Genomic DNA, 72,089 nt, shown 5'->3' with positions numbered 1-72,089 from the left:
ACAACACAATCCAAATCCTCTGTTTGGCTGCTCAACAAATTGCACAAAGTCGCAACCATCAATCCAAACTAGTACAAACCAAACTCAGTAACCAAACAGATCAGCTTTGAAACCTGAGGGGAAGAGAATCGTAATGCTTGCGAATGTTGGAGACGAGCTTCTCCGGCAGCTGACTGCCAGGGTAGAGCTGCGTGAGGTTTCGCACCACACTCCCCCACACCAACTTCCTCGAGCTCTCGATCTTTCCAAACGACGCCGTCGCCGATTCACTCGCCGAGTCGAGATTCAGCGAGTTCTTGAGCGACGCGATGGCCTCGGATACGTTCCGGCTGAGCCTCTGCAGCTTCTTCTGCATCGCGGACGAATCCTTCACTCCAGCGCCAGTCGAACTCTCCGGCTCCGCCGTCGCACCCTCCGATCTGTCATGCGTCCTCATCAGCCCCTGCTCCACCATGTCCTCGTCCGCGCTCGCTCGGCCGGACCAGCACTCCAGCGCTGCAGCCATGGTTAGCTAAGTTAGCTAGAGAAGCTCAGTGCTGGCTCGGCTCGGACGACTTAGTGACTCAATGACTCGCCCCTCGTCTCTGTATTTAGTTCAGCAACACAGAGAGTACAGAGAGAGTGGTCTCGTCTTGTTCAGATTTCTGAGTTTCTTCATTTTCTGACAAATAAAAGGAGAGAGGGAGGAGAGGCGCGGTGGTTTTGTTATTTTGTTTGCGAGCGTGAACATGCAATTTGTGCCGGTTCGGTTTCCTGGTAAATTAGAGCGGATTTGAATGTGTTTTTAAAATGATTGAAAGTACTTTTAAAAGGAAAAAAAATTTGGTTTCCAAAAGCCCTTTTAAGTGATTCCTGAAAAAATATTTACTAAATATTGGTTCTAAAAATATTTTTATAAAAAAAAAGTTTTTTATCATTTTAAAAACATATCTAAACGAGCTCGCTAATGAAGAAAAATGTTATTTTTACCATTTATTTGTACTATTATTTGCACTCTAATAATAAGATCAACATATATTGATGAGTCATATAGTTATTAAAGAAATGGAACAAATAGATAACAATGTTATACTACTAGTTAATGAATTGGTTTACAAATTACAGAGCAATCTAAGGAGGTTTCTCAAAAGGAAAAAATATTGGCACGAAAGTTAACAGTGAAATTCCATTTGCTTTTTAGCATTTCTCATAAATTACAACTGCCCGTGTATTATAAGTGATGATGACGCTGCTTTCCGATCTGATCCAACGTGGGGATCGCTGTGTATCTATAGGTGTGGGGTTCATTGCGGTTGGGACTTGAATAGGGAGCTACTTTTTCTTCGGCCGGGTCCACCATTTTCAAATCACATTGTATTTCTCTCCTGTTAAATGGTCAATTCTCCAAATGAATCGTCCGGGGAATCCCTTGTGATGGGCCCATTCAAATCTCTGCTCGGTCCGACAAAGGACATGTTGGGTTTGGACCTTGGCCTTGATTTACAGAGGCGGCAGCTTGGAATATGATTTGGGCTATAGGCCCGGATCCTCGATCTTGAATCATGGAGGTTTTTATGGTCCAAGGTATGAGGTTTTTGCTCGTGGTGTTGTGGAGAAATTCTCAATGGCAATTGCTGATATCACAGGACAATTATCGAACGAACGAATTATGTACTATTTGGATAGATAACAAATCATCTATTCCACTGCTACCGGGACAACGTATTGGTAGTAAGAGATTTTCTTTCGATTTTGATAGTTTAGATTTCGAGTTTGGATCTAGGGTATGTTGTGCATCTTAAGGTCCGAGTCTGAATTTGAGAAATGAATTATACACATTCCTTTTCTTCTTTCGCATGCTCAATACACACGTGGTATTTAATTTGCTTTTTGCTTTATCTATCATCGTATTCCTCTCTCCCATCGCCCCATTTGCCTTTCTCCGTTGCGACGTTCTCAACTCCCCTAATCCACCATACTTGCGTGATTCAAAACCGAAAGACAAATAATTGATTAATATTAGGGTAATGCTACGGAGACTAAATTTGTAGACTAATCCAAATAATATTAAGTAACCTACAAGTCATGTGCCTTCTCCATTGTTGTGTTGTGTGGTGTATCCAGAATCTACTTAATGCTTTTCTAACATTGTAGATCCTTCATTACTTGGAAACATTACGACTGCATCAGTTGCTCGAACAAATGATTTGTACTGCCTTCAGAGCATCAGATACTTTGAACCAGACTAGCTATGGAGGCTTGAAGCAGATGGCAACCAAAATGGATCAACTTTACATTACTTTGGTGTCTGCGTTAAGGTCTCAGCAAGGTTTCCTAATCTGTTTCTTTTGGAAAGGAAAAAAATGAATAGCAAGTACACAACTTGAATTTGGCAGTGAGCATTTACAATTTTTGGCTTCCATTCCAGCAAATCGTCTATCTGCTGGCAGTGAGAATATTGAAGACATAAGACGACTCTGCAGTGTTTTTGAACATATCGAGAAGCCACTCACCGTTGCAGCTTCCCTTCATATCGCAAGTTCTTGCAAGCCCCACGCCTCTCTGAAGCCATTTTCTCTGACTGCTGCTAGTTCCATAGATAACGTCCCTCCTGTCTCGAGGGATCAAAACATTCGCTTTTCATTCTTTTAGGTTTTGATAGCTTTTGTCACAGCTAGTGTGGCAGTTGCACCACCTCGGCAGAGTTTTTAATTTGCATTGAGCCTTACCCCAACAATTGTTATATCTTATACTCCTTATCTTTGGAGGAGTTTGACAAGAAGCAACAAGTAAGTACGCACAAAAGACAGGTCGTGTCAAATATGTTTACAAATCCAACTGCTAATCAGTCGTGGAGAAAAGTTTTAAGCTTGGGTAATCTTCTCAACTCCAAGCGGGATACTTTGAGTGGAAATCACTACGCTGCCCACACTTTCATGAAAAAGTAGAAACATATAGAATGTATACGTGTGGAACCTTGAACAATCTTCGTGTAGCTCTTTCTATTGTTTCTTGTGACTAGTAATATTCGCAGCATACTGTATGGAAATTAATAGTAATCATTCTTTGTGAAATTTCTTTTCCAGTCATTTCTTCAAATATATCGAAAATATTTCAATTATTTCAGGCTTAAAGCTTCTAAAACCTAACGGGGAGCAATTTTGACACTCATTTTTTAGCTTTATGCACTTCAAACTGACTCTTTACAATTTTCTTTTTCTTCACTCGTAGGAAATGCAAGAAGCTAAGAAAATGAGAGTGAAAATCAATGGCCAAACTAAATATTCAAACCAATAACTGTATTAGATTACTAATTCTGCAATGCAATTTTGACGCTTTACTTTTAGATATACTCACTCCATACTGAATATTTATATGCCCTTATTACTTTTATACATTGCAAGAAGCTAAAAAAAGAGAGAAAAAAAAACTAGCCAAACTAATTCCAAACCGGTAATTGTAGTCATTAACTAATTCTCCGATGTGACTTCTATATAATACTGGTTTGAAGTTAAGCAAAGAGCCACAAAGGGCATTTGGTCTAGTGGTATGATTCTCGCTTAGGGTGCGAGAGGTCCCGAGTTCAATTCTCGGAATGCCCCCTTCTAGCTTACCCTTATTTTTTTTTTTTTTTTTTCCCATTTCCTCTGAATTTGCTGAGCATATTAGGGAAACAAAATGCTCAACTGCTCATGCTTCCAGTTCCATGAAGCATTGGATACCTTTTAAGGAAATTTTAACAAAAAATTTCTTGTACTGTTCATTTTAATGAAAAACCGTATTTTTACACTAAAAAGTCAATCATGGTACTATTCATTTTACCTTTTATTTTATTCTTATCGTTAAAACTTAAAGTTTTCAAACTCTTTTCATTAATTTTAATGGACATCATGAGTGTTGGGTTTTTTGTAACATTTCCTGGAGACCCATCAAAGATTATGTGTGGGGTCAGCATCGCGATCAAGATTAGACTGCTTTAGAGTCAAGAAATGGACAAATGAAAATGTGAGGGCTTAGATAAGTTTTTACTCTACAAGTCTATCTAACTTACAAATCCACAAATAAAGAAAACACAATTGCATAAAGGAGGATAAGAGGAGAAAGAAACCCATAATTTGTAATTTAAAACTAATTAAAGGCCTTTCATTGAAAATGAGATAGGATCTTCGTCGGGGATCCTTTAATCATGTCCTTTAATCGTATATCGTACGATCAGAAATCATTTTAAATTATATTTTTTTAACTTGAACACAAACAGTACCTGACAAAAACTGACCACACAATGTACAATGAACGAACATAATTAAAGAATTCCGAGGATCCTATCTCGTTGAAAATGCCAAATTATTGATCTATGGAACTAGTTGTGGGGACATGGTAACAATTGTTGAGATGGTGAAAGTAATTTACTAAGGGAATCATTATAGGCATACAGTTATCGGTGCACTCCTGTTATTTTGATATTATTTTTTAGCATGCCTACTTAGAGGCAAAGATGATTAATAAAAATGTCTCAAAGAAACCCAGACATGAAAGGAAGCCAAGGCCAACTCGACAAAATGGTGTGCAACCATCAACTAAGATGCCGGATGAGATTTTTGTTGAATCCACCATTGGCTAATTGTTAATGTGATAACCCTCTAAATAAAAACACTTCAAACCTAATAAGTTAAAGATCGGAAAAAAAAAAAAAACAACTTTGTAGTAAGAAAAGAGTAAAAAAAAATTACAACAAAGAATCAATTATAATATTAAAAGTGGATAAATAATTTTTTTCCCTTCTATTTAAGCTCTTAAAATGTTTTTTTTTCTAAGTTACTATTTTCTGTCCCAATTTTTTCCACCCTTTTTTCTTGTTTTCCTTCGGGTTTATGCAAGTAGTCATAGAATAGCCATCATGGGTGTGAAGTCAACATCACAAGAAAATAGACCCTACATAAGAAGGGGAACACAAGGCATGAATAGTGGGTGGCAGGTAATAAATAAAACAACGACATGAGTACTACAATACATATATAATAAGATGCCTTTATGAACTTTGAGGAAATTGATCTTCTCCGGATCCCTTCCTTCTAATACACCAAATCATTCTCCGGATCCCTTCCTTCTAATACACCAAATCAAGTATTTCGTTCTATTGAAATTTGATTCAACGGCTACAAATAAGACTCCACTTTAAAAGTTATAATAACTTCAGCCGTTGGATCAAATTTCAATGGCACGAATTCACTGATTTGATAGATTAAGAAGAAAGAATCCGGAGAGGATCCCTTTCCGAACTTCGACCAATGTTTTCAATTTAGATCATGCACTAGAGCTAGAAAGGCATGAAAAGAGAGATTAAAAAAAATAAAAATTACTTGGAGCTAATAGAAAGCTTGGCGCAAAACCAAATATAGTAGTGTTCTAGAATTTTTTTAGACAACACTACTTAATAAAATTAAGCTTTGTTTTTGTAAATATATCATGTCACCAATTGGTATCCGCTAGCCCAAATGCATTGAAATTTGATAATGTCATAGTTTCTAGAAAAGTTTATTTATAAATCTTAATATAAAATTAAAATCTCTTATTCAATTCAGCATATCATATATTTCATCTACTAAATTTGTATGCTGTAGAAATATGACTTTTTAAATTAATTTGATACCATGTTTACAATATATCGGGTTTGACAAGATCCATATGTAAAAGGAATCATAAAATATTAAAATGTAAAACTATATTCCTATAATTAGAAGATTCCAAATTAACTAAATCTATTCCAACATATGTAATTATCTTGCTAAAAATAAAAAAAAATAAAAAAATAAAACTTGCATGTAATTAAATCTTTGGATTATTCTGACCCTTCAATCCGTGGATTTTATCATGTTCCCTGTTCTATTATTGATTTCCTGATCAACAAGTCTCAATCTTGACTTCATGGGATGGATAGCTTCATAGCTATAAGTTGGATCCAATGGAAGAAAATTTACATACTAACTTTTTGACTCCTTACATGTTCGAAAGTAAAATTATAGTTGATCAAAACTTAGGAGAACAACAAGTTTAGATTTGAGAAACGTATTTCATATACAATAGAATATGAAAACGTATTTCATGTGGAATGTATTTGAAGTGTGTGTGTACATATATATATATATATATATATATATATACATATATATCAATGACGGGCAATCACCTTTATATTAACCATTAATATTCTCCATAAGTGCTTATGAATTTGTGTTTTTGAGTTTTAACCACGAGATCTCGAAGAAATTTGCATTGAGTTAATTAGCAATAAGATAAAGCACAATGATAATGTATAATTATGGGTGAAGCATAGGACATCCTGCTTTATATGTACATGGGGCATCATTTTTTTAGCCATCTTTGATTGCTTGAGGTGATGAATGATTGGGAGGAATCCTTAGTGGGCAAGTTATTCTATCTTTGAAAACATATAAATCTTGTATTTTTGTTGTTGGAATACATAAATCTTGTATTTAAATACCGAGTTGGATTCTTTTCCCTTCCTTTCTCCTTCCCTTCCACCCCTCCTCTCTCAATTTCCTCATCTTTTTTCTCTCTTTACAAAGAGGTAAAATAAGATGATGATGTGGCTCAATCTTGAACATTCAAATAGGAGAAGATGGAGAGGAGAGCATCAATATTCTTTAAATACTATGAAAAAAATAATTTGTTGGGTTTTGAAATTAACGTGTCTTGTCTTACGTTTAGGGTCTAGGAAGAAAATGAGGCGCAAGGCATTGGATGCGTTTTTCTTTGCATAGAATAACCAATAAAAAACTTGCAGCAAGGGGATTGCATAGACCACACGATTTAAGTTATCCCCCATCTTCTTCTCCTACGCCACTCTTTGTTAATTACTTCTTAATCTCGTGATTTATTTAGTTTATAGATTTATTATTGCTCCATTATGTAATGCCTATATTTGTTCCTCGGCCGGTTGCAAGTCACCTTAAGATAAGTACCTAGGTGGCATGCATCTATGTTGCTTGAATAGATAAACATTAGTCAATTGTACTGGAAATGCCTTTTGGTAAAAGAAATGCATTTCCTAAAATCCCCAATGATATGTGTACTAGTGTATGACTAATAATTGGCCACTCTCAAACTTGTCATTAAATAAATCTCAAGTGCAAAAACTTGATCATGAAAACAAGGATATATATGTTGAGTGGAAGAACATTAATCCCATGTTCAAGACTTCCATTGTCGCTCTCTCACTATTTGAAGTTATAATTGTTTATGAAAAAAGAGACTTGCATATTATACCATTAAGTAGAAAAGGTGAAGACATGAAAATTTGAAATTTCAGCATTCCGTTGTTAGAGAAAAATTAACATACTTTTATGACCTATTTGTCGATTTGTACATGAACTTGTATTGAGTTGTCAATTTTTCTTTTGAACTTTAATTTTAACTGATTATTTCGTATGAATTTTTATAAATAGCCATTTTCCCCTGGCTTCCAAATTTCCATCCATCTTGGTTACACGTACAACACATGGCAACTGTATGAGAGCAAAAAGGTAATGTTGTTTTAGTAAATTGGGCGCAAAGCCAATACTTTGCATCTGCTAATTGCACTCTCATGGCTAATTCAAATAGAAATTGTGCGGAGTTAACAGCGAAAAAGAAGAAGAAGAAGAAGAAAAAAGCAATATGATGTATTAGGGATAAAACTACTTTATTACCCTTAAACATTATCATGTGATCCAAATGGATATAAAATTGGATGAAAATTTTCCAAAATCTAACATGAAATTGGCTAAAAGTTAATTGAGTAATCGGCTAAAATTAAATTTCAGGGGAGAAATTAGCATTTCCTTACAAGTTCAGAGGGAAATCAACAAATACCTTTACTTTTGATGTCAAATGAGAATCAACTTAGAAGAAATGAAGTTGAGCTTGAGTACATACAAAAAATCTATTTGCTCCTTTTGATTTTCCAAGCCATCTTTAATTAATTTTTGGAGCCCACCCTAAACAGAAAGGGAAAAAAGAGTATTCATATTGAGTCAAGGCTCATTTGGAAGTACTTTTAAAATTATTGAAAGTTCATTTTTGGTAAAATTGATTTTGAGTTCCAAAAGCACTTTAAATGTTTTTTTTTTAAGGAAATCTAATAAAAAGAATTTGAAAACTTTGAGTTTTAATCAAAATGATAAAAATGTGTAGTAAGTGAATAGTACCATGAGTGACTTTTTTAAAGTAAAATTATCATTTGTTAAAGTAAATAGTACCAAGAGTATTTTATTAAAACTTTTTTTTTTTTTTTTTAAGAAACACGGTGCTTTTGCATGAGCACTTCAAGTGCTATTCTAATATCTATTTGAATTTTTACCAATGATTGGTTTCAACAACATTTTTTTTTGTACCAAAAATACTTTTTCAGGTTCCATTTTGGATAATTTTTTTTAGTACCGTTGAGAGCCTAAATCTTTGAGGTGGAAACCCTAATCTTTCTGAGTCCAAACTTCGATTTTCATACAACACAAAAATTACCAATTAATCATGTTTCACAAAAAATTCCTTTCATGTTCATTTCCCAAATTCCCACCTTCACAAAAATGTCATCTTTCTTTTGTTTTTATAATTTTTTCCTAATACATATTTGCTATTATTGCTCTTGCTTTTGCTAGATATCTTCTGACATATGAAATCCCACTGCTGAAAACCAAATGATACGACTGGTCCCCCCATTTTGAAGTCACCGGCCAATCAGGCAGGCAACCCAGATGTGTTATTCTCGCCAGGCCCTTCGTCATGTTAGGGTTTCAACAAGGACGTATGTATATGTTGCTTCATAAGAGAAGAACCGGGCTATTACTGCATGTAAATTTTTGGGAAAAAAATACAGAAATAGCATCTTTACATAAATAAATTGCTAAACTAATATTGTTTTGAATATGTTGTAAAATATGTTCTGGGTTTAACGCTAGATCATTTATAAGCTTTTTTTATTGAACAGAAAGGGGGATAAGAATGAAACCCTTAGGCTTCGTTTGGTCGACTTTAAGAATAGATCTTGAATGAACTCACTATTACGTTGTAAAAAGAAATGAAAAGGTTATGTCCAACTTGAAAGTTGAAAAAAACTTAGGGGTTCGAAGTTATAAGTTTCTTTTACATCTATGCCTTGTACGATGACGTATTTATTTCAGTTAAATTTTAACTATCAAACACGATCTACATAGGCCTCATTTAAAAGAGAAAACTTAATTTGAATATGACTATTCACTATATTAACGATATTTTAAAGAAAGAATCGATGAGAATTTTCACATTTTTTCCAAATTGAATGGGATACATATACTGCAAATATAACATGGATAACATGCATCATGCTGCTGATAAATTACTGCTCATACCAACTGGTCAGAATTTTGTTTCATAAAAATTAATGAGTTTTATAGACACGAGGTCTGTACGGCCATATATTATACAATTACATATATATTCCACTGCAGAATCGTCTTTTGATTTTTTTATTTATTTTAAGTCCCATCTGTTTTCTTTTGAAAATTGAAAGATACTCAAAAGCACTTGTGAAAAATAAATTAAAGTGATCAAATTGCGTCTGATAATTCATATATGATTCTAGACAATGAATCACGGGGGTGTCATCCATACACATGATGCCCCACCATCAACAGATTATGACATATAATCACAATTATCTCAACTTGTAATCACATTTAAGAATCTTAAGTCAAATTTGGTCTCGTAAATAGATAATTGATGCTCTGCATATGATCCTTTGAACCCTTTTATTCATCTGTAATCCAAATTCATGGACCCAAAAATGCACAAGTATCATATTAGGATCAGATTTTTTGCAGATCTTACTCTACCATTCTTTTCCGTTTCTGTTTTGTGCCTTATGTTGATATTTAGATTCTTTAATCGGAGAATCTAGCATTTGAAATGGGTTTACCATTCACCTAGAATCGATACATATTTATGTTCTAGAGTTTTTGGTGAGGCAACATATGATTGTTTCACATTTTTCTACTAGAGGCTCCTCTGGAACTATTTAGAGATTTTATAATCATAGTACGAGTATTTTGTAAAGCGTACTGAGACTACGAAACTGTAAAAACCAAATATAATTATGGTACTTAAGTTTAGTGCATTAGTCATTATGTTGTCTTTTCGGAATATATGCGTGAGCAATATTTGTGAGAACTTGCTCTTAGGGTAGATGAGATCTTGAATGTTGGACGTAATTCTCCAGGGAAGTCGTGATTTGCCATTAATGAATAATGATGTTGATGATGAGTGTATGTGTATACCCGGCCCTTTCACCTGAACACAATTCAGACCCAACCTCGATGCCCAAAGAAGGCCTTGAGGCATGCAACGGTTGTTCGTAGAACTAAATATTTCATTAGCATATAAATACTTTTTGTTTATCAAATCAAATAAATTAAATAAAAAATTTAACAACACATAAAAAAAAGTGTATGAATCTCAATAAAACTGTAAAAACAACAAAGACAGAAAACTTTTAGATCAATAATTAAAATCTAGCATGATCTCTATTATAAGCCCTCACAACCGAGATAATCGAAATCCTAAACTAAATCATAAGCCTAAATCATGATTATAACTACGAGAAGTCGTGTTGACGTAGAAAAAAGGCATATAACTAAGATATACTTACTTGTTGAAGAGTGGGTGAATCTGGGAAATATTTAGTCTCCAATCATCAAACTAGAAATAAAAATGGATAAGAGTGCAAATAGCGACTAAGAGTAATATTTGACAAAGGTAATGTCAGTGAGACTGAATGTGTAGACTAAATTTTATAACTAAATGATATGGAAGTTAACGATTGTATTTTACTTAAATGTTGATTAACGTGCTTATTTCTTATTGGTGACACATCATTTAATTTGTAATTTAGTCTACAAATTTAGTCTCTATAGCATTACTCAGAAACAAAAGCACATTTTGTATGGGTAATGTTAGGGAGATTAAATTTGCAGACAAATTATGTAAACTAAATGATATGGAAGCTAATGATTGGATTATTACTTAAGCATTCATAAACACGCTCATTTATATTAGTGACACAATATTTAGTTTGTAAATTTTGTATACAAATTTAGTCTCTCTAACATTATCTTTTATTTATGGTTTTTAAACATATTTTAATCATGGTTCACCTTTTAATATTACAATTACACGCATTAATTTTGGTTAATCAATATGTTAACGATGATAGTTTATTTATTGGCACTCATTCTCCACTGTATGAGATAACAACTTGAGTTCCCAAAAAAAAAAAAAAAAAAAAAAAAAAAAAAAGGAAAGAAGCTTAATGTACTTCACTTGATACATGGAGAGCTCGTTTGGAAGTATTTTTAAAATGATTAAAAGCGTTTTTGATGAAAATGTTTTTAAAACCAATTTTTAATAAAAATCCAAATGGATTCTGAAAAAGCATTTTAAGTGCTTCCTGCAGAAAACACACATCTGGTGCTTTTTCTTAAGTGCTTTTGGAACCCAAAATTAATTTTAACAAAAACGCTTTTAGTCATTTTAAAATTACTTCCAAATATGTTTTGAATCAATTGCAAGTGTCTTCTTATTTTGCAAGTGACCAAATTAAAGAAGCATAATTATCATCATAAAATATTTTTTTTGATGAACGTTTGAGATATTTTGAGACGCATATATAATTAGCAAGAGGAGTGCTAGCAATCTTTGTATTTATCTTTACATTTTGGACTTTTTCGTTTTATCATATGTTATGTGTCATTTTGTACACCAAAAACAAGACTTTTAGGATGTGTTTGTTGCACCAGACTATCTCGAACTGGACTAGCTTCATGGATTAAGCTGGATTGACTTAGAATATACTAAGTTTGACTGATTTAGTGAAGTGTTTGGTGCAGTGTCAGACTAAGAAGCAAGACTGTAATATTATATTATTTTATATTAATTTAATATATATCAAATTTTCCTTTTTTTTTTCTTTCTAGAATCATCCTCTTCTAACTTCTCCAATCTCTGTTACCTTCATTTTTTACTCCGCCTCTCCATCCCCTCTCCTTTTTCCTCATTTTTTTCCCTCTGCCTGTCCCCTCATGTTGCCCTTTTCTCTCCATTTTTGCCCACCTTTTTTTTGTACCAGTGTCTCCATCCCTTCCCTTTTTTCTCTCGTTTCACCTAAGTTTACTGTCCCCTCTCCCATTGCTCTCTTTGTATTTCTTTTTTCTTTTTTCTTCAGATTTGGTACTTATATTTTCCGGGAAAATCACAGTTGGTCAAGAAAAATCACTCAGAGTCACTGCACCCATGCTAAAGTTTTCAATCTTGCTGCCAACAAAAGAATGGGCCACTATGAGACCTGTTTTTGCCGTCGTTCAGGTCGACCTAGATGGCAGAAGACCCCAAATCACTGACCCAGATGCCAAAAGGGCACTGGGTTTATGGGACGATGGAGATTGGTGACAACCATTTTTGGTTTGGTCATTGGAGAAGGGAGGAATGATGCTACTCGTGCGGGTTCGCGCGATGCTACTTGCAGAAGAGGGAGACGAGACTAGCAATCCCGTAGTTTTTGGGGGGCTTCACTAAGACCTCTTAGTGAAGCCCTTAGTGTAGACGAGTCCGGGCTAGTCTCATTAAGACTAGTCATGTATGATAACAAACACCGGACTGGACTAATAGTTAGTCCAATCTAGTCCAATGACAGTTAGTGAGGGCAAACAAATGCTCCCTTAATGATTTTAGCTAGGGACTAAAGATCAAAAGCATAAAATATAGTTTCAAAGACATTAAATGTCTTGATTTTTGTTTAAAAATGACACATGCTGTTTGATAAAGTGAAAAAATCAAATGCAAAGGTTAGTGCAAAGGTTGCTAACATTTCTCAATTAGCTAAATGGTCAGCTGCAATGAATTATTTCTTAAATATTACTTTACTCTAATAAGTTCGAAAGCCAAATAAGTAAGATTGAAATACAAACAAAACAAATATAATTGAGGAAAGCTTGACTCCTTAAGATTGAGAAGGAATTCTTCCGCAAGATGCTTTATGATCGATTCAAGAAACTTCATGCTCATGATTAGAACCATTTATATTATAAATTTCTCTGTAAAGATCATCTTTGCAAAAAAATCAATTTAAAAATAAAGTCATTTAGTCAATCAGCTTTAGTAAATAAATAGATGGTCTGTAATGTTTTTATATTCCGACCATTTGTTTTATACAGTTCGATGACTAAATGATCTCTTTTTTTTCTTTTTTTCTTTTTTTAATTTTTGCAGCGATGATCTTTACATATTAATTTATAATATGCATAATTCTGATCATAAGTACAAAGTTTCGTGAATCGGTAACAAAGCATCTTGATGAGGAACTTATCCTTATTGATTGAGGAGTCAAGTTAATTCCAATATAATTTCTATAGAGCAACCCCACCCTTTAGGGTAATAATTGCCAGACTATTGAGCAATTGACAATTATTCTCTTAGTGAACTAGTCGCTTGAGGGCATCTCCACCCTTTAAATAAATTGCCCAGACAATTCACATTAAAAAAATTATTTTTTAAAATATAATAAATAAATAAAATAAAACTTTAGTTCCTTCTCTCCCTCATTTTCCCCCTGATTCCTCTGTCTTCGTTTTCTCCATCACAATACAAAGACTGCAAACAGAGTGCCACCTGAACTTCCACCACGACGCATTGTCCGAGTTCGTTGCCTTCAGCATAGGTAGAGTCGTGTCATCAACCGCGAGCGAATTCTCTCCTCTTATATATCCCATCGAAGAATTCTCACTTCCTCTTCCTCCCTTGACTTTGTGCTTGCCAGGCACGAGTTTTGCTAGATGAGGTGGCGGTTTGATGAAAAAAACTCTCCTAGTAGCGGATTCTGGAGCTCACTCCGTCCGTGCCCCCTCTATCTCATTTTCTTACTTTTTCTTTGTCTATCTGTCCCTCACTCTGTCTGTTATTCATCTCTTTCCACAACTCTAGCTTTCTAATTCCATCTCCCTCGTAAATCTTTTTTTTGTCATGTGACGACATCATGACTTCATATCACCTTAGGCACAATGTCACATCCCAGTTTTGGCTCCGCCCTAGCATGATATTGTCTGCTTTGGGCCCTGACCACGCCCTCACGGTTTTGTTTTTGGGAAGTCACGAACAACTTCCCAATGGGTCACCCATCTTAGGATTGCTCTAGCCCAAACTCGCTTAACTTTGGAGTTCTAATGGAACCCGAAACCAATGAACTCCCAAAATGCCTCGTGCTATATAGAGGTGGGCATGTACATATAAGGCACATCACCCCCTCTTTGTTGGCCGATGTGGGATGTTACGATCCACCCCCCTTAGGGGCCCAACATCCTTGTCGGCACATTCACATCACACGACAGAGTGGCTTTGATATCATTCTGTCACATCCCAATCTAGGCTCCGCCCTAGCACGATATTGTCCACTTTGGGTCCCGAGCACGCCCTCACGGTTTTATTTCTAAGAACTCACGAGCAACTTCCCAGTGGGTCACCCATCTTGGGATTGCTCCAGCCCAAACTCGCTTAACTTCGGAGTTCCATTAGAACTCGAAGCCAGTGAGCTCCCAAAAGACCTCATGCTATATGGAGGTGGACATGTACATATAAGGCACATCACCCCCTCTCTGTTGGTCGATGTACACGTAGAGGTGGGAAGAATGGCCCAATTGGTGAGTCTGGGGGAGTTAGGCACATCGAATAACAAGGGGGATTTGGTGGGCTGGATCAACTTTTGTTTGGGTAGAGGGATTGGGTCACCCAATTGCAAGGAGGATTTGTTGGGGTGGACTTGCTTTTAGAGTGGTGCTACTACACACCCCTTTTTACCTCTCATATCCCTGTTAATTTCTGTCCCTTGATTTTCTTTAATTCATTCAATCCAACGGCTAAAATGGAGAGGAGTGTGTCAAAAGTAAAAGGATGTGTGGAGATAGCGCCGCCATTTCTTTATAGAGAAATGCTAATGAGACTCTCTCAAAGTGAGACTCTCCCACTCTCTGCCACCTCACAATTTTACGTAAATTTCTGTGTCAACATTATGAAATATTATACAAAAAAAAAAAAAAAATTGAAGTAGCAGAGAGTCACATTTTTTAAAACCTCAAAGCATTTACCTAATGATCTTTGGTCTAGTGGAGAAAGCTGGCTAGACCACATGTTGGGCGACCTCTGAGTGCCTGCCTTCGGGAGGTCAAGGGTTCGAATCCCAACATGTAAACAAATTCTTTAAGGAGAACCTACCGTTACAGTGAATATAACGGCCCGAAGTGGTAGCCCACCACTACCATTTAAAAAAAAAACCTCAAAGCATTTCTCTTCTTTATAAAACAAAAATATAAAAATATGTAATGGACAGTTTTTCTTTTTTGATCGCGGCAATGGACATTTTTTCATGACAAGAAATGCAGCTGATCAGAATCTTAATCTAAGTGACAAGTCCATCATGCTCATTGTACGAGAGAGTGATTGACACAACCCACGAATACAATTCCCCCTGAACAAAATAAGGTAAAATCTTATCAATCGAGTCATTTCATTTCAGGAGGTCATATCTGTTCATTTACCAGAGGGTTTATGTATATAGTAGGCACATTAAAACTCAAGCAAGACTTCCCTAATTTAGTATGCACATTTGCACACTCCTTGATATGTTGTGACAAAATTCAGGACCACTGCAAGACAATATTTCCATAAAAGAAGCTCTTGGAAACATGATTTATGTGGATCAGATGGCCTTGGTTGACATTGAACCTTAATTAATTAATAAATGAATAAATTTACTATTGGTTTCTAAAGATAAATTCTATGGTAACCTTTAATGAGGATTACCGTTGTCCTTTGATTATAAAAAATTACATTATAATCTTCAAAATTTATTGTCGAACGTTACATAATTATAGATTTTACTGACATATATTGTTTATTACACTATCAACGTTGATTATTAAACCATGAATGTCTTATTACGATATAAATGTAAGTCATTATTAGTATCATTATTCGCTCACATTGGCTCCCTTCCTAGTAATAGTGTTACAACATGACGTCAACATTCGACGTCTAAATTACAAGAGTATCAATGTTACACTATAATTGTAAGAGTATTGTTAACAAGACAAAATGACATTTTATTACTTTAACAATTGATTTTTACATTGAAGTCATACATTGTTAAGGTAAGATGTAATGTGTGGATGTGATTGCATTACAAAAATATAGTTCGATTAAAGGATATTTATACTCTCTTATTTTAGAAGGGTGGGGTAGACTAAGCATTTCCAATATACATATATGTGAGTGTGTAATTTGAATATCATGAAACGATAAGTATGTTGAATGGAAAGAGAAGATCACAAAGAATACAAAAGTTGGTAACTGCTACTAAATAATTTTATGGTAGTGGTAGTTATTTCCTTTTTACATTCAACCTAGTATTTATCATTTCTCCATCCTATCAATCACGATTCAACAATTAACTCTCCAAACCCATTATTAATAAAAAAAAATTGTTAGGTTGTGTGAGAATTGGTAGCCTACAATTCTAATGGACCATTGTAACAAGCTAGGCAAAGTTGTGACTCTAAAGAATATTTATCCTCTGAAGCGCTTGCACAAAATTGTTTTATTAGAAACACGTTAAAATAAGGAGCACTCTCAAGTTCTTATTAGAAAACACTTTTGAAATTTTCTTCCGCACTCAAATATATGGAGTAAAAGATATCATTAATTGTAAAAACACAATTTTAGCCTTTTAAAACAAGCTCAAACATGCTCTTATTCATTTTGAGTACTCACTTTCTGTTGAGATTGAACATAATAATTCAAGGTATGTATTAATGTTTGAAAGCAGCTGCATGGATTATACTTTCACTCTTGAGTGAAGCAAAGATTAAGCACTTTCATGGGCAACCATATAAGCTCCTTAAGTGGGTTTTTATTTTTTTTCCCTTCCTGTCCTTATATGGCCTTACTGAGACCCAATTCTTTGCCATCCACTTCAAGCCAATGCTTACCCTACGCGCCAACATTTGATGTTGCAGACACGTAATCATATATATTCATGGAAATTTTAGTTTGTTTATGTTTTTATACTATACCATTAGTATTTTATGTGCTTTATTATATTTCATTGGCCTTTTCCCCTAAGCATAATAATGGAAAACCAGAAGTTTGTAGTGGTAAAAATTAATTATGTGAATTTACCCTGGTGTGGGTCTAGTTCCTGATTCTCCTCTCTCGAATAACTCACTAACGCTATCAATCTACTTAAAAAAAAAAAAAAATTCTCAAATAAAAAATAATGAAATACAATAATAATATGAGTTTCAGCCGCATATCCATGATAACTTATCTTGCAATTCGATTGATGGTTTAGCTTTTAGGATTTATGCTTAGGCCATCTCCAACCCTTGTGTTAAAATATAAAATTTTAAACACAAAAAATTTAGGTTTTATTCCAAAAACAGTTTTTCTGCTTAAACCCTTCTAGGTTAATTTTTTATCCGGAGATTATTAAATAATGAATTTGGCTAATTTTTTTAAGTAACTTTTAAATAAAAATTATGTAGGATATCTTAATTTAATTTTATGAACATTTTTACCCAAAAAAATTTAGATTCCAATAAATTTTTAGCCCGAGATTATTTATAGAGTTTTTAGGTGAATTTTGTAACATCCCACATCGCCCAGGGAAGTGATCCTTATATGTATATTCCCATCCCTACCTAGCACGAGGCTTTTTGGGAGCTCACTGGCTTCGGGTTCCATAGGAACTCCGAAGTTAAGTGAGAAGGGGGTTAGAGCAATCCCATGATGGGTGATCCATTGGGAAGTTCTCGTGTGAGTTCCCAGAAACAAAACTGTGAGGGCGTGGTCAGGCCCCAAAGCTGACAATATTGTGCTACGGTGGTGGAGCGGGCCCGGGAAGTGGTCCCCCCTGGGCTAGGATGTGACAATTTGGTATCAGAGCCTAACCTTGGTCGTGGTGTGCCGACAAGGATGTCGGGCCCCTAAGGGGGGTGGATTGTAACATCCCACATCGCCCAGGGAAGTGATCCTTATATGTATAGTCTCATCCCTACCTAGCACGAGGCCTTTTGGGAGCTCACTAGCTTCAGGTTCCATAGGAACTTCGAAGTTAAGTGAGAAGAGGGCTAGAGCAATCCCATGATGGGTGACTCATTGGGAAGTTCTTGTGTAAGTTCCCAGAAACAAAACCGTGAGGGCGTGGTTGGGGCCCAAAGCGGACAATATCGTGTTACGGTGGTGGAGCGGGCCCGGGAAGTGGTCCCCCCGGGGCGAGATGTGACAATTTTGATTGAAATAGTTTTTTTAAATTATTTTAGCAGTTGGATTTAAATTTGGGCTGCTAGATCTTTTTTTTACTATTAGATTTGATCATATCAAATCTCAGTTGTTGGATTCAATGAATTTATAAATATAAAATTAAAAATTAACAAAATTTGAATCTAGACTGTAGGATGGAACAAATGGTCTATTGCTCCCCACCATTCGATGAAAGAAAGAGCCATTGGGCTCATAATGTTGGTCGACACACCCACGTGCGTGGGACCCCCACGCTGTCAGCACCTTGCGCGTTGAGGGTGTTGGGCGCATTCGCGCTATGCATGTGTATCCTTCCCGGGAGCGTCCACGAACAATAGCGGGCCAGCCCACTAACCTAATGTTAAATCTTAATAAAAATTTGCCCCAAAAAAGAGTTTTAACCTAAAACTCAGTTTTGGCCCAAGGGTTGGAAGTTTGGTGGGTTCCGAAGCTAAAATTTGAATTTTACTCCAATTGTTGGAGTAGGAGGAGTAGGACTCAAGGGCATAGATAAGTGAAACAGTGGTAGAGATTGGTTTCACGAATCGAGATTTGGTGGAATAGTGGAGAGGTTTCGAGAGTGGAGATTCTATTGATGGTTTTTTTTTGGAGAATCTAAGGCGTGTAATATATATATGGACGCCATATATGCACTTTTAAATACATGTCGGCATATTTGATAGCTTTTTGGACAAAATAGACAAAATCAAGGCAAAGTGGAGCAAATCCTGAGTTTTAGAGAGTAACGTGAGAACTTTTGCTTTCTAGGAAAAAAAAGTGAGATTAAAATCGAATATGCATGGTATGAATAATATGGTGAATGTATCATTATCTTTTATTGGCAACACATCATTTAGTTTGCAAATTTAGTCTCTCTGACATTATCCTTTATCTAATTGAGGTAGAGCCCCTAACACATATGGATTCTATATCTATTAGAAAGATGATATAAATATAATAGAAAAAAATGTGGTAGTAGTAGTGCTTGGGTTTACAATCGCCCTGTATAAATGGTAAATTGTATTGGATTGGTCAAGATAGATAGAGGTGAATTAAGAGTGGAGAGGCCAGCAGAAGGCAGGAGGAAGGAATAGTAAACATGTCCTTCCAAAGGGGCCACCCCATGTGAAAATATTGTCAATTCTCCTTTCTGATTACTACAACCATACATATACACGCACACATTACTACCACCATACACACACACACACCCCATTTCTCCCCTTTCTCTCTTCTCTCTATTTCCTACTCATCCATCCCTCTCTCTCTCTCTCTCTCTCTTATTTTCTTAGGTGAGAGAGTGAGAGAGTCTAAATTCATATATTCATTCATCCACTTATTTTACGTCCCATCATCAAACGCTCCTCTCACTCTCTCTCTCTCTCTCTCCTAAAACCCTCTTCCCTTTCTCACTCGTCCAAACAAAACCGAAAAAAAAAAACCAACAAATTCCCGTGAAAAGAGATTCACAGTATACTAACACCTCCACTCTCTGAACCTGATCACCCCAAATATTCAACCCTCACATGGAGGAAGGTAGAGAGACAAGGACAGAAACAACCCAAAATTCAAAGCCTCAGCTTAGAAACTAGTGAGAGAGAGAGGAAGAAGTAAAAACCAAAAAAACCTGTCTATACATAAAATACCCGGTTGTAAAATACTTAGCAGAAGAGCCAAAACAATTAGACAAAGAGAGAGTACTTTTATTACCCATGGATTCTGCATCAGGTGGAGGCGGACCGCCCGACCCGAACGCCAGCAGCGGCGAGGGTCCGTCGTCTTCGTCAAGGTCCGCAGCCCCGGCGGCTACTCCTGTAGCTGCCGAGCCCTCGTCAGCATCTCCGGCTCCGCCGAGCCGCTACGAATCGCAGAAGCGGCGGGACTGGAACACCTTCCTGCAGTACCTCAAGAACCACAAGCCTCCGCTCACGTTGGCCCGCTGCAGTGGGGCCCACGTCATCGAGTTCCTTAAGTACCTCGACCAGTTTGGGAAGACTAAAGTCCACGCCGCCGGCTGCCCCTACTTCGGACACCAGAACCCTCCCGCCCCGTGCGCCTGCCCGCTCAAGCAGGCGTGGGGCAGCCTCGACGCGCTCATCGGACGGCTGAGGGCGGCGTACGAGGAGAACGGGGGACGGCCAGAGTCAAACCCCTTCGGCGCTCGAGCGGTGAGGATTTATTTGAGGGAGGTGAGGGAGGGACAGGCTAAGGCAAGAGGAATTCCCTACGAGAAAAGGAAACGAAAACGGCCGACGGTCACTGCCACTGCGGTTGTCGGGAATGTGTCGGTAGCGTCCACTCAAGGTGGCGGTGTTGATGGTGATGGCGGTGGCGGTGGCGGTGTTGATGGTGGCAGTTCAAGTAAAACCGTTGCTGCTGCTGCTGCTACTAGTACTGCAGTATAGGTTTATCTCGTCACTAATTTCCATCTCTTTTTTTTTTTTTCTCAAATTTTAATTTTTAATCCTTCTATATATTTATATCATCTCTGTCCTTTTTAATTGTGATTATGAGCTATGTATATTAGGCGATTCTCTTATAATTGAATCGACCAACCCCATGAACAAAAAATTTAGGAATTTATATCCCTTGCTAGTTAATTTCCAAGCATTTATTGATCTTCGTCATCATCAGCAGAAAGTGTTATCCCACATCAGAAAGTAAAAGTCCGCATACTTATAGTCGTCCTCATTTTAATTTATTTTGTTGAATCATAAACATATAGTTATAAAGAATTTGCAAACTATTGCAAACAAAAAAAATCTCAACTATTATTAAGACTTAGATTGTATGATCATTTCTGTTTTGCAAATAATCGTAGTGATAAAGTTTAAACAATTAACTAGCTAGTCCAATGTTTAACAATATTATTTATTTGGGTTCATTTGATCTTGTGGATATTTATGTTTGCTTTGATTAGAAACAAATACTACTAGTATGAAGATCACAAGTCATGAAATTTTTTATACACTAGTGTATAGACCCAATCACGATCTACTAAAAGGCAAGTAGCTTGATTGGTTCGAATCCAATTCGTGAGATGTCAGTGATCTTATAGGCAAAGGTAGGAGGGATGAGAGAGTGCGTGGGGGCAAAGGCAATAACATCCGAGCAAAGCAAGCCCTAGAAATGGGTATAAATAAGTGTCCTTCGAAATAGACTGTTCTGGCTCGTTAGGTCCCAATAATCCAAAGGATACAAGCTTGCCGAGTCAGAAAGCTTTTTTTGTAGAGTCTATTTCAGTTCAGGTCTCGAATCGTTTTGGTTGGATCTTCCCTTACTAAATTTCCGGCCACACATCCAGCTATCTATTGCTTCGGTGCTTGCCATAACACCAGAGTACACTCGAATTTTCGCACAAGTCATAGGGAAACCAGGTTACTGGCAATAGGGCAAAAGCGTACTTAAAACAGAAACTTTGGCACAACTCTTCGTATCTGGTCCCGGCTTCTTTGCATTGATTTGCTGGGCTTCAAACTCAATCTATCGTTCTATGTATCTGTCTGTGTATATATCTGATTCTATGTGTCATCATGCCCACGTGCGCTTCTGATTCACTCAGTTTTTGCACCTTCAGTTTCAGGTGTTTAGATTGGGATTTAACTCTCTCTCTCTCTCTCTCTCTCTCTCTCTCTCATATGAAAACATCATTTCTTTCTGTGATGAAAAGCAAACAACAAAATGATGCAGGGTACATACTTACAAGCATCAATGAGAAATAAAAAAATGGTAAATAAACAATACATTGTGATTGCTGCTCTTATTTTATTTGGAGTAACCTCCACCTCAGTGTGAAAACGACCACTGGCCAAACCCTTTTGCTTGTAATTTTATTTTATGTATAAACATATACATATATCTTATTATATCTCTTTCAAATTTTCTATATGTACCTATATTTTTATATTGGATTATTTTTTGTTCTAATAGCAGTAGACCACCAATCACTTAAAAACAAATCCCATTTCTGATTTTCAAAATTAGAACCCCAATATCCATTGGCAATGTCATGATGCTACATGATTGTCCTATTGTGATGTGCTAAAATTATTTTCTATCGTTTTTAAAATTTGTTTGGTTCTCTTTTCCCTTGCATTATTTTTTCTTATTTATAAACAAAATTGACCTTGTGCACTCAGCAAAGTGCTTTTTACTTTCTGGCTTTTTGAAGAATCGCAATTGCGAATGTCCGTCTTCTTTCTTTTTCACTCTGTTTGCCCTTTTACTCACTCTTTTACTTCTCCTCTTCATATATGGAAGTAATTTGATCTATTTCTGGCAAGGGAAAAGAAATATAGATTCACCCCTCACAATGATACAGATTGTATTTCAAGTAATTTTAAAGGAGTTAAAATTTGTTTAGTAACTAATCATACGGTAAATATAACAAGTACACGTAAACAATTACTTGATATGATGGACTAAAATGATCAGGATATTATTTTTTCATGTTTAGTGTACTGTTTTTCCCTTGCAGCAACATTTTTTACTAATTGGACTATTTCATATTGGAGCACTTCCACCCCTAAAAAGCCTCATTGGCAATAGGCAATTCAATCCCCCCAAGTTAATATTAATTGCCTTTAATGAATAGTAAATGTCCAAACTCATCTCTACTCCTAAATTGAATAGCTCAGGTAATTCGTAATTAAAATATTTTTTAATATAATAATAAAAATAATTTTATTTTTAATTTTGGATAATAATAAAAGATTGGTTAAAAGTATTTATAAATATTGAAATGTGGTGTAAGGCGGAAGAAGATGGTTAGCTATTTATAGAAAAAAAATCTATTTGTATTAAAAAAAAATTCTGATTTTGTTTTGTATTTTTTATAATATTTAATTAATTTTTCATAATTTTTAATAGTGGCTAACGATACTGTGACGTCAACCTTGCGTCACTATCCCTGGGGGCTGGGTCAGTCAATTATCCACTGGGTGAGCAACTGGGCTCCTAGGGCTGGAGTGGTTTGGTTTTTTTTTTTTTTTTTTTTTTTTTTGGGAGGAGGTGGGGGAGGGGATTAGATCAACCATCCCCTAGCTGGAAGTGATCTTACAAATATAACTTTACCCTAACAGTAGTTTTTTTTTTTATTGCTTTGAGCGTTGTCATGGCCAGGGGCGAATCTTATTATGGGTCAGAGGAAGCACGTACAACTCTCAAGTTTGTGGTTGGAAAAAAGATGGTCTAAGTAGGAATCAGGGTCTCACTTAAATCATAATATTTTCAATTACTCTATACGATGGCAAATACGAATTAACTCATTACCACCACCAACTAGATGACGAATATGACACAAAAAAATTTAGTTGCTGAATTGGTTATGGCAACTCGGGATGAAGAAGAAGACGACATAGGGGAAAGTCTATAGGTTTTAAGGGTAACAACTTTGGAAAAAATAATAATAAAGTTAGTCACTTTTTTCTAAAATAATAAAGGCTTATTACCCCTCCATCCTCCCATATGTTTTATGAATTTGACTTTCTAGTCCTATACATATGTGATTTATTTTTTCAAATAATGTTGACCTAAAGATACATTTAAAATGACACAAATGATGGAATGTACGCTAAGCACACAATGTGGATGGATTTGCCAAATCCTCAATAAAATGCCTCACATAAAAAAATTGAAAAAAAATTGGCGCTGCACGCACTATGTTTGGAATTTCATGAGGACTTACATCTGCCACTACTCATGTTGTGCTCTCCGTGAACTAACTCACTAGCTAGTTTCGTCCTGTGGTTTACAGATAAATATCTTTGGGATTTAAAATTGTAGACACACTTTTGTAATAGAAAACTAGGGAGTAAAAAAGATGGAAATTAACTATACATCTTGTTTTTGGCAAAAGTAAATAAAGAACTTGCTAATCGATCATCTACGTGTGTATTAGAATGCCATGTATATGCTACAGTACGTGGGCAGAGAATTCTGAGCGGAATTTAAGTGCAAAAGGAGAAATGTTCACAAGAATTCGATTGTAGAAAGAGAAAACTCTCTTGCCATATGCAAGCTTCTGATGCATTTCTTTCCTTATTTTGTCGTTATACCTATTGGCATTCCTTCAATTTTTGAGTGAGAAAGAGAGAGGTGGGGTTCCGACAGAGACTGAGAGGGCGGGCAATTGGCTTGGCATGGCATGGGAGGGTGATGTTTATTAAGCACCTGCACCGTATGGTCTTGTCCATCACTACTGAGGCAGTCGGCAGTACTGTATAGTATACGTATTTATGTCAATACCACATGTAAATACGCTTATCTGAGATATACATATCTTTGGATCTCATAGGGTTCCTGTGATGACACGAAGAAATGTCTCTCGCCAAAATATTAAGAAATCTTATAAGGGCTTAGTGAGGTCATTCTTCTTATTATGCAAATTAGTTTTGGGTGGAATTTCAGCTTTTTTAATGATATCAAAACAAGTTAGTTTATGTCTAAAATCTAATGACCGCACGCCCTTTACGTTACTCAATATGTGTTCTTTATGTATTTGCTTGAGTGCGCGAAACATGAGTGAAAGGGGTTTGTAGAAATGTCATGAATAAAAAAAGTAAGATATCTTACAAAAGTTAATAAGGAGTTGTCGCTCATTCTTGTTGCTTTAACTTCATTCAATTCGATATCAATATCTTCAGCGTTATTTATTTTAAGGACTAAGTACATTTTACATCTTTCAAGTTTGAGTTGTTTTTCAAAATTCGTCATAAGGTTTTAATTTTCCCACATTGCATCTTGAGGTTTTGAAACTGTATCAATTTGTTCCTTTTGTCTCTTTGAATATCTAATCCTTCGTTAAATCAATGATTTTTTGTTTGTTAATGTAGTGCAAATGCGGCTTACAATTAGCTCAGATAAAGGTCTCAAGCTCATTGTATCTTCAATTTAATGGATAATAAAAAAATCAATCAACCAATTTAATTTTAATACCTTACAACGCAAATTAAAATTGATTAGAAATTCATTTTAATTTAAAAGGTGTAAAATGTAGTTAACTCTCATTTTCTCCCTTCCAAATTGTCCCGTTATCGTAATTGATTACGATGCAAGGAATCTGTAGTAATGTCGTATATATTTGGCCTTTAGTGTTGGTGTTCTCTTCTTGATGAATGTATATAGACTGGGGCTTTTCTCCACAAGCAAGGGTACCCACATGCCCTTGTTTTGTAGGGTAGTCACAAAAACTATTCGGACAATACGGTAACACGTGGGACGTTGTCCTAGCATGCACCAATTTGCAGCACCATGCCACCAAGTACATGTTTTTATTATGAGAGTTTTAACGAAAAATTCGTGGTACTGTTCATTTTAACGAAAAACTACATTTTTATATTAAAAAGTCAATTCTGGTATTATTCACTTTATTCTTTATTTTGTCCTTATAATTAAAACTCAAAATTTTTAAACTTTTTTCATTAGTTTTCCTTTTTATTATTTGATGGGTGAACATATACATCACATGCAGTACATTGCTATTATATTAGTGGTACACTTCTTCGTGATATGAGTACATACGATGTCCTCGGATGGTCTAGGGAGCCAAAACGAAAAAGAAATAATTAAAGTTAGGGGCCACATGGTATATAAAATATTCAAAAATTTAGGAAGGATATAAATACGAATCATATAGCTTTTGTTGTATATCTAATCGTAAAATAATGAACATGAGATAAGCGTTAAACTTAAAATGAAAAGAAAAAAAAAAACTTTAATTTATATTCTAAGTTCTATTTTTCGAACCTCTAAGTTATACAATATTGCATAGCATGTCGTAACACTTTGTTTTCAATGAACAATTTCACATATTGAAGGTTTACGTAAGACTCTGCATCCGATGAGGAAGTGAATCGTAAGGGCTTTTTTTTTTTTTTTTTTTAATCAATAAAAATAAAGCTTCCAGAATGAGTTCTAAAAAATACATTTTTTTTTTCAATATGTATAATCTGTAGATGATTATAACATCTATTATGTTAAACGTATTTCTTAGAGCATCCTTAGTGAATGGCTCTATATGAGGCTGGAAAAGTAGTGGATATAGCTCATTTTAGAGCTCCGATGAATTTTTGGGGTTTTATAAAAGAATCTCCCCCAACAAGGGCTACTTCTTTAGGGCTCTATATGGGGTTATATATATTTATTTATGTAGTAATTTGATTATGTGTTAACTTTTCTTAAGTTGATTTTTGGACGTGCTATCTTAAATATTTTTTATGAACCTTTCAACCTAAAAAAATTCAAATTGTGGAAAAGTATGATTTCATCACTTATAAACCGTTCATTGGATTATATTCTCTTATCTCAATCTCAACCGTTGAAAGATACAAACCCCCACTTCGCCCTCTGAAATAATTTGATTTTCACATACAACACAACAATTTACCTAGCACCAATTGGTAAATTAGTATAATATAATTTTGAAAAAAAAATTATTTGAAAATTTCACCCACCAATGCTCATGAACGTTAAATCAATTTGAAGTTTGAATTCTTATGAAATTTAAAACAATCATTAATTAGTCAAATTGCAAGAAAAATATGTAAGAAAAAAGAATTAAAATAAGAATAAAGGAGAGTATAAGTGTATTTGCAAGTAGAGGGAGAGTGATAGAATTCTGCTCACATGAGATGCTACTTTTTTTGTGGGACCCACTATTTTTTTGGGGCTAGATGTAGCCCAATTTTATGCTTTCCAATAAAGGAAGTTGCTAGCCCTAGTGGTAAATCTAACCTCATTTTTCAATTCATTGGAAATAAAATTTCTCACTAAAACTTGAAATATAGTAGTCTCATGAAGGATAAAACCTCCATTATTGGAGATGCTCTTAGAGTGCATGTGATGTCAAGCTTCCTTGGCAGTTAGTATAGTGCAAAAGGCAAAGCTTGCTTCTAAGTCGGTGAAGATGGCTTTCTTTTTGGCAAATGTATGACAAGACTTTCATCAAATTTTGGGAATTGAAGGACACACCCATTTTCCACATTTTCCATTTAAAGGCTCTAGTCTTTTTATTTGCTAATATTTTGGTAATGATATATGCAATCACAACAAACGGCAAATACTATACGACTCTGCACATACAGACAAAAAATTGGACACATTGTAGAAATTCTATTCGTTTTTAATTTTTATTTTTTATAATCGATCGATATCATTACTTTTAAATTTTAATAAACTGAGGAGAAGTGATTTGAACACTAAAATATGTTCAAATGAAAAACCATATGATAATAATCCACCACTTACGAGTTAAACCTTGTTAAAATTAGTGAATATCTTCCACATATAAATTAAATATCATATCATAATTAATTTGCTATTGTAGTATTTATCATTTTCTAGGGGCTTCTAACACTCATTTGGAGGAGTGCACTCCAAATAGTGCATAAAACTAATGAGTAAAAGTTTAGTATTATCTTACGTACAATATGAGTTATTACTTTCTAAAATCGCAAAGAAAGCTGTACTGTTGATTATTTTGTTTGATGTACTTACCCTCTGAGACCGTTTTCTTGTGTAAACATATTAACATCGTATTAGGAAGGGCAAGGCTAGGAAGACTAAATTTTTAGATTAAATTTTGTAACTTACATGACGTGGTTCTTGATGATTGAATTATTATTTAAATGTTGATTATCGTGCTTATTTTTATTGGCATCCATCACAATGATTTGTAAATTTGATCTAAAAAATTAGTTTACCTAGCATTACTCTCACTTAAGTATAAATAATGAGTATGTATATATTATGTCAGAAAAGTTAATCTGCAACTTATACAATATCGTAGTGCAGACGGTGGAATTAGATGGATGATCTTACACACTATGCTGGGGGATTTGTCTGATCCTTTGCACTCCACATGAAATTTTGTCTAATTTAATTAGAATTTGTTTATCTATTAAGGCGTACGTAATCTTTGTCTGGTGACTCCAGTATCATAACAGGAACTCTTTTTTTAATGGTCATGATCTCACAGATAGAATCCAGAAAAATCTTTACGTATTTGAAGGATCGCATGCACACATAAATCCTTATAAATAAATTAAAACCAATGAATTATGCATATTTTTTCTAATCATCTCAAAAGTCAGAATCTACTCTCTCTTGTACTATTCAAGGTTTTCAATCCTATTTTTTTTCATATGTTCACTTTTATTTTCAATCTTGTGATCTTAACCTTTACTATTGAGCAGCAACTATATCAAATTTAACACCTATTAGGCTGTTTCCCCTCCAATATTCATCCTAATACTTTTCACTATTTTCTTTGTATCCGGAATATAACATGTGGTATTTCTCTCGTTCTAGTATTTTAACATATGGTATTAACCTTATGTTACAATACTGAAAGATGAGTATAATATGGAATGCACATAACACCAACAAGGACCCTTATTTCGTATATAGACATAATTCTAATAGGATACGCCCATCGTAAGCTTATTATGATTATATCTATACTTCCCTAAATTAAGTCCAAATAGAATATGAAACCCCTTTTGCCCATATTACTCAAATTGATCACTAACCTTAGTGGGCACATGATATGCTAAGTTAATATTCCAAAACGTAATTGGATTTCCAAGCAATCCATATAAGTGACTAGGAGACCACATTAGGCATCATTGGGATTTCTCCCAATACGCGCGACACATGAAGAAAATATTCCACCATTCTTCCACTTGGTCGAACTGGTCATTTGCTTTCATTAGTGGAAATCGAAATTAGAATTTCACTTAGTGACGTCAACAGGGAATACCAACATGGTTTCCTATCATGTTCGATCAAATAAGCACACTCACAATGAACTAACAAACACATTATAGTTTCATAATCACAATTAAGAACATACCTATCCACATGAACATCAAGACTTAAACAAAATATAAGTTAAGACATTAACCATATTAGTGACAAACAAATTTAAAATGTCTTTTAAAAAACTTGTGGTCCTTCCTTAGTGAGATTACAAATCTCCATTAAGCTTCTATGGGTGCGACAAAGCGTGGTGGGCCCAAACCCATAGGTCTCAAGATTAAAATTAAGTTCTAATACTATGAAGAAAGTTGAGGTTCCGTCATAAAATCAGTTTGCAATATAAAGAATAGTCCGACTCCCGATAAGTCCTTGCAAGAAATGGATATCATCTATGTAGGATTTTGCCCTTCACATTCTCACAGTTAACAGTCTTAAGAAAAAAAAAAAGAGAAAAGTTTAGAGTAGTGACCTTATTCCTTTTCCAAAAAATTAAACATGATATTAAAACTAATTAACATTTAATTAAGGTGCAAGGTAACAATTGGTGTTGACTATATATACATGTTATGATTTGAATGAAGTAGTGTTCATGACACATGAAAAAGTTACTTATACCATTCAACTCTCATCCAATGCACGAGTTTAAATAAGTAGGGTTAAAATTCCATAAAAAAAAAAAAAACCAGGGTCAATCTAGTCACAAACAATGTGATAACACAAATCTAATAAAAAAAAAAAACTGGAATAAAATGATCCCTTGCAATAAGTTTAAAAAGAAAATATTAGGGGGTTTGCTTTTCATTTTTCTTGTTCCTCCTTTTAGTTAAGCTGGTAGAGTAAAAATAATTGCATAATACTAGTATATATACAAGGCATCCTTTACAATCATCCCTAGCTTGCTAAAAATACTGATCAAATGAATCACGTGATGAATGACTGTGAGAGAAACGTTGTATGCATATGTGACCAAACGCTATCCTTGCATGACACAGTTTAATCACCATCATAGTATTCATTGTAATTCATAAGTTTATAATGTGAAACAAGAAAGGGAGTGATGCTTGCTTCTAACTTGTCTTGAGGGAAAATATTGACCGAAGGGCAAAGCTTTGTCATATACTGGTGCTTTCATTGTACAGAGCAGGGCCTTTCACTCTGAAGGAATTGGGAAAACAGTGGGTGGTGGCCCTTTGCGTTCACGCATTAGCAGGGTACCTAACCCACAGAAAAATCCAATGGCAGTAGAAGAAGAATAACAATGTGCATGCCGGGTCCCTCCCGACGTTTTTGACAAACTGTAGTTTGAGTCTCCGACAGGATATGAAGCGTAGATTTCTTCACAGGCAGTATCCAATCGTCTCTCAGCCTTGGATGGTCCCCAAAACAGCCATCGGAAAAGGAAAATGCTAGTTCCAGTCACGGGATGAGTGATTAATTTTTTGACCATAGATGTATTTGAGTTTCGTGTCTATTTAGAGTTAGAATCACTCACGCATAAGTGGATGACTGTGGTCGTGGCAGTTCTCTCTTTTGCACAAAGCTAGTCCAACAAGCGAAGTTTGAGTTGCATTGTAGCTATAGCTTACATTATGTTTGGATGAAGAAACTAAATTTAAATTTGGACAAAAGTCATAATGTATAAATTGACATTCACCAATTCTCTTGAAAAAAAAAAACTTGGGAATTTGGGACCTCCAATTCTCAAATTTAAATTCTAAGTAAACTATTGTCATTTCAAAATTTTCATAAATGAGAGTTCAAAAATAAAAAATACAAAATACAAAACAACTCAATCATGAGTGGCCACCACCACCACCCACCATCATCATCACCATCACACTTGCCACCACCACCACATATTGTCTCACTTGCAGTTGCCGCCGCCACCATCCACCGTCATCACCCACCATAATCACCATCTCGCCACCACTACTAGCACCTCTAATCTAGTATCTCTCATTTTACATTAATAACTCTATACACATATTGAAAATTTTATATTTAAATTTCATTATTCTTTTAAATTAATCAAACAAAAAAAATTCATCTATTGAAGAAGCCTTGGCTAAAGGACTGCAACATCTTAACATAATTGGCTTGATAATTTGTTGATACACATTCAATACTGGAGTAGATATTAACAATATCTTATTTATTCATAGTTTTATAACTTACGCCACCATTCCTAATTTTTGGGCAACAACTTTGGCCAATGCAACTCCCTTAACAAATGCAGCTACCTTCACCAATTTGAAGCACCACCCCAATTCCATATTAGCAAGTAGGAAAAGGATTCTCATATTTTACAAGAAATTTGGCGCCGTCTATTTTTCAACCTTCACTTCATATTATTCTTGCAAATATCAATTTAATTTAAAATCATTTACCAATATGATTCTCGATTTCTCGTGATGAAATTTTAATGTTTGTTAAAATACTTTCCAAAGAAAAAATGATTGAGGTACTATGTTGTGAAACTAGAAAAATAGACGATTTTAATGGTTGAAATTTAAAGAACAAAGAAAATAAAATTTCATCATTTCAAATTATGTTATTAAGAATTCCATAATAATCTTAAATTTCCTCATCTACACGCAAAATTAACAAGAAATCAATGTGGTAGGACATGGGGTGGTAAGTGTTGGACTATTTGGTTTTGCTTTGGAGTCATGGACCCTAGTGAGTACCACAAGGGTCTGAACCGTGCATTACAAGACAAATTAAAGGAGCAAACTAGAGAGTGGTAAATGCGTTGCTCAAGGTTAATTGGATGAATGTATCATCATTGACCATTCATTCACTTGATGGGTGTGGGTACCTATATGATACGATGTTTCTTGATAGAGACTGAAACTGTAGTCCAGAGTCCCTAGCACCAGATCCTAGAGTGGGATCGGAGATATTGTACCGAGTAACCTGGAAATCCTCTCGTATCGGAGATTCTGATTTTACTTTAGGTTTATTGAGGATTCACATAATGAGAGCTTGTAGATACGAAGAAATATATTTCAATTGTATGTAAGAATATCTTTCAAAGAGAAATGTTTTTGTGATTTGTCTTGAAAAAGGAGAAATATAGATTAGTTAAGTTCACCTTAGTGCCAACAAACCGTTTTTTCATATTTAGTAGTTTTCAATTTTTAGTTTTTGAAAACTAAAAACTCTTTCAAGAAAATGAAAAACTGATTATTGAAAGTTAAATTTTGAAAACTCAAAGAATGTAGTTTTCACTTCTTTTGTTTTCATTTTTTATTTTTATGAAAATTGAAAGTGGTTACTTAACAAGTTTTTCAGTTGTTAAAAAGGTGAAAACAACAATTGAAAATTAAAAAATAAAATGATTATCAAAGCACTCTCAAGAGTATTATAATTGATTGAAATTTTACCCAATGCTTATTGGAGGAATTGACTTTGTAGACTCAAAACAGGAGAGTATCCCCTCTCCCTTCACTTTTCTTTTTCTTCTACTTTGCAATCAAGTCCTATCGAAAATCAAACCCCCAATCAGTCCATGGTTGTAGAAACCACTTGGTGAGATGTAAGTTCTTACCAATTGTTTCTTAATGATTAAATTTTGTTGCTTCATATTTGGAAGATTTGAAGTGACCACTAGCTCAAAATCATTTCTTCTCATAAGATAAATATGGGATTAGATAATGTCTTTGCCAAATTTGAGGGGTTTGTATTGCAAATTAATGTATAGGGACCCACTATTGCAAATTATTGAGGGCTGCTGCATGGAATATTCTGTTTTGGTCTCGGGATGTGATATGACAACTAGACCTGATAATTTTTTGCATGATTCATTAACTTCGCACGAAACAATATAAAATAAACAGGTTTTGGTCAATTTGTTAACAAATCGGGTCATTATCAAGTTACTCATTAAAAACACTTTATAATACCGTTTATGATAAGTAAACAACACGAAAAACGACCTGTTTACTAGGTCTAGACACTATGTAGTACCTGAAAGACAACGTGTTTTAATATTTATGTGGCAATATAGTATTTAATATGTTGTTTTTCATTTGATTATTTATTAAATTACAATATGACAAGAAGAGTGACGTTCCAATTACTCCTTAAGTTTTGTAGCCATATGCAGGGAACCTACTAGCTTTTATTTTCCCAATTTTTAGGATTTTCTTGTAATCAGATTAAGTGGTTTTAATCTTCTTTATTTCATGTTCATTGATCTGTTGTAAATAGGACGGGTATTACACAAAAATTATACGAACACAGAAAACACAAAGCCAGACGTTTCCCATTGCATCTCTATTAACCAATGATGCTAGCTCAATGATAAAAAAAATTATGGTTCACCATATTATAACAACTAGAATAAAAGTACCATGCAACTAATGCATGACATGAACACTGAAAAGTTTTTCCATACCAAAACCAACGATACATGCTTAGCATAGTTTTGGGGAGTCTCTTAACTTTGAGCAACTCCAAGAGATTCTGTAAAAGAATCAACATGAATTTAAACAAAATGATAAGTGACTCCTTAAATTTACAGAGCAATTATTCATCAATTAAATATTAAAAAAATAATAAAACTTAAGGGTAAATCCTTGAGCAAGGAGAAAAAGAACAATGAGAATGATGTTTTAGCAAGTGTGTGGGTTGAGTTTGAATTGTTAATAATAAAATATTCGAAGTTTGTTAAAAGAGAGAGTATTGTTTGAGATAAAAAGTTAACTGTGTATCTAAATTTTTTTTTCAATAGTGTTCATTTACTAGTTTAACAAAAATTTAAAGCTTCTCTTAAAAATGCTCTTATGTAGCACCTGGGAATCCAATCCAGTTTTCAAGTAGGTTGGGAATTTTTATGGAGCTACTGCGACCAGCCCATGAAACCCTATGGGTCCTTCAGTCCACCCAAATAAAGAATGTGTTTGGCATTGAGGAGTAGATAGGAATATAGCACCACACGTTGAAATGGTAACTTTCTCGTCACACTAGCTGCGAGGATATTCTTATGTTATCAGACATTTGCACCATACTTGTACCTAAGCAATAATCAATCCGACACCATACATGGCAAATCTAAGAAATAATCAACTCTTATGAGAAATTTAGATTTACAGTCCGGCAACATAAGTGTCACAATACTTAATTTCTTCAAAACCTCACTCAAATAGCTTGTGATTTTAAGAGTTAATACGAAGATTTGATTGATACCAAACGTCACCAGTGACAGAATACTGATGCCATACAAGTTGCCCTCCAGCTTTAAAAAAAAATTCAATATTAAAATCTACTGTGTTATAAATTCAAATTAAATAAACAGACATTCTTTTACACTACATATTTCTATTCCTGTATATTGATTGAGAATAGTAATGAGAAAAACAAATTCCCAGCAACAGCGTCTTAGTTCAGCACTAACCAACTCACAAGCATCCGCACTCCACTGGAAACGGGAAATATGAACAAGCTACATGAACTTCAAGCTCTTACACCATAAACGTCTATATCAAAATTGCCAGGTTCATTTGACGGATCCACGATGTTATGGTCGATCCTATTCTTCCTAATACTACTGCCATATTTCCCTTGTCGCAGCCAACTGAACGCGTAGATTTTGAACTTTCCTTATGGATGGTACCGAGAGAAAATTTACTGCAAGCCTTGAGCGCAGTGGTGCCGTTACAGGCATTGCAGACATAGCTCAGAAAGTTTTCGTAGTCCTACAACAGGAGAAGAATGTCATTTCCTGAAAATCCCAATGATAGAACGATAATCAAAATAACCATCAGTAGTGCAAATGAATAAAAACCACATATGCATAACCCAAACTTGGTGACAATCGTAATAGCATTGAGAAATATGATCATGAGAAAGGAAAAAACCTCATAAAGTGGCTTTCCATCCACAACTACCCACGGCACATACTGATGCGGAGGCTGGAGTGCACTGGTTTCAGCTGCATATTGTAGCTCAAGCTGTCAGAGAGTAATTCCGCTTATATTTTGTTTCCCCTTTCATAAAAGTCACATAACAAACGAGGAAAAGAGAAGCGGAATTTGCACTGTCCTACTCAACAGAACACCAGAGGTTGTTCCAAAAATGACATGATCAAGAATCAGTGAAACGTCAAAAAGAAGTTTCAGCGTGATCCCTCCTACGCTTCACCTCTACCTAACGCTGTTTTTGTGTACATGCCTGAATAATTAATGAGCTGAATACAAGAAGCAGAGAAAACTAACCTCTTTACCATGCATGTCCACTGCCGTAGCATTCAGTAATAGGCTTTGAATCCAAGCCCAGTTTCTCGTAACATGACTCCCACTGGGGCTGCTTGTGCTCATAAACCAAACTCTTGGCGCAATAAACGAAAGGAAAAGATCATTCTGCACAACAGTGACAGTGAACCAGAAGTTAGCAATTTAAGCTTAAATATTACTTTCTGTTAAGTCCAACATAACTCCATAAATGGCATCCAAATTAAGATACATTTTTGTAAAACCAACCGAAAATTTCTACAAAGAATTCATTAGATAAATCTAAACGGTTTAACTTAACCCCATAAACACCCAATAAGCTCTTCCCTTCTCTTATAAGCACATGCAAGGTCCCTCATTTTTACGAAGTGGCGAATTTTCAAGGCTTACCAGTGCAGGCCAGATCTCGGTTGCACAGGCTTCCACAGTGTTCAATAAACATTCAGATGGACCATGCTGCAACCATCAGAAATAACTAAGTCAATAAATTGTATTCGAAATGCAAAGGAAAATCCAAGAAAACAGGATTGGATGAGAGGACCTGGCAAGTGAATGTGTCATTGCTTCTGAGCTTGGCATTACCCCAAGGAGAAAGCTTGAGATCAACAATGGAGATCAGCTCGTCTTTGAAGAGCTTGACAAGGTAATTCACAATGAAGTTGGCGCTGTAGGGGCAAGGGGACTCGTAATACAAAGCCAGCGAAACTTTACCAGAATCCGAAGGCGGAGTTCTGTCTGCAGAAGACGAAGGGGGTGTGAACACATCAACCAAGAAGAGGCAAAACAGAAGAGAAAAAGAAAGGGTTCTACTTTCGAGCCAAGAGGAAGCCATTGGACTAGGAAAGCTGAAAGAGAAAGGAAGAGCTTATTAGGTGTTTATGTGGTTGTCACTGAAGCGTTAATTACCCCTTTTAAAAAGTAATTTATGCATACGAAGGTAATTTGCTGGTAAGTATGAAATCCGTTAATTTTCAACAACCACGAAAGTTTCCGTGGCAATAGTATTAAACATTACCAACAAACTACAAGTTGATACATATTCAAAAGTAATTTCTTCTCATAGAGCAAAAGAAATTATTTTCATACACACGTCAAATTGTAATTTGTGTGCATAAACGAATTCAATGAGCCAAGTATGATCAGATAGAGAGAGACCTGGCAAGTGATGGTGCTGTCGGATCCAATCCTGGCGTTGCCGAAGGGATAGAGCTTCAGATAGTTGATGAAGATGATTCCGACTGATAACTGTCGGGACACAGCGTTTCATAGTAGTGCTCCACTATGACTTTGTTGCTGCTGCTTCTGCTCTCGGAATAAGCGGCGGAAGTTGGAGAGAGCGAAACGGAGCAGAGGAGGAGGAGGTTAATGATGAAATTGAGGTTCCACCATAAAACCAATTAGCAATATGAGGGGTAGCCCAAGATGCACATAGCAAACTTTGTCCTTCACCGATGTGGGACAACTGTCAACACGCCCCCGCCTGTCAACACGTCCCGCACGTGTGGCGGACAGCGTTTCATAGTAATGCTCCACTATGACTTTGTTGCTGCTGCTTCTGCTCTCGGAATAAGCGGCGGAAGTTGGAGAGAGCGAAACGGAGCAGAGGAGGAGGTGGTTAATGATGAAATTGAGGTTCCACCATAAAACTAATTAGCAATATGAGGAGTAGCCCAAGATCATATAACCATATAGCAAACCTTGTCAACACGTCCCGCACGTGTGGCGGACAGCGTTTCATAGTAGTGCTCCACTATGACTTTGTTGCTGCTGCTTCTGCTCTCGGAATAAGCGGCGGAAGTTGGAGAGAGCGAAACGGAGCAGAGGAGGAGGTGGTTAATGATGAAATTGAGGTTCCACCGTAAAACTAATTAGCAATATGAGAAGTAGCCCAAGATCATATAACCATATAGCAAACCTTGTCCCTCACCGATGTGGGACAACTGTCAACACGTCCTCGCACGTGTAGCGGATTTTCAAGCCTACACGTGGACAATAGCTGGGTGACGTGGAGCGCGTGCAGCCGTTTTGGCTTCACACGAGGACATCCTGTTCTGATACTACGATGAAATTGAGATTCCACCATAAAACCAATTGGCAATATGAGGAGTTGTCCAATATCATATAAGCACATAGCAAACATTGTATCTCACCGATGTGGGACAACTGTCAACAGTTAAAAGGGGTCACACAAAAATGACAATTCAATGGAGTTGAAATACAATCATGCCTTGGAGACATCGCAAGTAATATAACCACAACCATTTAATACAAAGACATACTTAGATCCCTGATAAGTTTCATGTTCCTGCAGTTTCATTTATGCCCTCAGCAATATCCTTGATAATATGACGATTCGCCATTGACGGCATATTTAGAATCTTGATGTTTGGAATGTGAGAAATCTTGTGCCACTCCTCTCCACTGCCTTCTCTGCAACGTTCGGCAAGTTTCAGACACACAAAAATGGAAAGACTCTGCAGCTATTTTGCAGAGGAAGTCTGGCAGTGTTTCTGGCGCATAGCATTGCCCTTTTAACTGTGAGGCTGCCGTGGAGCTGGTTCAAGGTTCTCAAATCCCCAGCTTGAAATGCTTCGCCGTTGTCAATAGAAACTATAGGGCACACGTCTAGTGTGTGCAAATTTGTTAAGCTCCCGATCCCTTTCGGCAAGTACTCCAAACCGCTCAACCCCACGTACAGATGCTTTAAGCTTACCAACTTTCCCATGTTACCAGGCAATTTTTTAAGTGAATTGCATCTCCGAAGGTCTAAGGTGTACAAATTGCATAAACCACAAATGGTGTCCGGTAATTTCACCAAATTCTGACTCCCAGACAAATCAATCTGTCTCAGATGTATTAATTCACCAATCTCCTCTAGGAGTTCTTTGATGGAACTCTGAGACAAATTTATTGTCCTAAGACATTTAAATTGTGAAATAGTGTACACCTTATCAACATTCAATTGAATTATTGTGAGCGTACGTAGAGTCTTGCAATAGTCAGAAGTGGTAGAATGTAAAGTTGGACTATCAACTACAGACGTTAAGGTCAAATGGCGAACCTTACTGCCCAATACCTCTATTTCACGATTAGCCCCCTCAACCTCTGTAATCAAACATTCCTTCTTGGTGATAAATTGCACTAAGTCATGTAGAATATCATGCATCTTGCAATGCATTACTGTAGCAGTGTCATGGTCTTTCACAAAATCTTGAAAAAAGATAGTGCAACCAAGTTATCAAAAATAGTTTGACCTAATTTTTCCTTATCTTTATTCTCTTTTGAATTAAGATAATCTTGTGCCATCCAAAGATTAATCAAGTTATCCCTAATAAACTCATAATCTTTTGGGAAAATAGCACAATATAAAAGGTAACATCTATCTCTTGGGGCCAAATCATAATAACTTAGAAATAATGGTTGGAAAACTTCTTGCTCCACTTCTTTCCAATCCCATATTTTACTATTCAAAATGTCCAACCATTCCCTCCTTTTTCTCTTATCACGCATCATACTACCTAAAGTCTTTGCAATAAGAGGCAAACCCTTGCACTTCTTTACAATTTCCTTACTAATATCTCCAAACACCACACACTCTTCTACTTCCCTATTTGGAAATGCCATATGATTAAAAATTGAAAGACAATTCTGTTCACTTAACTCTCCAAGATTAGTCATGTGAGGAGTTGCTCTCATCATACTAGCAACACTTTGTTTTTGCATGGTAACCAATATTCTACTACCCTCAGTACCATTTTGCATCAATGAAAACTTTAACTTGTCCCACTTTTTGCGATCTTCAATCCACACATCATCCAACACAAGAAGAAACCTTTTTTCCCTAATGGATTTAGACATGGATTGTAAGACACGATCCAACTCATTTGAACTTGGGGAGGCATCACCACTAATTGCTTTGGCGATCATTATCACATCAAAAGGTTCCGACACACAAACTCATATTCTCTCATGCAAATGGGCTTTAACATTGACATCGTTATAGGCTAGTTGAGCTAAAGTTGTCTTTCCCATACCTCCAATCCCTACAATAGGGATGATGAGGAGCCCCCTCCCTTCTTCACTAGTATCACTCACCAACTTCCTTATCAAACTCTCTTTTTCCTTTTCTAGACCAAATATCTCAGATATATCGACAAAAGACCAAGTTTGCTGTTTTTGAATGACATTTTCAGTGAGTTGAAAATTATACATTTTTCTTTGCTAATAAATCTCAGCTAACCTCTCATTTAGGTCCCTTATCTTCACAGCAATTTCACGACGGTTAAGTACCTCCCCGGCTTGGCCAAGACAAAAACAACAAGCGAAAATAGAGAAACATGCCTTTCTTTGAGGAGCAATATGAGTTACACCTTCTCTTTCTGGTTTCTCAACCTTTTGTGTCAGAATCTCAGTATTCCACTCATCCAGCACGTCCGCCATCTGGTACGATATTTCCTTCAGGTTGTCCAGCCAGTTTTGCACGTTGGCCTCCTTAATTTGCCTTTGCTTTGCATCCTCAAGCACAGATTCGATAGCTTCCAGGTTGCTAATGAACTCTTCAACTTCTTTCTTAGCGTTCAGAACGAGTTTCACCTCGTCCGCTACATATTGATAAGTTGTTGAAGCCAACTTTTCTAGTAGTGTGGAAACCAGCACATCAACCATTTTCAGGGTTCGAAACTTAGAAATTGATTGAGAGCGGAGAAGAAGAAATCGGGAAGGGAAGTATGCGTGAAGAGGAAATGCAGGATGGTTCCCGTTTCCCTGTCGGCTTTATATGGTGACTTGTTACCAAGATGGGAATATGGTGACTTGTTACCATAAAGATTTTGCCTCTGATGCTACTGTTTAGTGTTTACTGTCAGTGGACGGAAGGGAATAACGAAAATTTTAGGAGCGAATGTGAATGCCTATCCAGCAAGCAACTTAATTTCTTTACAGCCTAAACATTATTCTCAGAATCTGAATGTCTTCCTTGGGTGTAGACTTCCTACCGGAAATGAAACCCTTCGTTTGGGTGGCCGTTTGTTAGACTATGAATCTAAATCATTGATCATGCTGATTCTTATCTAAAACTTCTGAGTAGATTCTGACATGAAATAAAACCGTCTACAACTGGAGTTATAAACCCAGCAGCCGTTCATAAGATAATACATAATACAAAAAATTTAGATTTGTATGTTCGCCAGAACATCCCTTAATAAATTTGGGATAAAATATCATAGCAAGGGCTGAAGTTGAACCTAAAGCGAAAGCATTTGTATCACCGCAGGGCTCTTCTACTGAATTGTCATATTTTTAGTGTCTGCAAAACTGGGGCAGCACAGGCAACGCGCTCAAACTCAATCATGTCTATCCAAAAACTTCTCTATCAGCACCGAAAATGCAGCAAAGCCGGCACAACCAACACAGGCCGCTTGTGGACCAGCTACAACAGGACAACATAAGGAGGTGTAAGGGTAATCTTAACATGCATGAAAACAAATTATGCAGATAGCAGGACTATAATGAGAATAACACCAACAATGCCGGTACTTGTCTGATTTACTCATTCTTTCACCAGTGTTATATCACATATATTTCAGGGAGGCTTACTCGATGACTGTGCTCTAACCCAAGTCAAGGTCAGGGCAAGGGAGTGTTCCATGAAAGGAAGTTACCAACATTCTACATAACTAGAGTCATGGGGTCTGGATTCCTGTTTTGACCTCATAAGGAGCAAAAAAAAAAAAGAACCTATGGCTGAACTCAGTTAAAGAGTGTTGAAGCTCTGATTTTAACTATGATACCAGATTAAGTAAGTAGGCATATGAAACCACTTAATATTTTAGGTTATCGTGATGTATCAATAAGTACAACAACGAATCAACCTATAATTACTTGATTCAAAATGAATCCTTGGACAAGAGAAGAAACCATGTCTGCTTCTGCAAATTAATGTCAATGATCAGCTCAATATCGACCTAGAACTAAGCACTAACCCCTTAGGCATATGGTTTTAGTTTCAAAAGTTTACGTTAGGATGTTTTGGATTTCTAATAACACCATTCATCAGCTATGCCAAGCATATTACCTATCTTCCCCACCCCTTGTCTCAATAAAAACAGTTCAAACCAGCAGCTCAAACGAACATATATTTTCAAACACTGCTAAACAAAAAGATGGACTTTCCAAAGGAGAAGATAGGGGACACAATAGTACAAATAGAATCATTATGGTGATAAGCCTCAAAGCGGAGTTGATAATGCTCATTATATAGACTACGTAAGGCCCTAGATTTACGGATTTCATTGAAAGTATTAGATCTCCATGTCAGTTTAAAGCCTTGTAAACCAATGATGAAAACATGTAAACTGATGGAAAATTGGTTACCTTTGGCTGAGAGTGCACCACCAGTTACACATCCAGCAACAACTGTATTTGTTGTGTCATGTTTAGCTCGTGCCTGAAAACAATAATCCAGAATTAGTCCCTACATCAAAGAAATTAAAACTCAATGGTCGCATAAAAATTAAGATCATGAATTTTGACATATCCCAAAATACCTTTTCAACAACACACTCAGCAGCTGAGAAAACAAATCCCATAACTGCAAATGCTTTTGCTGAACTCCAACTCCTCCGGCCCATCGACTTTGCTTGGTAAATGAATTGCTGTTTACCAGTCATTTCGTCTTGCATTAAAGGGGTGTCTAACGCTCCGAGAAGCAAACCCATCATCAACCCAAGCCCACCACCTATAAAATTCCCAAAGCTTATGGTCAACATAATTAGATTTTCAGATCCTAAAAGCCTTGGAGAAGTACTGCTCACAAAGTAAATCCGTTTACTATTAATTTCTATACACAAGTACAAGGAAAAACTCTAGTTGATAAACTTAAAAGCGCTCCTTGGTCATAGAAGCACTTCTTCAGGAAGCACTTCCAAGTGATTTTCTGGGCCAAAATCAAACTACAATGCCAATGTAAGCTTCTGGTAGAGTTTGCTATACCGAGCAAATCACAATACTCACTTTAAAATAAAGAAATTTAGACCTTTTTCAATACATTCAAACCCCAACAGTAACAAATTGGTGTGAACAACTATATCTATCACATCCTTACTGATACACCACTCTTCTGCACATTCTGAAACCCACAAAAATATAATTCGAGACAACAGACAAACAAAAAGACAGTACCTTTCCCACGTTTTCTCGGCAGCCAAACAGAGATAAAGGAAAAAAAATAAACCCAACAGAAAAAAGGCAGAAACTTTCCCACATTTTCTCAGCAACCAAACAGAGAAAGACGAAAAAAGAATCAAAACCCATGTGAGAAAATCCAAAAATTAAGCCAAAGGAAAGAACTTTAGCCATACCCATAACTCCACTAACAACGCTGCGTACGGCGCAGTTGTTCCAAATGTCTTGGCCGCGCATCTCCTCCACCGTGGGCAGCCGTATGGGCTCAATCGGTGGCTTCCCGACCTCTCTCGAGGCCGTAGGTTCGTTCTCCGGATTCGAGGCCATTGCTGTAAAGCTTGAATCGGCAGCCAAATCAGCAACAACCCATAAAATTCTCAGTTGATCTGGGAGTCGGACAAGGTGAAAATTTTGGATCGGTTAAACAGGGTGGGGTTTTGGGTTCGCCGCCATAGACGTTTTGAGAGAAGTCTGAAACTTATTCGTGCGTGAAAAGAAATTGTAACCTTGGAATTTGACGGGGGATCGATTAATCTTGGTAAGAGCCGTGGGCAGCAATTTACCCGCGTGCGGTGCTTTGACTCTGTTTTGTGGTGCTTTGACTATGTTTTTATTTGGTTTTGGAGTAATCCGACGGTCATGATCTTTTATTTCTTTGGTTGTGGAGTAATCCGACGGTGGTTCTTACTTCCATCTCCCAATGGTTATTTAGTTCAACGAAGTGTAAGAGCGTTTGTTTGCACTCACTAGGTGGGACTGGATTGGATTAGACTAGCTGTTAGTTTAATACCGTGTTTGTTCCATGCTGGGATTAACATTAATGAAACTAAAGGGGACTCGCATGGACAAAACCCTTCACTAAGAGGTCTTAACGAGACCCCCTAATAACCATGGGACTGCTAAGACCTTCATTGCGTCTTCATCTTCTCACGTTCTCTCTCTTCGTCATCCTCCATCTCCTCTCTCTGCTCGCGTTGCCAACATCATCAACACTCGCCAACCCAGAATCGCATCGTCTGCTTGTTTCGAATCTCTCAGAACCCAGAACCTGTCGCATTCTCTCCCTGCTCTCGCCGTCGTTTGATTTACTCTGATTCGAATCGCAAAACCCAGACCCGAAAGCCGATAGACAGAGCCCAAATTCGCTGAAATTGCAACTAACATTCAAAACCCAGATTCCATCGTAAATCCCAAACTCGAATTGCAAAACCAAATTCGTTAGAAGTTATGCACATCTTTCAATCACCAAACATAGCCAAGATCACACCACCAATCTCTCTCTCATTGCCCCAACCCACAATCACAAATGGGACCTCAAATTCGATCTTCAATCAGAGAACCCACGAGCTCCGTTTCCAATTCGACAGAACTTCGGTGATTAAAGGTTTTCAAATCGATTTTTTGGTCCTGCATATACAAGTGAGCTTGAAGGAATTGATTTTTCTGGGATTTAATTTTCCTTACGAAGGATTACAATTACAATTACAACTATGGAGGGTTTGCAGAAGTTGATTGGGTTCTGGGTTGGGTGCTTTGCGTTCTTCATCTCCTTTTTTTTTTTTTTTTTTTTTTTATTAAATTACCTTATTTGTTTTGTTCTTTAAATTTCAGAATATTTGATGGATTCTTTGAATCTAGTACGCCAAACAAGGTGAGCAATTATTTGGAATTGGGGATTTTTAAAGGTGTTTGGTTGGTGAGAAAATTGAAAGAGAAAACAAAAGAAAATGGAATGGCAATTAGTAAGAACTGGGGAATTGCATGAAAGGAAATGGGATTTTGAAAGGTGTTTCGTTGGTTGATTTTTTGCAAACGGGATTCCATGAAAGCAACAAATGTTCAGGCCAAGCTTGTTGAAGGAAGCAATCAAGAGACAGAGAGGATTGAGACGGATGGAGAAAAAAAAGGGAAGTGGTGAGGCAGAGAAGACAAAGCATTCTGAAAAAAGGGTTTCTAGAAGAAAAAAAGAGGAAGAATTAATATAAATATTCTAGATATACTTTAAAATAATATAATTTTTTTAGTTTTGTTAATTATCCTGCTTCTTAGTCAGATACTGCATCGAACGCTTCACTAAGCTACTCCAGCTTAGTCTAGTCTAAGCTAGTTCAGCTTAGTCTAGTTTAAGCTAGTCCAGCTTAGTCCTTGAAACTAGTCTAAGAGTATCTCCAACAGTATCCATAAATGTAACTCTTAAAATATAAATTTTAATATAGACGATGACAAACGACACATTATGATAACAAAAAGGGAAAGAAATTCTCTTCGAATCTCTTCCACCAAAACTCACAGATCAAGTGATTCGGATTTTTGAAATTTAATCCAATGATTAAAATTATTATAACTTTTAAAAGAGATCCTAAATTTGAAGAACGAGTTTGACAACTTTCTTGGGGAGGGGATGTCGATGAGGATGGTATCCGCACTAGGATGGATAAGTATTATTGTTTTCTGTTATTATGATAAAGCGTCTTCTATACTCTCAATGTTCTCTATTAACTTTTACACAAGATGTTAACGTAGTAGTATTTCAAAAAAATTTATGCACTTTCATGTAATAACTTATGACAGTGCATTATCGATTTACTAATCTATAATTAGTTGAAAAAAAATATAATTTTGCTATATTGACGACACATAAAAAACTTAATTATAACTCTTTTGTTTTGATTTCAATTACAAATTAGTAAACATGTTACTAGCAAAAAAGTGTAACGTAATATTTTTGTTGATGAGGAAAGAAAACAAATGAGTGGCTAGACTACTGGGGTCCCACATCCACAACCAATCAGATCCCCCACAAAGTCCCCCGCCTATTCTGAGCTCGACCACACTAAATCTCACTCTCCAGTCCCCCAACCCTAAAACCCCATCTCATTTTTCACTCGCCCATATAAATCTTAAGCCTCTCCGCCGTTTCGTCCCTCTGTATCCTCGTCCTCGCCTAGGGTTTCTGCGTCTCACTTTGCAAAGATGGTACTCTCTCTGTCTATCTCTTTCTATCTCTATCGCTCTCCTCTTCTTTCTCTCTCTACAGATCTCTGTTGTGTGTATAACTGTTGGTTTTATGTTGTATTTTGCAGGCTAGAGGACTGAAGAAGCATTTGAAGAGGCTCAATGCCCCAAAGCATTGGATGCTCGACAAGCTTGGTGGTGCTTTTGTAAGTAAAACCCTAAAACCCTCTTCCTCAAATTTTAAAAAATGAAGAAACTTTCATTAAACCTGCATTCTCGTCCCTCATTGTGATTCGGGATTAATTTAAGTTTTAGTCTCAAATGTGTTTTTTTAGGCTCCCAGATGAGAAAGAAAAAAATGAAATTTTTTTCCGTTGATCTACAATTTTTGCTTCATTTTGGCTTGGGTTTAATGTGAAATTTAGTTTCAAATGTGTTTATTTGGGACCCCAACTGAATAAAAATGAAGAATTTCTTCAGTAAATTTACAATATTTGCCTTATTTTGATTTGGGTTTGATGGAAATTTGGTTTCAAATGTGTTTGTTTAGGCCCCCAAGCCATCATCTGGTCCCCACAAAGCCAGGGAGTGCCTTCCCCTGGTTCTTATTCTGAGGAACAGGTTGAAGTATGCACTCACATACCGTGAGGTTGTTTCAATTCTCATGCAGCGCCATATTTTGGTTGACGGAAAGGTTAGGACTGACAAGACTTACCCTTCTGGCTTCATGGGTACGTTCTCAACAATTTCACTAAATTTAGTACCAATTCCTTATTTTTCTGAATGATTGTTTTTGCATTGTATCTGTGATGCTTAGAAATGTGCTTAAAGTTATGTTATTTGTCTTCAGATGTTGTTTCGATCCCGAAAACAAATGAAAATTTCCGTCTGCTCTTTGACACCAAGGGTCGGTTTAGGCTCCACTCAATTAGAGATGAGGAGGCAAAGGTTGGTTCTTATGCATCATTGCTTTCTAGTTTTGTGAATGTAATTTTGTTATTACTTGTGTAGAATGTTGCAATTGTGCATCAGGTTTTATTACTATAGTGTCATTTTGTTAATTAACAGATCTTACGTAACATGCTTCTCTGAAGTGTTACATCTTATGTGCAATAAAAAAGATCTTAGATTTTAACAGGAAGAGAACTTCATATGACCTTTCTTGCATTTTTGTTAGATTCTTCAGCTTTAATATTCATTTCTAATGGTAGATCATATTGCTACAAAGTGTATTAGTGTTTCAGTTAGCTTACACCACGAATAAGAAGTTTTTGACCTTCTGTGGTAATCTAATTTTTTGTTTTAAATGTTTCTTGAAACCTAGGTTCTTTTAATTTTATGGTTATTCTGCTTTTACAATGTTGACATTGTTAATGGCTCAGAGTACTTTCTGAAATATTTCTAGCTTAGTTTTGTCGTCTACTTTTGGCGAGATAATTAACTATTTGACTTGGTATTATAAATTCCCTGAGCAGTTCAAGCTCTGCAAGGTTCGATCAGTGCAGTTTGGGCAGAAGGGCATCCCCTATCTTAACACTTTTGATGGACGCACTATTCGGTACCCTGACCCGCTCATCAAGGCCAATGACACTATCAAGCTGGACTTAGAGGCCAACAAGATCACTGACTTCATTAAGTTTGATGTTGGTAATGTTGTCATGGTTACTGGCGGAAGGAATAGGGGGCGTGTTGGAGTCATTAAGAACAGGGAGAAGCATAAGGGAAGCTTTGAAACTATCCACGTACAGGATGCCCTCGGACATGAGTTTGCAACCCGTCTTGGTAATGTGTTCACCATCGGCAAGGGTACAAAGCCATGGGTGTCTCTTCCCAAGGGCAAGGGTATCAAGCTAAGCATCATTGAAGAGGCAAAGAAGCGACAAGCAGCCGCCCAAACAGCTGCTACTGCTTAAACAATATGGCGGCAACTATATATTGTTGTTCCTATAGTTTTAGAATGGTACTTAGTTAAGCAGTTCGACTCTTTTCAGCTTATGTTCGAGGGATTTTATTTTCTTTCGTTTTTTGGCCTGCGTTATGTTATGGATTATGAGATGCTGTACTGGCTTGAATCTTGTTATGTTTTGTGCTGGAATGAGATGTGTTTTGATCATTTTTAATCAGCTTGCTGCCTATATTATGCGGATATTTACGTCATCAACTTTTCACGTTGTTTGAACATTTGGCCCTAAAACTTTTCCATTTTTATCTATTTTCAAAATAATTTGAACAATATTGTTTATCGGCAAACATTTTGGTTCTTCAATGAAAATTTTTGTTAAATTGAAGAAAGCACCAGCACAAAGGAAGGGGTTGATTTAACAAAAATCCTCTTAACATAACGGAAGTTTCTCATGACCAAAACGATTGAAGGAATGATATTGGGAAAACCAAACGGTTAGAAAATAGACAAGAAACCAACATTTCCAATGAACATTAAGATTTAAGACTGGAAAAAAAGACAAAAAAAATGGTAGAATTGTGAAAAGCACACTTGATCTGTTCATTGATGGCAGCTTTTGATTGGGCAGAGTATTTTTGGCGAGCGAGAGAAGCATGAGGGACACTGGGGACAAGAAGGAGCTCCTTCTTGACCTCTTCCGATGGCTCAAATTAACACCACCTCCAATGTGGGTCTGTTATTAGCCTCATTTTTGGCAAATATTATCAACCGACCTGAACCATGGAATTGACATTCTGGCGACCACCAAAGTTGTTCAAGAGCCTGAGGCCGCAAAGGTTTGGCCTCTGTGTGATTGTTGGTGAAGAAGGGCTTAATGGTAAAGGCATTGTGTATAGAGAGAGAGAGAGAGAGAGAGAGAGATTTTTTTTTTTTTTTTTCTCACTTTGTTTATTTAACCTATTGCTCTGCAGTTCAAATAGTGTCATTGGTGTCTTCTTCCTGGTACGTTACTTCGTTACCGCCAACGATCTCCCAAATATCTTAGTCTTGTAAGACTAATGGATGTCGCCTGTATTGTAATTTTGTTGTTGAGCTTCTTGATTCCTCCAACTACTTAAAGATCACCTGTCGTGTAGTGTGACTAAAATGACTCAAATTTTGAGTTTTTGTCATATCCCGACCCGAGGCGGATCATTTCCCCGGCCCGCTCCACCACTGTAGCACGATATTGTCCGCTTTGGGCTTACCATTCCCTCATGGTTTTGTTTTTGGGAACTCATGAGTAACTTCCCAGTGGGTTACCCATCATGGGATGGCTCTAGCCTCCTTCTCGCTTAACTTCGGAGTTCCTACGGAACCCGAAGCCAGTGAGCTCCCAAAAGGCCTCGTGCTAGGTAGGGATGAGAATATACATATAAGGATCACTCCTCTGGACGATGTGGGATGTCACAGTTATATTGAATCTTGTAAAAATCCTTAAAATTCATTGGAAAACATGGGTTATAACTCACAGTTGTGAAAAAAATTGAAATTTTTAGTTTAGGAAATATTTTGTGTATGAGTTAATCAAAATGCTGCATAACCTTTGGATGTGATCCTACGGTTTATTAGGTCTCAAAAAGTTGGTTTTAAAGTTGAAAAAAATAGAAAAATAATATAAACTAATAACTAGGCCCCCAAAGAGATTTGTAGGTGGTGAAAATCTTTGGAATGTCCTAAATTAATTTCAAAAACATGTGGTGCGACTAGAATGACTTAAATTTTGGCTTATAATGAATCTTGTAAAAGTTTTCAAAATCGAGTGGAAAACGTTAATTTTGCAAGACCTTTGGATGTGATTTTATCCTTTATTAGGTCCTGCAAACCATTTTTCATTAATTTTTAAAGTTGAAAAATAAAGAAAATAATGAAAACTACTAGTGGGGCCCCAAAGAGAATTGTAGGTGTCCGAAATCTTGAGAATGTTCTAAATTAATTTTAGGAAACATATGATACAAGTAGAATGACTCTAACTTTGACTTATAATGTATGTTGTAGAAGTTATCAAAATCGATTGGAAAACTATGGTTATAAATAACAGTTTTTGTGAAAAAATAGAAATTTTTGGCTTTAGAAAATATTTTGTGTCGGAGTTAAAGAAATTATTGCAAGACTTTTGGACGTGATCCTACAATTTATTAGGTCCTGAAACTATTTTTTATTGATTTCTACAGTTGAAAATAGAAAAATATCTTTAAATTTTGGTTTTAAATCGTTGATTTCAAGCATTTAAATATGAATTATAATAGAAATTTCACAAAAACAATATATTTTGAAGAACATGAATATGATAGTTTGTTGTTATAATAAGAGAAATAAAAAAATTAATAGATTAAAAAAAACTGAAAAACAAATAATTTGGTAGGGGGGATCGGTATGAAGCTAGCGACTTTTTTTCAGAAATAAGTCGCTAACTTGATAGCGACAGTTTTCCATGAGGATCGGTCTACACTACCGTTTGTATCTTTTCTATTTATTTTTTTTTTATAATTTCTCTCCTTTTTTCTTTTTTTCATTGAATTTTTTTTTCTTCCTACTTTACTTTAATTAGATTCAAATACCTTTAGATTATTATCCTTGTTTTTTATTTTTTTTAACGTAGATTATAAGAAAATTTTCAACAAAAAACACATCTTATGGAACATAATAAAGATGATAATTTGGTTTTGTGTATGAAAAAAAAAACGAAAATTTAACAAAAATAAAGTATAAAATAAATAAAACTAATGATTAGGGTTCTAAACTTAAGTAGAAACTAACTTCTTCTGCACCACCAACTTTATCTTTGCACGTATCTTGATTGTTTTAGATTACTCTAGAAATGAGTTATTATTAACCAACTTTTAGAGTTACGTAGAAATTTCTTCACAAACAGTACATTAGGCTTGATTAAATATGGGCTCTTTGGGCTGCTGTTGATCCTCAACGGCCTCTGTCTCGTCCTCCTCCTCCTCGCCTAGGGTTTCTGCGTCTCACTCTGCAAACATGGTACTCTCTCTCTTGCTCTCTATCTCTATCGCTCTCCTCTTCTTTACCTCTCTAGGGATCTCTTTGGTGTGCCTAACTATTGGTTTTAGGCCCCCAAGCCATCATCTGGGCCCCACAAAGCCAGGGAATGCCTTCCCCTAGCTCTTATTCTGAGGAACTGGTTGAAGTATTCACAAAACATTCCCAATTCCTTATTTTTTTGAATGATTTTTTTGCAATGTATTTGTGATGCTTAGAAATGCTTAAAGCTATGTTATTTGTCTTCAGATGTTGTTTCGTTCCCAAAAACAAATGAGAATTTCCGTATGCTCTTTGACATGAAGGGTCTGTTTAGGCTCCGCTCGATTAGAGATGAGAAGGCAAAGGTTGGTTCTTGTACATCATTGCTTTCTAGTTTTGTGAATGTCCTTTTGTTAGTACTTGTGTAGAATGTTGCCATTGTGCATCCCGTTTTTATACTATAGTGTCATTTTGTTAATTAACAGGTCTCACCTAACATGTTTGTCCGAAATGTTTAGTAGGTAACTTAGTTTTGGATGTATATTGCTGGTAAAATGACATATGATACAGCTTACATCTTGTGTGCAATAGAAAACACCTTAGATTTTAGCAGGAAGAGAACTTCAAATGACCCTCTTTGTATTTTTGTTAGTCTATCCAGCTTTAAAATTCATTTCTGGTAATATCACAATGCTACAAAGTGTTAGTGTTTCGGTTAGCTTAAACTACGAATAAGAATTTTTTTACCTTTTATGTTAATTTTATTCTTAGTTTTAAATGTTCCTTGTAATATAGGTTCTTTAGTTTTATGTTTATTCTGATATGCAGTTCAAATAGTGTCATTGGTGTGTTTTTCCTGCTACGTAACTTCATTACCGCCGACGATCTGCCAAATATCTTAGCCTTGTAAGACTACATGGATGTTGCCCACATATTGTAATTTTGTTGTTGAGCTTCTTGATTCCTTCAACTACTTAAAGATCACCCGTCATGTAGTGAGACTAAAATGACTCAAATTTTGAGTTATATTGAATCTTATAAAAATCCTTAAAAGTCATTGGAAAACGTGGGTTATAACTCACAGTTGTGAAAAAAAATTGAAATTTTTAGTTTAGGAAATCTTTTGTGTATGAGTTAACGAAAATGCCGCAAGACCTTTGGATGTGATCTTACCGTTTATTAGGTCTTGGAATGTTATTTTTAAAGTTGAAAAAAAATAGAAAAATAATATAAACTAATAGCAAGGCCCCCAAAGAGATTTGTAGGTGTTGAAAATCTTTGGAATGTCCTAAATTAATTTCAAAAACATGTGGTGCGACTAGAATGACTCAAATTTTGGCTTATAATGAATCTTGTAAAATTCTCAAAATCGATTAGAAAACATGGGTTATAACTCACAGTTTTGTGAAAAATTTGAAATTTTTAGTTTTAGGAAATATTTTGCGTGGGAATTAGCAAAAATTTTGCAAGACCTTTGGATGTGATTTTATCCTTTATTAGGTCCCGCAAACTATTTTTCATTGATTTTTAAAATTGAAAAATAGAGAAAATAATGAAAACTAATAGCGGGTTCCCCAAAGAGAATTGTAGGTGTCCGAAATCTAGGGAATGTCCTAAATTAATTTTAGAAAACACATGGTGCGAGTAGAATAGCTCTAACTTTGGCTTATAACATATGTTGTAAAAGTTCTCAAAATTGATTAGAAAATTGTGGGTTATAAATAACAGTTTTTGGGAAAAATTGAAATTTTTGGCCTTAGAAAATATTTTGCGTCGGAGTTAAGGAAATTATTGCAAGACTTTTGGACGTGATCCTACCATTTATTAGGTCTTGAAACTATTTTTTATTGATTTCTAAAGTTAAAAATAGAAAAATATCTTTAAATTTAGGTTTTAAATCGTTGATTTCAAGTGTTTTAAATATGAATTATAATAAAATTTGCACCAAATTTTATTTTATTTTTTTGAAGAACATGAATATGATAGTTTGTTGCTATAGTAATAGAAATAAAAAAAAATTAAAAAAATTAAAGAATTAAAAAGCAAAAAATTTGGAAGGAGGGATCGATAGAAAGATAGCGACTTTTTAACAAAAAGTCGCTATCTTCATAACCATCCTCTTCGAAGATGATCGGTAATAAACTACCGATTGTATCTTTTTAAAAAATTTCTCCTTTTTTCTTTTTTTCCATTGGATTTTTTTCCTTCCTACGTTACTTTAATTAGATTCAAATACCTATAGATTATTATCCTTGTTTTCGAATTTTTTGACAGATTATAAGAAATTTCACAAAAAATACATCTTGTAGAACATAAAGATGATAATTTGGTTTTGTGTACGAAAGAAAATGAAATTTTAACAAAAGTAAAGTACAAAATAAATAAAACTAATGATTAGACTTAAATAGAAACTAGCTTCTTCTGCACCACCAACTTGATCTTTGCATGTATCTTGATTGTTTTAGATTACTCTAGAAATTGGTTATTATTAACCAACTTCTAGAGTAACATAGGAATTTCTTCGCAAACAGTACATTAGGCTTGATTAAATATGGGCTCTTTGGGCTGCTGTTGATCCTTAACAACCTCTGTCTCGTCCTCGTCCTCCTCGCCTAGGGTTTCTGCATCGCACTTTGCAAACATGGTACTCTCTTTGTCTATTGCTCTTTATCTGACATGCCCCGATTCTAGTATTCCCCAAATACTAGGATAAGCACGTACTGGCCAACACCCAATGGTGACGAAAGCCATTTAGTGAGTGCAAATGCTGAAAACAAGGGATAGATACTTATAACTATAAAAGAATAATGAATATGCATTTAAGGAACGTGTTCAAAGCATCCAACTAACTAGAATACTAAAAGAAATAATATAAAAATTGAATGAACAAAGGAAAGAGGATGGGTCCTACACTGAGAGGACTCGAAGATACCGATGTAGAAGTGCCTTGATGTTGGGATTGTATGCCTTGATTCTAAGTCCTTAAGGGGGCGCAAAACAAACATGAGTGGACCCCTTCTAAAAATGCATATTTTAATAGTAGAAATGCATACATGGAAAAACATGATTTAATAATTATGTTCTATGAAACGTTTTGAGATAACATGCTTATTGAGGCTATTAAAAATTATTACTATTTTTCCTATAACCCGTGTTCTTATAGAATATCTGATGGATGACGATATAATATTTAGAACACGTTTAGAACACCTCTTTATAGTATAGGTGATGGAGGACTTTATACTATGAAGTTGCTTTTCAATATATATATGTATGTTCAATGGTTTTGTACTTACCTAGTGGTCCCAATTCTGCTATGAGACGAAGGGATAGATTTCGGTCCGTCCTGGGCGACAGTTATGGTGTTGGCATAGGGCTTGAAGTGTTTTTCCTTTGGCTATTAGCATAGGGACGAGGAGCCGGCATGGAGCCTGGAGAGATATTGGACATTCACTAGTGATTACGATATATATGAGCTATGATTTGAGACATTGCACGACATTCTAGGTTTTGGAAAACTTATTTTTATCATGCTATATGTGTTTTCATAAAACCTAGGGGTTTGTATATTGATAACTGTTTTACTATATATTTATTCTATCACATCCCAATCTTGACTCTGCCGTAACACAATATTGTCCGCTTTGGGCCCCATCACGGTTTTGTTTCTAGGAACTCACACGAGAACTTCTCAGTGGGTCTCCCATCCTAGGATTGCTCTCGCCTGAACTCGCTTAACTTCGGAGTTCCGATGGAACCCGAAGCTAGTGAGTTCCCAAAAGACCTCGTGCTATAGGGATGTAGGCATGTACATATAAGGCACATCACCCCCTCTCCGTTGGTCGATGTGGGATGTTACAATCCACCCCCCTTAGGGGCCCGAAGTCCTCGTCGGCACACTCACACCGAACGGCAGAGTGGCTCTGATACCATTTTGTCACATCACAGTCTCGACTCTGCCGTAACACGATATTGTCCGCATTGGGCCCCGGCCACACCCTCACGGTTTTGTTTCTGGGAATTCATGCAAGAACTTCCCAGTGGGTCACCCATCCTAGGATTGCTCTCGCCCGAACTCGCTTAACTTCGAAGTTCCGATGGAACCCCAAGCCAATGAATTCCCAAAAGGCCTCATGCTATAGGGAGGTGGGCATGTACATATAAGACATATCACCCCATTTTCGTTTGTCGATGTGGGATGTTATACTATCTCTATTGCTCTCATCTACTTTCTCTCTCTAGAGATCTCTGATGTGTGTATAACTGTTGGTTTTATGTTGTATTTGCTAGAGGACTGAAGAAGCATTTGAAGCGGCTCAATGCCCCAAAGCATTGGATGCTCGACAAGCTTGGTGGTGCTTTTGTAAGTAAAACCCTAAAACCCTCTTCCCCAAATTTTTTAAAAATGAAGAAATTTTCATTAAACCTGCAATCTTGTCCCTCATTGTTATTGGGATTTAATAATTTTTTTTTATTAATCTCTTCAAAAAAAAAAAAAAAATTTTTCATTAAATCTACAATTTTTGCCTTATTTTGATTGGGGTTTAATGGAACTTTGGTTTCACATGTGTGTGTTTAGGCCCCAAGCCATCATCTGGGCCTCCACAAAGCCAAGGAGCGCCTTCCCCTAGCTCTTATTCTGAGGAACAGGTTGAAGTATGCACTCACATACCATGAAGTCGTTTTGATTCTTATGCAGCGCCATGTTTTGGTTGACGGAACGGTCAGGATCGACAAGACTTACCCTTCCGGCTTTATGGGTATGTTCTCAACAATTTCACTAAATTTAGTTCCAATTCCTTATTTTTCTGAATGATTTTTTTGCAATGTATCTGTGATGCTTAGAAATGCTTAAAGCTATGTTATTTGTCTTCAAATGTTGTTTTGATCCCGAAAACAAATGAGAATTTCCGTATGCTCTTTGACACCAAGGGTCGGTTTAGAATGTTGTACATCATTGCTTTCTAGTTTTGTGAATGTATGTTGATTTTCAAAGGTTGAATTGTATTTCACTCATTATGAATATTACAAGAAAAAGAAGACCACTCTTATACAGAGTCAAAAAGAAAGCTACAAGAATTGTAGGCAAACACATTCCCTAAAAAACTGACCTAACAAGTGGGAAATCAAAAACTTAATTACAAGTAAAGAAGCTTCTACATGCAAGAAGGTTGACAAAAGAGGTAAGGGAAATGACCAGGTCTGGGAAGACAAGAGAATAGGGTTAAGACCATCACTTTAGCCCATGACTTAGATAAAGTGAGGATGACAACCCATCATTGAGATCTATACAAATCACTTTGGGAAGCTAAATAACAACTCCTTGAATTAAGGGAGTTGACAACTTAGATTAGGAAGTTGACAACTAATCACAAGGGAACCAGACTCATAACCATGCAGGAAACCCTAATATCCATTAGGCAACTTCCAATACTCCCCCTCAAGCTCGATCCAGAAGGTTGATGGATCCAAGCTTGGACAGAAGCCGTTGAAACTGATGAGAAGCTAAGGGCTTTGTGAAAATGTCGGCCACTTGGTCGGAGCTTGTTGTGTATTATGTTTGGATTACTTGCGATTGCACCTGTTCACGAACGTAATGGCAGTCAACCTTAATGTGTTTCGTTCGTTCGTGAAACACGGGATTGGATGTTGTATGCATGGTGGCCTGGTTGTCACATAATAGGGACATAGGAAGGGTTGCAGGAAACCCTAAATCACACAGAAGACGCTTGAGCCAGATCAACTCACACGCTGTTGAAGCCATTGCACGATACTCAGCTTCGGCACTGGATCTGGCGATGACAGTTTGCTTTTTACTTTTCCAGGTGACCAAGTTTCCACCAACAAAGGTGTAGTAACCACTTATGGACTTGCGATCGATGGCATTTCCTGCCCAATCTGCATCGCAGTACCCCATGATGTGAGTGTGGTCGTTCTTTGTCATGAGAATACCACGACCAACAGACCCTTTTAAGTAACGTAAGATCTTTTTTACAAGGTTCAAATGCTCGATGGTGGGAGAGTGCATGAATTGACTGGCAATACTCACTGCATATGAGATGTCTGGTCTGGTGATCGTTAGGTAGATCAACTTACCAACAAGCCTCTGATAGGAGCTGATATCCGAGAGTGGAGTTCCTCCCAAGTTAAGTTTGAGCTTGCTATCGAGAGAAGTAATGGCAGGCTTAGCATCACTCATATTAGCATCCTTGAGGAGATCCATGACGTATTTCCGTTGATTAAGAAATAAACCCTTATGAGAAGATGCCATTTCGATCCCAAGGAAATATTTTAACACCCCAAGGTCTTTAATCGCAAATCTTTGTTGAAGTGACTGTTTGAGTTTGGAGATCTCTGCAGCATTATCACCTGTAATTATTAAGTTATCCACATATATCAACACAACTAATTTCCCACCAGCTCCAGTGCGAACGAATAATGATGAATCGGCACCACTCATTTTGAAACCAACACTATGAAGAACTGAACTTAGTTTAGCATACCAAGCACGAGGCGATTGCTTCAGTCCATAAATAGACTTATGTAACTTACACACCAAATCAGGGTCCTGGCTTTGAGAATGTCCGGGGGCAATCACATGTAGACTTCTTCTTCAAGATCACCATGTAGAAATGCGTTCTTCACGTCCATTTGGTACATGGACCAACCCTTATTGACAGCAACAGACAATAAAACCCTAACTGAGTTCATTTTTGCAACAGGAGCAAATGTTTCTTTGTAGTCCACCTCAAATGTTTGAGTGAATCCACTAGCCACTAGCCTGGCTTTATGCCTCTCAATTGAACCATCGGAATTAAACTTGATCTTATAGATCCATTTGCAACCCACTGCCCTTTTTCCTTTTGGAAGTTTGGTGATGCTCCAGGTGTTGTGTTGGTCTAGAGCTTTGAGTTCATCTCGCATTGCTTCTTGCCACACAACATGATTATTAGCCTTATGGAAATTTTGAGGCTCACTGTGACTGGAGATGGTGTTAAGGAAGACAACATGTGATGGAGTCACCTTTTGATACGACACGTAATTTGATATTGGATGCCTCAGTTTATATATGTCAAAATCTTGAAACCTTGTGGGAGGCTGCCTATCACGTCGAGGTTCTGGGAGAGTTGGCTCACTCTCGTTCAAATTTTCAGCCACACTTTGAAGGTTTTCTTGGTTGCCGCTGCCATCATCATGCATGGAACCATCAAGATGAGAGCATTTATGGTTATCTTTATTGAGATAAGCATCAGTGTTGGCATGACTGAGCTCTCGTTGTTGCGGACCCTCAGGTTCGATTCTTGGTAATGGGAACAAGTCCAAGATGTCATCCCCTTGATCTATGATTTCACTTGTCTTGTCAAAAAAAGGGTTAGTCTCATGAAATCGAACGTCTTTGGACACAATCACTCTCCTTAGTTGGGGATTATAACACTTATATCCCTTTTGAGTAGATGAGTAACCAAGGAATATACATTTAGCAGCTCTAGGATCTAATTTATCTCGGTGATGAGATTGAACATGCACAAAACAGATGCAACCAAACACTCTAAGATGTGAGAGATCAATTTTCCTTCCTTTCAAGACCTCTAGGGGAGACTTGAATTCCAAGACTCGGCTAGGTAACCTATTAATGATATATGTAGCTGCCATAACACCTTGGGACCAAAAACTCTTTGGTACATTCATTTGCAACATTAGTGCTCTTGTTTTCTCAAGTAGGTCACGGTTTTTACGTTCAGCTACCCCATTTTGTTGAGGGGTTCCAACGCAACTTGTTTGATGCATGATGCCATGAGTGCTCAAATATTGTTTCATGATATGGGACATGTATTCGGTGCCATTGTCAAATCATAAGGTTTGAATTTGAGATGAGAAATGGTTTTTAACAAGGTTATGGAAGTCCTTAAACACTTCTATAACTTCATTCTTAGACTTTAGAAGATACAACCATGTGACTCGAGAGAAATCATCCACAAAAATCACAAAATACTTGTAGCCATCAAAAAATTCACTAGTTGGTCCCCATACATCTGAATGAACTAGTTCAAAACACTTACTAGTCCTAGACAAAGAAGAGTTAAAAGGTAATCTAGTGGCCTTAGACAAGTGGCATGTTTCACAAAAAATAGCATCCTTTCCTAAGTTTGGAAATAAAGATGACAAAATGGGTGAGGAAGGGTGAGCTAAACGTTGATGCCACAATTGATTATCGTGAATGGAGTTGAACTTGGCTTGACACCCTCTGGGATTGCTCTTTGACATGTAATAGAGACCATCTAAATAAAACCCTTCACCAATCGTCTTTTTGGTGGCACAATCCTGAAAAATCACATTGTGAGGAGAAAAAATGGCTAAGCAATTCAAGGTATTTGTGATCCTTCCCACAGATAGAAGTTGAAATGGGAAGGAAGAAACATACAAAGCTATTGATTCAATTTCATCAGACATCAACTTTATCTTTTCTTTTCCTAAAACATTTACATGTTTTCCATTTGCAATTGAAACTTGAGAAGGCTTTGTCAAATTTTCAAACTTTTGAGATTTAGACACATGGTTGGTCATATGATCTGTGGCACCTGAATCTACAACCCAAAAATCATGCAACATATTTAATTTAAGAGCAGTTTTAAAAGCTTTCATGATACCTTGCATGTCCTCTTGGGGTACAGGTTTCGTGTCTGCCAAGAAACCTGCAAACTTGCTGAGCAATGCTGTCGAGGTCCCTTCTTCCATGCTATCTGTACGGTCAATTCCAGCCTCTCCTTTTTTGCCTTGAAGGTACGACATAAACTCATTCATGAGTTCTGCTGGGTTTGCTGTGAAGTTCTTGAATGGATCTGACCTATTGAAGATGGAGGTAGACGCATGATTTGCTCGATGTGGAGTACGATTCACCCTTTGTACGCCTTTGTTATCCTTCATGAAGTCAGGCTTTAACTCTGGATGTAAAATCCAGCATGTGTCTTTAACATGACCTGTATTGTTGCAGTGTTGACACTTCAAGTGCGGATGCTTTCCTTTGTACTTTCTTTCGTTGGTTATATATGCTTTAGCCTCAGGTACGTTAGACATTGTACTCATGTTCATGACTTTCCTCCTTACTTCTTCACGTTGAATCGTTGCACACACACACACTAGCGAAGGAATGAAGTTCAGTGTTCATGAGCATGTGACATCGTAGATCTTCATATGTTAAGTCAAGACTGGACAAGAGTTGGAATATCTTGTCTTCTTCTGCTCTCTTTCGTAGCAGTGCTGCATCGGTCGTATGAGGACGATAGATTTCTAACTCGTTCCACATGTTTTTCATGCTTCCTAGGAGTTGCACAAACGACTTACCATCTTGTTGCAGATCGGAGATGTCCTTCTTTAATTGAAAAACCCGAGCAACATTATTCTGGCTACCATACATTTCCTTGACCGCTTCCCATAGTTGATACGAGGATTCTGAGTAACTGAATATTTCAGCTAACTTTCGTTCCATGGAATTCAAGAGCCATGACATAACTAGCTGATCCTTGCTAAGCCAGGATTCATAGTTTGGTGAGGAAGTATCAGGTACTTTGATGCTTCCATTTATGAACCCTAACTTGGACCTGCCACCCAGCGCCAAAGACAGCTCTTGACCATGGCAAGTAATTAAACTCATTTAGTACGACTAAGCTTAACCTTTGATTTGGGTTGACGTCCACCTCATGCACATTCACGGAGGAACGCTCCGGGAAGCTATCAGCTTCTAATGCTAACGGATTGTCTTCAGACATTTTGGAGATTGAATACTCTCGGATAGCAGTATAGCAGAAGCAGGTTAATTTCCCTGCTCTGATACCATGTTGATTTTCAAAGGTTGAATTGTATTTCACTCATTATGAATATTACAAGAAAAAGAAGACCACTCTTATAGAGAGTAAAAAAGAAAGCTACAAGAATTGTAGGCAAACACATTCCCTAAAAAACTGCCCTAACAAGTGGGAAAGCAAAAACTTAATTACAAGTAAAGAAGCTCCTCCAAGCAAGAAGGTTGACAAAAGAGGTAAGGGAAATGACAAGGTATGGGAAGACAAGAGAGTAGGGTTAAGACCATCACTTTAGCCCATGACTTAGATAAAGTGAGGATGACAACCCATCCTTGAGATCTATACAAATCACTTTGGGAAGCTAAATAACAACTCCTTGAATTAAGGGAGTTGACAACTTAGATTAGGAAGTTGACAACTAATCACAAGGGAACTGGACTCATAACCATGCAGGAAACCCTAATATCCATTAGGCAACTTCCAATAATGTACTTTTGTTAGTATTTGTTTAGAATGTTGCCATTGTGCATCGTGTTTTTATACTATAGTGTCATTTTGTTAATTAACAGATCTCACCTAACATGTTTGTCCGAAATGTTTAGTAGGTAACTTAGTTTTGGATATATTGCTGCTAAAATGACATATGTTACAGCTTACATCTTGTGTGCAGTAGAAAACATCTTATATTTTAGCAGGAAGAGAACTTCATACGGCCCTTTTTGTATTTTTGTTAGTCTATTCAGCTTTAATATTCATTTCTGGTAATATCATAATGCTACAAAGTGTATTAGAGTTTCGGTTAGCTTAAACTACGAATAAGAATTTTTTTACCTTTCATGTTAGTTTTATTTTTAGTTTTAAATGTTCCTTGTAATATAGGTTCTTTAGTTTTATGTTTATTCTGCTTTTGCGTGTTGACAGTGTTTGTGGCTAAGAGCCTAAGAGTACTTTCTGTAATATTTCTAGCTCAGTTTCGTCGTCTACTTTTGGCTAGATAATTAACTATTTGACTTGGTATTATGAATTCCCTGAGCAGTTCAAGCTCTGCAAGGTTCGATCAGTGCAGTTTGGGAAGAAGGGCATCCCCTATCTTAACACTTTTGATGGACGCACTAGTCGCTACCCTGACCCCCTCATCAAGGCCAATGACACTATCAAGCTGGACTTAGAGACCTACAAAATCACTGACTTCATTAAATTTGATGTTGGTAATGTTGTCATGGTTACTGGCGGAAGGAATAGGGGACGTGTTGGAGTCATTAAGAACAGGGAGAAGCATGAGGGAAGCTTTGAAACTATCCACGTGCCCTCGGTCATGAGTTTGCAACCCGTCTTGGTAATGTGTTCACCATCGGCAAGGGTACAAAGCCGTGGGTGTCGCTTCCCAAGGACAAGGGCATCAAGCTAAGCATCATTGAAGAGGCAAAGAAGCGACGAGCAGCCACCCAAACAGCTGCTACTGCATAAACAATATGGCAACTATATATTGTTGTTCCTATAGTTTTAGAAAGGTACTTAGTTAAGCAGTTCGACTCCCTTCAGCTTATACTCGGGATTTTATTTTCTTTCGTTTTGCGGCCTTGGGTTATGACTATTATCCATAATATAGTTTTTGAGATTGTTACGTTAGATAATAAGATGCTTATGTTGTTAGATTACGAACCTAAATTCATAGATTTTTGAAAGGTCTAAAACGAAAATGGAAGATCCATCCTAAAATAGTACTCTCAGAGAGGAAAATTTATGAAGTACAAAGAGAATATGAGGTGCAATATTTGGCATAAAATCTCTATAGAGAGAAACGACGTCGTGCTTCTTTTGTCATGCAGCATTGCCATTGAGGAGCATCTGATCAAAGTGCCAAACACCTACAAATTAACGAAACAATAAGCCACTTTGAGTTCATTGCAAAATTTGTTCATATGTCGTAAAATCTTCTCAAAAGATGCTGTTAATCGATCAGCCATTACCATGTCCGGTGCCGATCCTTCTCAACTGAGCTACCTACTCGGACATTTTCTATATGGCTTCCACCTAAATTACCCGAATTCAGTTCTTCGATCTTCGTCAAAATCTTGCCAAATAATGAGAAAAGAAAACGAAAGAGATCGTATGGAAGTTGATGTTGAAACTGAACTAGGTTTACGTGAAGTTTGTATGAATATGAACAGAAAGTATTTTAGTCTTGAAAACTCAGAAGCATTCTTATTGAACTCAAAGACTTCAACCAGCTATTAAATAGCTTTACATCAATAAAGAAATAACAGCCCACGATAACAACAACCCTAGAATCGTGGTAAATGACTAATTCAAAACAGATAACAAACTTGTCCCTCAAGTATAGGAGGGTTATTAGCACGTCCAGGGAATGAACCCTAGAAACAAGGAAACCTATCAGCTAGACTCTTTGACAACTTCAACATTTCCTCCCTTAAACTGAATACTGTTGATTCAGTTTATTCCAGGCCATCTGCATACACCCATTTGGTCTCGCAGTTTCTGAAATATTTCAAGTTTCAGTGGCTTTGTCATCACGTCTGCAATCTGCTCCTGAGTAGAACACTGCAGCAGCTCCACTATTTCATCCTTGACAAGATCTCGAAGAAAATGAAACCTTACATCTATATGTTTACTGCGACCATGCATTACTGGATTCTTTGACAGCTTAATGGTTGATACATTATCACAGTAAACCTTTGTTGGACCAGTTTGCCTCAGAGTCAAGCAACTCAAAATTCTTCTTATCCACACCACTTGACATGAACTTGAAGCAGCTGCAATGAATTCTGCTTCAGTAGTAGAGAGAGTGACCACTGGTTGCTTCTTCGAGGACCATGAAACTGCTCCTGAATTCATCATAAATACATAACCTGAAGTACTCTTTCTGTCATCTTGATCACCAGCATAATCGCTGTCTGTATAGCCAATGAGTTCTTCATTTCCTCCCTTCTTGTAAAATACCCCAAAGTCACCAGTTCCCTTCACGTATCTTAAGATCCTTTTGACTGCCAACAAGTGTGTCTCTGTGGGATTCTCCATATACCTGCTAATTAGACTTACAGCGTACATAAGATCAGGTCGTGTAGCTGTTAAATACATAAGACTCCCAACCATTTGCTTATACAGCGTGCTGTCTACTTTTGCTCCCCCTTCATCACGAGTGAGTTTGAATCCAGGTACCACAGGGTTGTGCACTGAGTTGCACTGACCCATGTTGAACCTGTCTAACACTTCCTGTGCATATTTACGCTGACTTATAAAAATGCCATCTGGTTTCTGTGTTACTTCAATGCCAAGAAAGAATCTCATACTCCCGAGATCAGTCATATCAAATTCTTCACTGGCTGTCTTGACAAACAGTGTGTGTTCAAAGGGACATTTGCTGAATCCCTCTTTGATAAAATATGCCTCTATTCGACTATACCATGCTCGTGGAGCCTGCTTGAGCCCATATAGTGCCTTCTTGAGACGATAAACCTTGCCTTCCCTTCCCTTCTGTTCATATCCAGGTGGTTGTTCAACGAAAACCTCTTCATTGATCTCTCCATGCAAGAAAGCTGCTTTGACGTCGAGTTGGTAAATTTTCCAGCTCCTTTGTGCAGCAATGGATATTACCATTCGAATTGTATCCATTCGTGCCACTGGTGCAAATACTTCAGAAAAATCCACTCCATATCGTTGGCAATATCCCTTTGCAACAAGCCGGGCCTTATACTTGTTCACCTCCCCATTTTCATTCAATTTTGTCTTGAAAATCCATTTGACTCCGATGGTTTTTCCTCCTGTTGGTAGGTCAGTCAATTCCCATGTATGATTCTTCTCTATTGCTTCTATCTCTCTATCCATTGCTTGTTTCCACTTCTCACTTTTCACAGCTTCACAATAGCTAGTAGGATCACCATTTGTAAATAAAGCTAAGTGAGCCAAGTTCATACCTTCTTCATCAGAGAGACCTTCACCAGTGTCATAGTCTCTCATCCAACTTGGTGGCCTTCGAGTCCGTCCCTCTGGAGGTGCACTGCCTTCAATTATGGCATCTTCTTCTGATTCAAACGAATTATTGTCATCTGACCCCTGAACAGCAGTTTCTTCTTCATTTCCTTCATCTCCAGTACCTGCTTCTTCATCAAGATCAGCTAAAATATCTTGCTCATGACTGTCATCCCAATTCCATAGTTGATCTTCTTCAAACACTACATCTCGACTTATAATAATTTTATTTGAAATAGGGTCAAACAGTCTATAAGCTTTGGACTCCTCACTTACCCCTAACAGTATACATTTGAGGCTTTTGTCATCAAGCTTCAATCTCTTGCTATCTGGTACGTGCACATGAGAGATGCAACCAAAAACCCTAAAGTGCTCTACTGAGGGTTTGCGCCCACTCCATGCTTCCTCAGGTGTTTTGCTCTTTACTGCAAGGGTTGGACTTCGATTTAGCACGTGGACAGCCCAGTTCACTGCTTCAGGCCAGAAGGTCTTTGGAATTCGCTTCTCTGATAGCATACATCGAACCATATTCATGATGGTTCGATTCTTCCGTTCAGCAACCCCGTTCTGTTGGGGCGTATAAGCAGCTGTTAACTGCCTTTGAACCCCATTCTCATTGCAGAAATCTGTGAATTCATTTGATGTGAACTCACCACCTCGATCTGTCCTCAAACCTCTTATGAATGATCCAGTTTCCTTCTCCACTTTGGCTTTGTACGTTTTGAACACGATGAAAGCTTCTGATTTCTCCACCAGGAAATAAACCCAAGTTCTTCTACTATAGTCATCAGTAAAAGTGATGAAATATCTCTTCTTACTGTTTGAGATTGGGTTTATAGGACCACAGATGTCAGTGTGTATCAATTGTAGGATCTTTGAGGCTCTCCATGTACTTTCCCTAGGAAAAGATTCACGATGTTGCTTCCCCACAAGGCAGCCTTCACACACGTTCTGAGAAGCTTTGAGCTTTGGCAGCCCCTTGACCATGTTCTTTTGTTGTAACACCTTCAGACCACTCCAACTTAAATGTCCATATCGACGATGCCAGCGATCAGCTTGATCTGTGGTTGTCATGGAGAGACAACTTTGTTCATTTCCTGGGCAGCGAGCATGCAAGGCAAACATCCTGTTATAGGTCATCTCAGTTTCGAGAATGAGACCTTTCTCAGGGTGAAAAATCTTACACTTTCCATGTTGCATGAGCACTGCAAGTCCCCTCTCTTGCAGTTGACCAATACTCAACAAGTTATTCTTTAATTCAGGGACAAAGAAAACGTCTGTGATCACATGCACGATCCCATGCACCTCCATTCGTACTTTTCCCTTTCCTTGCACACTGAGACTGAAGTTATTTCCCAGCTTGACTGACTCTCGAAAATTAGCATCTATTTCGACAAATGCTTCCTTTCTGCCACACATGTGATTGCTACATCCTGAATCAAGAAACCAAATCTGCTCCGTTTCAGTTTCCTTGTCATCCACCAACGCCATTAGCAGCATTTCCTCACTTGTTTCTGCAAAGTGAGCATTGGAGTCCCTAGTCTTCTTAGGACACTCCCACTGAAAGTGTCCTAGTTCGTGACAATTGTAGCATTCTATGATAGATTTGTCGAACCCAAATCTACCCCTTCCTCTACCTCTTCCCCGATAGGAGCCACGGCCACCACTCCTTCCTCCTTGTTGGAAACCAGTGGTGATTTGGAGAGCTTGTTCATCCATCACATGTTGACCCATCCTTTGTTCATGCACAAGCAAACTGCTCTGAAGTTCATCAATGGATAGAGTATCCAAATCATTCGACTCCTCAATCGAACAGACCACATAATCGAATTTTGACGTCATAGACCTCAAAACTTTCTCAATGATCACTATATCCTCCATTCTTTCGCCATGTATCCTCATCTTATTAGCTATAGTGAGTGTCCTCCCAAAATAATCATTGACGGTTTCTCCAGCCTTCATATGCAATACTTCGAACTCCTTTCGAAGTGCTTGCAACTGAGCTCGCTTCACACGTGCAGTCCCTTGGTACTTCTGCTTCAAAGAGTCCCATATGTCCTTTGCCGTGTCCTTCTTCAAGATCGTTTCAAGGATAGAACGATCAATGGCCTGAAACAGATAGTTCTTGGCCTTAAGATCTTTCAACTTCAGTTCCTCCTGTGCCTTCTTCTGTGAATCACTCGAGTCCGCTCCTCCTGCGACTGCAGTGATCCCTGTCTCCACCAGGTTCCAATACTCCTTGGAACGCAGAAAGTTTTCCATAAGCATGCTCCAGTGATCGTAGTGCCCGTCGAGCCTTGGAATGGCCGGTTGCACAAAACTGTTCTCGGACGTCATATTCTTGTTCTTTCACGTAAGCAACTGTGTTTGCTGGTTTTGGTCAGGCCCCTGTGATGGGGCTCTGATACCAGATGTTGAAACTGAACTAGGTTTACGTGAAGTTTGTATGAATATGAACAGAAAGTATTTTAGTCTTGAAAACTCAGAAGCATTCTTATTGAACTCAAAGACTTCAACCAGCTATTAAATAGCTTTACATCAATAAAGAAATAACAGCCCACGATAACAACAACCCTAGAATCGTGGTAAATGACTAATTCAAAACAGATAACAAACTTGTCCCTCAAGTATAGGAGGGTTATTAGCACGTCCAGGGAATGAACCCTAGAAACAAGGAAACCTATCAGCTAGACTCTTTGACAACTTCAACAAGTTGCATACCTACTCAGTCAAATAGTTACTCTCCAGAAAATCCACCAGTTGCACATCATTGTCTTCGTTTGCTATCTGTAATAATATTTAACAGTTTCACAGATAGTCTTAATTTGAATTGATCGACAGGTAAAGCAGCTAATTTGGAAAAAAATATGCACTTTAAAGTTTAAACAAAAGAATAATGGAGTTTAAAGTAAAATGAAATTGCAAAGTTACTTACTTTGTGTAAATTTAGAAGCTTCTCATTGTTCATCTTTTCCAAGGCCAGTGTAAGCTCCATTGCTGGGGAAAACAAAGGAAAACATGGTAGGAAATGATAAAAGGAAGTGATTTCCGAACTCCCCTTTTTTTTCGTGCTCATTCATTTTTTCTTCTTAGCAGCTGGATTGAATAAAATAAAATTACGGACGGAAACATGAGGAGGAGTACTTAAAGAGAAAATGAGAGAGTGAAACATTACTAAACTTGAAAAGAACTTACCATACAATGCATCACCCTTTTCGACATGATCAAACTCGGAGACGGTCATTCGCATGGACGGTAGCTTAACTTTCCCTCCGCGTTTGTTCTGATCCTCATCGGAATACAGACTTAGAGATCGATATACAGAACCAATGGAAACAGAAGAAAATGATATTGGAATCTCAAATGGAGAAAGTATGAAATGTATAGCAGGAAACCTGGTATTCCATAAGTTTTTCAGCATGCTGCCTTTCTTCTTCACTTGATTCTTTTTAAAATCTGCATGTTGTCGTGAACTTAAACAACGAATAGATCCGAAAATATCATCAGATTTCGGCAAAAAAATTCAGGTTTAGAAAGAGTAATTACTTGGCAAGTCCCTAACATTGTCTCTGTCAAAGTAGGCACACATGGCGTGGTACACATAGGAGACATTGTATTCCGCACTAATTCAGAGAACAAAATTTTGCTATGAAACTGGTCAGAACATATTTGGATCTACTAACTAAAATCAAACAAAAACAAAAGTAGAATTGATATAAATTTTATATATGAGAAAGACTGAAGATGATATATGCACAAATCGAACCAATTAGAAATTCTTAGTCAAATATAAAATAGGTGACATTAAATAGAAAATAAATAAGGGCTCTAATTGTGGCTTATTTTATGTACGGTTATTGTGTGTTTAGTGTTCTCTAGTTCCATTGTGACTTAAAAAATTTCACCGTTACGCAAACATGGGCTAGACCGATTAGTTAGGGTAATGTACCACTTCACATATGCACCTAAGTTTGAATCCTTTTCTTTGTAAATTATTGTGGTTTATAACTAGTACTATTTGTGAATATTTCGTCATTCGAAAAACCTCAATCTTTTGTGAAAACAAAGGGGTTACAAAATAGTCAAGAAATCAACATTTCCAACGAACATTAAGATCAGAAAAAAGACTATATAAAAATGGGAGAACTGTGAAAAACTCACTTGATCTGTTCATCGATGGCAGCTTCTGATTGGTCAGAATATTTTTGGCGAGCAAGAGAAGCATGAGGGACAGTGGGGACCAGAAGGAGCTCCTTCTGACCTCCTCCAATGGCTCAAATACCACCTCCGATGTGGGTCTGTTATCAGCCTCTTTTTTAGCAAATATTACCAACCGACCTGAACCATGCACATGTCAGCCTGAGACCGCCAAAAGGCTCGGCCTGTTCGTGATTGTTGGTGAAGAAGAAAGGCTTGATGGTAAGGGCATTGTGTAGAAATTGAGAGAGAGAGAGAGAGAGAGAGAGAGAGAGAGATTGTGTATTTAACCTAATACTCTGCAGTGCAAATAGATACGTTGTCAATCTTGTTTTTTCAAAACATGAGAATGATAACCTTTTCCTCCTCGTTTTAAGCTAATGATATATCTTGTTTCGAATATCCTTTGTGTAACAATATTTTCATTTTAATCCATTTTGGATATGTAAACATATTACAAGCACCTCAAAAATTTAAATAAAAATGATGTGTGCTTTTACGGAAGCACGTTAAGTGTTTTTTAAACATGATAAAAAGCGTTTTTAGTGATCTAAAAACCTTTTTAATTATTTTGAATATACTTTCAAGATGACTCTTAGAATAGTTCTACGCATTATAACTTGTACTTGATTATGATTTTTTTTTCGGTTGAATTTTGGAATGCGTATACTTTCAATTTTCAGCTTTTGCCCTTTCCTTGAAGGGTAAGAAGTTTTAGAGACTAAGGCTTATATACTGTCATTGTGACATTCTGTATCATGCAAATTGCCCTCACCTTGGAGGGTCAAGAAACTCCTCACAAAGTTACAATAATATAGTACTACGGTCTAGTGATATTCCTTTTCACTTGTAAGTGAGAGCTCTTAGGTTCGATTCTCGCCAAAGGCGAGTTTGAACCACATTATTGCTAGCCCATTGCGAGACTATGCCCATCCCCTCTCCTTTTCAATAATATTGTTTGTTAAAAAAAAATGTATAATAGTATAGAAGATTTTGAAAAACTAGTGTAATTAAAAATAAAGTATTTCTCATAAATAGAAGTCGTGAAACTTAAGTAGAAGAAATCAGGCTTGCAACCTACCAAAGTCTCTTACTAAAAAAAATGGGGGGACAAAAGAATGGTATTACATAATCTGCACTGTAGCAGGTTCATACAGGTTCAAAAGGACCACTGTTCCAAGGAGGGGTGGGCCGGTATGGCCGCGAGTAATGTACTCCGGGAGTCGGTATGGCACCAAAACCGGTACCAGAATAAGCACCAATTTCACAGTTGTTGGTAGCCATACCAAACTGCCCATGGTGCTGCCAATATGACCGCGGCCTTGGCTGTGGAAAGCCTGGGTTGAAATTTTGCACTGGATGGGGTGGAACAGCTGATTCGGATGTCCGAGGATACTTATTTTTGCGCTGTTTTTGCGGTTGAAACCCCGGGTCATAAGTAGGGGTACTTCGTTTGTGACCTCTACCATCCCAATTGATGCTGGGTTGATTACTTGCAAAAGAAGGAACAACGACATTGTTGGCAGGGATACAATCTAATTGCTGCATCTTCACTTGAGAATGAGGAATACTGTAATTCTCCTTTGATTGCAGGTTTTGGATGTGTTCCTCAGTAGATTTTTTGCTCGAATCAAACGCTTTCCGCTTCAATTCAAGCTCTTTGGCTTGAAATTCAAGTTGCCTCTCTTTTGATTTCAGCTTTCGAGCTTGTTCTTCAAGCGATTTTTTTATCAAAATAAATTCTTTCTGCTTCGATTCTCTGGCCTTGTCTTCAATCTGGCTCTCCTTCCATTCCAGTGAAGCTATTCGTGATTCGATACACCTGAAAGGGTACATGGCCTCTAGGTCGCAATCTTTGATGCATTCAATCACTGCTCTAAGATCAGCTATCTGGTCATTGATAACCTTATCCTTTTCGTCGAGTGATTTCTTTCCCTTGCCAACTTTCCTGCAAAACCTCTTTGTATTCTCCACAAATTTTTCCAATAGCGGTGCTGGGGGGAACATGTCAGTTAACTTGAACATACAAATCCATCTAACAGCTTCAATGAATAGCTTCTCTTCGATAAGCCCTTGAATCATATCAGGGATAAGACTTTGAAGCTCCTTTGTATCATAAGCAGAGGTGATTTCGTATGCAGTAACGAGCCTCATAAAACCCAAAACCTCCAAGCAATTCTCTGCCCCCTTTGCCGCTCTTGCCTTCCACTCACCAGCCAACTTAATTGCTTCTTCTCTCACATGAGGGCTAATATGTGGTGAGATGCTGTTCAAATTCTCTAACAAATGAATACAACTCCTCCTAATCACAGTCAAATCACAATCAGACTCGCTGTTGTCCACGGTGGATTTTGAAGGGTAAAACCCTTGCAATGCATCGAAAACAAATTTTGCTGGGTCCGATGACGCATGAAAAATAGCTGAGATGTCACTACCCACTAAATCGTATCTCTTCAAATGATCATGCAACTGCAATCCTCTAACATCCCTATCAATGCTCGATTGATTACTTGCAGAAGAAGGAACAATGGCATTGTTGACAGAGAGATGTTCCAATTGTTCAATCTTCACTTGACAACAAAGAACGCCAGTGTTCTCTTTCGAGTTCAGGTTTTCCATGTGTTCTTCGGTGGATTTTGTGATCGAATCAAATTCTTTCTGCTTCAATCCAAGCTCGTTGGCCTGCTCTCCAAGTTGCCCCTCTTTCAATTTCAGATTTAGGGCCTGTTCTTCAATGGATTTTTCGATCGTCTCAATTTTTTGGTGCTTCAATTCAAGCTCTTTGGACTGCTCTTCAAGCTGTCTCTCTTTCAATTTCAGATTTTCGGTGTTTTCTTTTCTAATCCAATCAAATTCTTTCTGCTTCAATTCAAGCTCTTTGATCTGGCCTTCAAGTTGCCTCTCTTTCAATTTCAGTTTCTGGTTATATTCTTCGGTGGATTTTCTGATCGAATAAAATTTGTTCTGCTTCAACTCAAGCTCTTTGGCCTGATCTTCAAGTTGCCTCTCTTTCGATTTCAGGTATTGAGTGCGCTCTTCAGTGGATTTTTTTATCAAATCCAATTCCTTCTGCTTCAATTCAAGCTCTTTGGCCTGGTTTTCAAGTCGCCTCTCCTCCAATTTCAGGTTTTGGGTATGTTCTTCAGTGGATCTTTTGATCGAAATCAATTCTTTTCGCTTCAATTCAATCTCTCTGTCCTGGTATCGAAGTTTGTTCTCTTTCGTTTGAAGTCCCCGAGAGAGTGTATCCAAATGCTTTTCGCCTTCTTCTCTCGATTCTTTGACCTGTTTTTCTTTCAATTCAATCTCCTTCTCTTTCAATTCAAGCTTACATGACCACTCGACCATTGACTTCCTGCGCAAGCAGATATCTTGTTCCTCCAAACAAAGTTTCTCCGCTTTCACCTTCAACTCCTTGTCACATTCTTGAATCGCCATTTTCTCCGATTTCAATGCCCCTTCTCTCAAATGGAACTCCGCCTTACGGGCCTCCATCGACCCTAGAACCTTTCTCAATTCCCTCTCTTTTAACGCCATGTCCTCCACACTTCTCTCGACCGAATTCAAATTTTTCGTCCTTTGTTCGACGCGCCTCTTGATCAAATCGCACTCCCTCTCCTTCTCCCTCACAAAACCCTCAACCTCCACCAATCTCTTCTCTTGAACAATCACCGCATTGCTGTGTTCTCG

General features: G+C 37.0%; 4 protein-coding genes, 2 long non-coding RNA genes, 1 other non-coding gene and 2 pseudogenes across 7 annotated transcripts in view; 4 read left to right on the top strand and 5 right to left on the bottom strand.

The window, feature by feature from the left end:
- The window catches only part of LOC137715598 (uncharacterized), a 4,464-nt gene extending 3,735 nt beyond the window's left edge, over positions 1–729 (bottom strand). The window contains exon 1 of the mRNA XM_068454938.1: positions 114–729. Coding sequence (XP_068311039.1) covers positions 114–505 — 392 coding nt within the window. The 5' untranslated portion in view covers positions 506–729. The remainder of the gene's footprint in view (positions 1–113) is intronic.
- Positions 730–3,509: 2,780 nt separating this feature from the next.
- Positions 3,510–3,581, top strand: TRNAP-AGG (transfer RNA proline (anticodon AGG)). The gene has a single exon. It is a non-coding gene; the product is annotated as a tRNA-Pro (tRNA).
- A 15,991-nt stretch (positions 3,582–19,572) lies between these two features.
- Positions 19,573–20,982, top strand: LOC137715349 (protein LIGHT-DEPENDENT SHORT HYPOCOTYLS 5-like). Its single transcript, XM_068454641.1, has one exon. It carries the CDS (start codon positions 20,067–20,069, stop codon positions 20,757–20,759), a length of 693 nt encoding a protein of 230 aa, XP_068310742.1. The 5' UTR covers positions 19,573–20,066; the 3' UTR covers positions 20,760–20,982.
- Positions 20,983–34,216: 13,234 nt separating this feature from the next.
- On the bottom strand, positions 34,217–35,469 carry LOC137716623 (uncharacterized). The gene is made up of 3 exons (XR_011065700.1): positions 35,331–35,469; positions 34,974–35,066; positions 34,217–34,811 (listed from the first exon to the last, which is right to left on the bottom strand). It is a non-coding gene; the product is annotated as an uncharacterized lncRNA (long non-coding RNA).
- Positions 35,470–35,663: 194 nt separating this feature from the next.
- LOC137716624 (uncharacterized) lies at positions 35,664–36,582 on the bottom strand. The gene is made up of 3 exons (XR_011065701.1): positions 36,501–36,582; positions 35,887–36,190; positions 35,664–35,801 (listed from the first exon to the last, which is right to left on the bottom strand). It is a non-coding gene; the product is annotated as an uncharacterized lncRNA (long non-coding RNA).
- A 1,212-nt stretch (positions 36,583–37,794) lies between these two features.
- LOC137715692 (putative disease resistance protein RGA3) lies at positions 37,795–40,129 on the bottom strand (annotated as a pseudogene).
- A 250-nt stretch (positions 40,130–40,379) lies between these two features.
- LOC137715764 (mitochondrial import inner membrane translocase subunit TIM22-4-like) lies at positions 40,380–42,996 on the bottom strand. The gene is made up of 4 exons (XM_068455108.1): positions 42,704–42,996; positions 41,891–42,081; positions 41,718–41,790; positions 40,380–40,773 (listed from the first exon to the last, which is right to left on the bottom strand). The coding sequence occupies exons 1-4, from the start codon at positions 42,852–42,854 to the stop codon at positions 40,688–40,690; spliced, it is 501 nt and encodes a 166-aa protein (XP_068311209.1). The 5' UTR covers positions 42,855–42,996; the 3' UTR covers positions 40,380–40,687.
- A 2,424-nt stretch (positions 42,997–45,420) lies between these two features.
- LOC137715775 (small ribosomal subunit protein eS4x-like) lies at positions 45,421–47,600 on the top strand. The gene is made up of 5 exons (XM_068455123.1): positions 45,421–45,503; positions 45,611–45,688; positions 46,033–46,213; positions 46,333–46,430; positions 46,958–47,600. The coding sequence occupies exons 1-5, from the start codon at positions 45,501–45,503 to the stop codon at positions 47,393–47,395; spliced, it is 798 nt and encodes a 265-aa protein (XP_068311224.1). The 5' UTR covers positions 45,421–45,500; the 3' UTR covers positions 47,396–47,600.
- Positions 47,601–48,165: 565 nt separating this feature from the next.
- Positions 48,166–61,679, top strand: LOC137715691 (small ribosomal subunit protein eS4-like; annotated as a pseudogene).
- The last annotated feature ends 10,410 nt before the right edge of the window (positions 61,680–72,089 follow it).

The sequence above is a fragment of the Pyrus communis genome, chromosome 14 (assembly GCF_963583255.1).
Source record: "Pyrus communis chromosome 14, drPyrComm1.1, whole genome shotgun sequence".
NCBI lineage: Eukaryota > Viridiplantae > Streptophyta > Magnoliopsida > Rosales > Rosaceae > Pyrus > Pyrus communis.
The sequence above is the reverse complement of the archived record's forward strand: the minus strand, read 5'-3'. Positions and strand labels throughout refer to the sequence as shown.

Coding starts and splice junctions, on each gene's coding strand:
- LOC137715349 (XM_068454641.1), top strand. CDS start 20,067: ATGGATTCTGCATCAGGTGGAGGCGGACCGCCCGACCCGAACGCCAGC.
- LOC137715775 (XM_068455123.1), top strand. Junction 45,689..46,032: donor ACAAGCTTGGTGGTGCTTTT/GTAAGTAAAACC, acceptor GTGTTTGTTTAG/GCCCCCAAGCCATCATCTGG. Junction 46,214..46,332: donor TTACCCTTCTGGCTTCATGG/GTACGTTCTCAA, acceptor ATTTGTCTTCAG/ATGTTGTTTCGATCCCGAAA.
- LOC137715764 (XM_068455108.1), bottom strand. CDS start 42,854: ATGGCCTCGAATCCGGAGAACGAACCTACGGCCTCGAGAGAGGTCGGG. Junction 42,082..42,703: donor CGTTGTTAGTGGAGTTATGG/GTATGGCTAAAG, acceptor GGAATTTTATAG/GTGGTGGGCTTGGGTTGATG. Junction 41,791..41,890: donor CTGAGTGTGTTGTTGAAAAG/GTATTTTGGGAT, acceptor TATTGTTTTCAG/GCACGAGCTAAACATGACAC.